The 72,089-nt window shown below is 44.7% G+C and overlaps 1 protein-coding gene and 1 long non-coding RNA gene across 5 annotated transcripts in view; one reads left to right on the forward strand and one right to left on the reverse strand.

Annotated features, from left to right (window-relative positions):
* Positions 1-663, reverse strand: part of IRF1 (interferon regulatory factor 1) — a 9,556-nt gene extending 8,893 nt beyond the window's left edge. For 2 of the 4 annotated variants that reach the window (XM_073355652.1, XM_073355654.1), the window contains exon 1: positions 529-663. Coding sequence is in view for 1 of the 4 variants with exons in the window: in XM_073355650.1 (XP_073211751.1) it covers positions 245-251 (7 nt within the window). In the remaining 3 variants the exon portion in view is untranslated. The other 2 variants (XM_073355650.1, XM_073355653.1) reach the window with 2 other exon arrangements.
* A 21,842-nt stretch (positions 664-22,505) lies between these two features.
* Positions 22,506-40,106, forward strand: LOC140915642 (uncharacterized). The gene is made up of 3 exons (XR_012160228.1): positions 22,506-23,178; positions 33,745-33,905; positions 38,589-40,106. It is a non-coding gene; the product is annotated as an uncharacterized lncRNA (long non-coding RNA).
* Positions 40,107-72,089: the final 31,983 nt, after the last annotated feature.

Below are 72,089 nucleotides of genomic sequence, written 5' to 3' on the forward strand. Positions count from 1 at the left end.
TCAGAAAGCAGTCTGATGCACAAGCACAGAATTAGAGGTGCTTCTTACTTTGTCTTTGCATAACTGTACATACAAGTAAAAGCAACAACAAACCCTTTCCTCCCTAACAAGATAAATTCTGTCGCCAGAAAGTGACTGAACCTCTTACGTGCACAGCCGCTAAACTCCTCGCAAATTCGCTAAACTCCTCGTTTACCAGTTCAGAAGTTGATTTGCAGGGCTAAAGCCATTTATTGCATCTTACTTGCCATGCAAACTTCCTGCGACTGATCTCTGCTCTCTGTCCCCTGGCTCACACGACTAAATACTCATTGCATCCCTTGTCTTGCCAAGCCTCCGTAGACCAGCTGCTTTCCTGCTATTTCCTTGTTGGCCTCCCTGATTACAGGACCGAATGCAAAGTCCTGCAAAGTCCCGCAACTCTAGTTCCCAAGTTGTCCTGCACCGAGTGCTCTTGGCAGGAGCGGAGAGCAGGAGACTCTTGGCAGGAGACTCGACGGCAGTTAGCTGCACCAGGCGTGGACCCACCTTGTTCGCCGGTCTCCAGTGCACAGCCTTGCAAAGGTGCCCGGTGAGCCGGTAGATCCGCCTCCCGTGAACGACCCGCGGCTTCTGCAGGCTGCGAAGCGGAGTGGTCTCAGTATATCCTTACACTACCCGGGATTCCCCACCACCTTGGCCAGAACGTCTCCTGCCGACCAATCAGCATTCGCCCAAGAGCTTGACTGGGCTCCGCCCGCCGCTCATTGGCTGGCTGGCGAGCATCATTTCGGGGAAATCAGGCTGTTGTAGCGCTAGAGCTGAAGGGGAAGTACGGCTCCCCCCTCCCCCGCCCGTCTCCCTGCTGCTCCCTGGGTGTGGGAGCGGAGGGATGGGGGTGAGAAGTGAGAGGCTGCTTAGGAGCCCTCTGAAGCTGCCTCCCCACCCACCGTGCACCCATCAGTGTCACAGGAGCAGGTGGATTCCCATCCCACCCCCGTCCCTATCCCTGGGGGTGAGGGGGAGACAGGGCCTGGCTCCCACTGTCCCAGTTTCTCTAACTGGTCACATCCATCCCTGTACTTCTGAGGGGCTGGAATCCAAATAGGGATCTGGGTGCTGTGTCCCGCTTTCAGCTCTGGGCCCCTTTTGCGTGGTCTTTGGAGCACGGATCTTGCCTCTTGCGCACCTTTATGCAGTGCAAGGTGTGTTGGCATTACTGGTGAGACCCTGTGCTCTGGGTGCCTTCCATCTGAGGGTCTCCAAGCACTACACGGACACTAGTGAACTAAGCCTCGTAACCCCCGCGTGTGGCAGGTGTTATGTCCATTTTACAGAGAGAGAACTCAAGGCATAAAAGGTTAAATGACTTGTGCAAGCTCCGAGAGGCACAGCTGGAAATCAAGAGAACTTGGCGCCTAGTCCCATGCTCAGCCCACTAGATCAGCTTCCTCTGCATAAAATCTTGCATGCTAATATTACCTTTCATTCTAAAGGCTCCTAAAGCACTTAACAGACCGACTAGGATGCTACACACAAGGATTGTTGAATCCACCCCTGAAATGTGGCAGTGGAGGTGTCAGGGGAGAGCAACAGCTTGTCTGAAAGCACATAACACTAACAATTTAGAACAGGAAATGAATGAAAATACTGCATACAGCTGAAATTGCAAAAAACCCTGTTTAGCCAGGACTTAAGGGTTAACATTCCGAACTCTTGCAAAAAGGGTAGTGGGACTGTAACCAACTGGCAAGGATCGATGCTGTTTTAACGTCTCATTGAAGAGACTGCCCCTTAACACCATTCTAGGGCATCAGTTTAGTACAAACCAGAAAGAAAGACTCACTGATAACACAGTTCATGACTCCTAAGGTGGACCTTGTAACCATGTATATAGTTAGTCAATATTAGAGTTACATAAGAAAGTATGTAGCAGCACCTGAAATAAAAAGCAGCTATGATGACCAGTGGAAACCAATCAAGAAGAAGATATCAGGAAAAATGAATGTGTGGGGAATGTTCCTGATTTCCTTTTTTCTTTTTAAAGTTTTGTACCATGTAGTGATAGCTAAAAGCCTGTTTGCTCAGTTTCTTGAGTCAAGGTAACGTGAAGTTACTGGTGTGTCTTTAAAATGGCATAAGCAGATACAATCAATCCATCTTAGTAAGGGTCTGATCCTGCATTAACTCAAAACTCAAACCCTAGCAGTGTTGAATGTTCAGGGAATGCACATTTGGGTCTAAAAGAAGCAGGTAGGGGCCTCTGTGAATGCAGGCACCAAACAAGTCTCTGTGTACACTATAAAAATAATTAAGTCAGGGGAGCTGCTTATAATATAGTCCCCACCTGGTGTCACTGGCAAAAAGTGGTAGTGTAGACAAAACTTGACCGTGCCCTGTGACTAGGTTAAAAACCTGGACAATCTTAATTGGGTCCTTTAATTAGGTTATAGTTGAAACATAGATGGGGTCTTACTTTGTTGTCTCTGTTCATAAAACTCTTAGTTGAAATCTGGTCTCAGTCTTTCACTCCCATAGGGTTATAGAACATTGCTTAGTTCTCCCATGAGTCCCAAGACACTCTTTACTTCCACAGCACCCATCTGCCAGGTGATATATACAGTTGCTTGTAGCAAAAATTTTAAAATTCATCCTATGTATCCGCCCTCCTAAGCTATCACTATGGAGGAGGAGGAGGGACTGGAAAACAAGGACACTTTGCAAACACTGGGAAAGAAAGCACCCGGGGACGGTCTCTCCAGCTTTGGCAGTGTGTCAGGGATGTGTTGCTTTGAAATAACTATCCTAAGGAAAGAAGGGTGACCATTTTTTGTCCTCTTGTATGCCTCTGGGCAGGTACAGGAGTAGGTGAGGACTTGATTCACACCACTGAAGTCAAGGAAAGACTCCCATTTATTTTGAGAGAGTTGGATTGGGCCCTGAGAGCAGCACTGGGTATGCTGTTTTGATAGGTGACTTGATTCGAGCAAAGAGTGAGGTAATTTTGAAATGTCATTAGTCATTTCATGCTAGCATTTTAATGGTCCCCAAGTAAGGTATGAAGTTCACATCTAAGAGGAAGGTAGGTTTGGGTTGTTTTTTTGTTTTTTTTTTTCAAATCTAGGTTAACAGCATCTGCCTGTTGTTTTCATGATGAAAAACATAAGCATACTCTTTAAAAAAAGTAAAGCTTAGATTCTAAAGAAAGAAGCAAAAATCAGAAATATCTTAATTTTTTAGCTTATAATTTTATTATTATATATTGTTTAACATTTATGCTATGGTAGGACCTTCATGCCAGCCAGGTCAGAGCCTGTTTTGCAAGGTGCTGTACAAACACACAGAAAATGACAGTCTCTGCTCCAACGAGCTTACAGTTTAAAAGACCAGGCCTAACAGGTAGATGAGACAAATGAGCAGGTCAGTACGGAGACAGGGAGACAAGGCCGCAAAAATGAGATGGTGTGTGCAATTCTTCCCCAATCGGGGGCAACAAACACATTCTCCACTTCCAGACAATGAGCTACAATTGATCTGAAATGCTGTAACATTCAATTCTAAAGGTGACCTGCAAAGAAGGAGAAAGTTTATTTACCTTTTTTCACTGACTTGTGTTGTGTAAAGCTGGCCTGAAAGATTTGTTTGTTTTATCTTAAAGTCCTGTTTTCCGCTCACTTGAAAACTTTAGAAGTACGAGAATGACCTTCTCTGGCTTTGCTGGAGGTGTGGAGGTCTTTAGAGAGAGAGAGAGATGATGTGTTTTAGATATATAGGAATTGACATTCTGGATTAGGATAGTATCCTATCACCACCGATAGTGGCTAGTACCATCTGCTTCTGAGGCGGTTACAAGAAACCTACAGACGGCAGTTATGCAATTATCTGCCCACAGGGAAAATTTCTTCCTAAAGGTTCCATTAGAGCAGTAGTTCTCAACATTTTTCTCATTTGCAGACCCCTAAAAAATTTTGAATGGAAGTGCAGACCCCTCTGGAAAATTTAGACTTAGTCTGCAGACTCCCAGTGGTCCACAGACCACAGGTTGAGAACCACTGCATTAGAGGTTTGGTTTTTGCTTTGAAGCTTGAATGCTTATATTGCTTCCAAAAACTATTTTTTAAAAATTCTTACTATTGTATCTTTTTTCTCATCTCTGAACAGAGGGGCTGGAGATGTTGAACTTTGAACGAAAACATCTTTTTTCCGAGTTGTTTCTCAGGCATTTGAATTTAACAGATGCTAACAAAAGCAGGCATGCAAAACAAGAGCTGTAAAGAGGGTAAATATAAATCACTTATTATCTGAACTAATTAGGGTTCATTTACATAGTGGGTTTTATGTCATCCTATGTATGTCCAGTCATCCAATAGTCTTTTGGGGGGGAAAAGTAATAGTATTAGGAAAACATTACAAGCTTCTTTATACATAATAAAGATTGGGAAAAAAGGGCACAAATCTCTCCCCCTCCCCCCCCTTTTTGCAGGTCAATTTAAGAACGGCTATTCTGGGCCTTTCAGATGTGGTGGGCCAGTATTCTTCAGTACTACATGTGACTGTGTTTTGAGCAGCTGCGCTGTTTGGTATGTGGGGTGCAGAATGTAATCTTCTTTGCTACGTATTTTAAATCTATAAACTCATCTAGAGCTGTGAGTAGGCACTTACAGAAGGAATCAAAATAAATGCAGAGTAGGAATGCACAAAGGGAGAGTAACACCTTGATCCCAACTCTGCTCTTGCTTACAAAGAGTTAAATCAGCAGTAACTTCTCTCAGTGCAATGCAATTTAAGTGAGAGTAGAATTTGGCCCATAGATCCCACTCAGAGTGACTGCAAAGGATTTTACCCAAATCAGGGTGGTGCTTGTTTTGTTTCATTTGTTTGCTTCTTTCCGGTTCCTGGGACCAAGAAATAAAAAATCAGATAAAAAACCCTTTGTATGTTATGCTGTAATTAGACTCAGAGAGAACTAAACTCCTATTTTCCATTCCTATTTATATACTAAAACACTAACAACCCTACTCAATACAAAAAACAAAACAAACAAAAGTGCTTAGGGTAATTACTGAACAATATAGTTAACACAGTAAAAATTACAAACATGGGGACACTGTGCATATTTACACAAACCAGCAAACACTGTGTGATCAACACACTTCGAGAAACAGATGGATCATTCATAAAAAAGTATTCTGCTCCACATCGTGGAGAAGCGCATGTTGTGTACAGTAAGAAGATCTAACAATTCACACATTGCTTAATGTACCCAGAAACTACATTCCTTTGTCCTACTTTATTTGATATTGAATTAGCTTAGGCACCTGTATGGCCCCATTACTGTAGTATCTGAGCACCTCCTAATATTTAATGTATTTATCTGCATGCACCACTGTGAGGTAGCGTAGACCTATTATCATCACTTTACAGATGCAGAATTGAGGCCCAGAAAGACTAAAGGCCAAATTTTTAAAAACCGGCACAAAATACCTTTAAAAGTCTAGCCCTAAATGACTCACCCAAGGTCACACGAGCAGTCTGTAGCAGAGAAGGGAATTGACCTCAGCAGTTCTAAGTTGCAGGCTATTGCCTTAACCACGGGGCCATCCTCTTGAGTAAATAATCAGCAGCGTACTTCAGTCCTTGTCCTCAGAGGATGCCTGCACACCACCTTCAAAAGATGAGCATGGGAACTTAAATTCCTAACAGAGACACTGGTTTTATGGCTCACTGCAACAACTTGTAACACGCCCGACTGGCTGCTAATCCTTTGCTGCCCACTTCATTGTAAGTGGTCTTCTACAGCGCCCCACGTGAACCTCTTGTGCTTAACAATCTGACCCATCTTGTCTTTCATTCAGACACTGTGGTTACCTTCTCCAGACCTGAGGAAGAGCTCTGCGAAGCTGGAGAGCTTGTCCCGGCTACCAATAGACGTTGGTCCAATAAGATACTGCCTCATACCTTCTATATGTATCTACATAGGGAACAAATATTTAATAATGAGCTCTTCAGTCGAGCAGTGACAGGTATAACACGATCCAAGGCTGGAAGTTGAAGCCAGACAAATTCAGACTGGAAATAAGTTGTAAATTTTTGATAGCGAGGGTAATTAACCGATGGAACAATTTACCGAGGGTTGTGATGGATTCTCTATTGCTTCTAATTTTAAAATCCAGATTTGGTGTTTTTCTAAAAAATATACTCTAGGAATTATTTTGGGGGAAGTCTATGGCCTGTGTTATACAGGAGGTCAGACCAGATGATCACATTGGTCCCTTCTGACCTTGGAATCTAGGAATCTACCTTGTCTCTAGCATAACTCAATGACAGAACAAAACAAGGAAGTAATGCTAAGGCTGAAGGGGCAGCATGAGTCAGGTGATATGATCATGAGTAATGGAGGATTACATGATTCTGGCAAGCTAACAGGATCCCTTATCAGTGCACGTCCTGGTGTGCTAATATTATTTTTAATGAAGGTGTTGATTTTTTTTAAAAGGAAAGGATTCTTTTGGCAGGCAGAGTGTCAGCTGCCATCACTGAAACACATTGTTAATTTCAACCCTATATGATGAAGTTTTTTGCTTGTGACTTCCCTTTTTCTTTAATGGCACCAACAGTTTGAGTCTTGTTGGCATAGAAGGTCTGCAGAGGGGACACTTGCTCTGACCAGTTGAATGAGGCCTGCCAGTTCAGGGCTTCCCTCCTGCAAGCGTGAGCAAGTCCATAGAAGGGACCTGTGTGTGTGTGATTTTGGTGGGGATAATAAGTTACTGGGGTGGGACATGGGGTTAGAGGATAGTGTTAGGGACAGAGGCTTTATCCACATGGAAAATTTCCATGCCTCTCACCAGACTGCTGTGAGGGGACCTAGCAGCTGCATCCTGAATGTTTTAAGCCTCCAGAATCTGAACAGGCACTGTCCCTGTCTTTGCACTGGAATCTACAGCATTATTGTTCTTTACTTAATCAGAGGAGAAATACATAGATCTATACACAAATAATAAACCCTACACACCTCTCCCTGCTTCAACTTCCTCACCACTCTGAAGCACTCGTTGGGCTGGGGTCAGAGTCCTTTGGGATCCAGAGTTCTCTCCACCAGTGCATAGTTTGTGTTCTGAAACATCATGCCTTCTCCTCCCAGCTCTTCTTCTCTGACCTTGGCCTGTCTGTCCCATGCCCTCTCCTGCATGTCTCCCTGAGTTGTTTTATAGCCTCCTGCTTTGGTCACCTCTCTCTGTTCTGCTTGGAGAATTTCCACTCTCCAAAGCCCCACCACTGCAGATCACTTGGACAAACTTGTTTCCCTACTCAGACACTTTTTAAAGTAACTGTTGTATGGTCAGAGCACAGTCATAAGGTTGACCACTCACCATTGTCCGTGGTCTGGAGAAGACATGATACAGCCTTTTCAGCAATGGGGGAACCCACAGATACAGAGGGGCATTCGTGATGATAAAGCAGTTTTCACGCTAACAACTTCCTAATAACCAGAATTCATAAAGTATACATAGCTTCCCCAAATCATCAAACATCCTGTCTCCTTCCCCCCCAAATCCTCCATCACCTGACCCTTTCTATGCCCACCAACACCCAGTTTTCCATTCCCCTCACCCTCCTTTTAAGCACCTGTCTGACTTCCCCAGTCCACCCACCTGTCACCCTTCTCCATGCTCCTCACAGGTTCCGTGCAGTTTCCGAGTCCCTTTAACATATATCTTTTTTCCCTGCACCTTTTTCATGCCCTCCTTCTGCCTGCCCCCATGACACTGGTGTGCCTTGAACCACCTTTAATTCTCTCCATGCTCAACAAGTCTCCTACAACCGCCCTGTGCACCGCTCTTCTTGCTTCCCCAAGAGTCCTCCATCCTGAGTCCAGGGAACATAGTGTCCATCCCCAGTTCCTACCCCACTTGGGGGTTCTTTGTCCCCCTCTTCTATTGTCCCTTCACCCTCCATCCTCCTGCTCTCCTGCATTTCTCCTTCTCTCCCTCCCTTCACCCTCACCCGAATTTAGGGGCACTTGTTACTTTTTAGAGGAGTTAGGCTGGGAATATATAAGTGGGAAGCTACCTTCAATCTCAGCTATGGAACAGCTCCCACCACTCCCTAATACTGAGCATCCCATAGTTGTTCCCAGATTTAGGACCCAATGTTACCCACAGCGATGTACGTGTCCAACCCATGGTGCTAACACAGCTGTGTGGGGTTAAATCCATGCAAAATTTATCCACAGACTTCTATATGAGACAAAGAACAAAGGGGTGTCATTTCCCACCAGTCGTCCAGATGGTGAATTGCAGCAAGGTAGCTTTAAACTGTTTCCATTTCTTATAAATGCTTCTTGTACAAGGAAGAAGCTTGGTTGCTGTACATGTAGGAAAATAGCTCCAAGAATGTTGAAGTGCTGCCCAGTTGGCATTAGGTGATATCCCTGCTGGCTGAGATATTCAGAATATAGTAAATATGTTCTGAGAGGGTGGTGACAATTTCCCAGAATCCAAATAACTTATTTTAGGGCCTGATCCATAGTCTATTAAAATCTACCAGCATCTCTCCTTTGACATCAGTAGACTTTGGATCAGGCTCCTACTTTAATAATAAATAATAATAATTATTATTAATTTAAAAATTAGCTGTTTTGCCTGTATGGGGAAAAATTAGAGAATTTTACCAGTTCCATCAAAACGTCACCACTATTGAATTGTAATGTTGTTCCACAGGAAGGGCTGGATCCCTTATCAAATGTGTACATCAGGAAGGGAAATTTGCCAAGGGGTCTGATCCTGGGAAGTGCTGAGCACCCCGTGCCAGCATTTTCCACATGTGGTTTGAGGGCTCTCGGCAATGTCAGTACTCAGGGTCCAGGTCTGAATTTGAATCCTTCCCACTCTGCTTGAGCTCACTTAGGGCATGAACAAGGCTCTGCCATCACTGTCTGTCATGCTGTTTGCAAAATAGCTGCCTTGTTACATCTCTAACATTTTTTACAAGGCTAGGTCACTGGCCTGTTGCTTATATCTGCACCACCCTAAAAGCCACATCCGTACTCAGCAGCTGATTGAGGATAATGGGCGGAGGGAGACTGTGGTTTTCCCTGCATGAGAGCAGAAGGGGGTAGTGAAGGAGACAGTGCACCAAAGGTCACCTCTCCCCAGAGTTTCTGCACGAGTTTCAGTTCTAACTTCATTGTGGGGGACACAGTCCCTCCTCACTGGTTCTTGGAGCTAGGCTGCCTGAGTGAGGAGTGTCACTGGTCCCGTGCTCCTGGAGTCTTTGCACCTGGTTCAGGCATAGTGGGCTCTCCTCTTTAACTCCTTTTGCAAGAGTGTAACCCTCTTGACTTCGGAGAGGTTACTCCATTGCTCTAAGCAAGGGGAAAATCAGGCCCACGCAGTGTGTCCAGGACTTTCTGCTAGGTCAGTGCCTCCCATACCACCAGCAGCGATTCATATGTCATGATCTCACCCTCAATCTCTGAATATCTCAAGATATAACAACCCACGCGACTGACATAAGTTTCACCGACAAAAGTGCCGGCATGGACAGCGCTATGTCGGGGGGAGAAGCTCTCCTGCTGACATAATTACCACCGCTCGTTGGGGGTGGTTTAATTATGCCAGCAGGAGAGCTATTTCCCATTGGCATAGAGCGGCTTATGGTGGCACAACTGCAGGGGTACAGCTGTACCGCTGTAGGGTCTGTAGTGTAGACATAGCCCAAGTCTGAGAGTGCTTGCTTTTGCTAGCCGTAAGAACCGCTGGCCCAAATGAGAAAGCAGATGATAGGATGCTAGGGTAGAGCATAGAAAGCGTTCAGCAACTTGGAGCTCATGGTTTTGTGGGTCCAAAAGGCAGATATGCTCAAATCAAGAGATTATTGTATTGCATCCCCTTGACTGTCTGATTTGAAAGAAGCACAGTACCAAGCTTTGGCGAGCTGGGGTGGGCTGGAAATTACAAGGAGTATAATTTAATCACGACCAGAGCCGTGAACAGTCTCTTAGAAAGGCTGTGTCTGGAGTGCACTCGTTGTAGTCACATATAAATGAGCTTTATGTGCAAGGATCTCAAAATGCTTTGTGCAGTACTGGCCCATAGGGGATTTTGCTATTAACCTTCCTGGGAGAAGAATCTGTATGTTACTGTTGCTGTTACATAATGGAGTTTACCGCTGTGTTAGGTAAACAGTCTGACCGATGTATTTACCGCCTTGCAAAATTCTACTCACCCACTCGCTGCACACAGAGTGAATCTTTTTGATGGGTAGGTACAGTGTCATTTATATTGTCAAGGGCAGATGAGTAGCTGTGGTATCTAGGCTGGTTACATTTTCACAACAGTTTTGTTCATCTGCATTAGGGGAATGTATGGTGTCAAGGGCATGACATGACTGCCAGCTAGTGCAAATTTGCAACCAGAGTTTTAAGGTAATTCCGTAATGCAGCTGGGTGCCAAGGAACAAGAAAGTTTATGCCTGCGACTCTGATAATGTGGGTGCAGTAAAGAGATTGGCCTACAAATGACAGAGCCCTTGACTACATGTTACAAAAACTGGAGTGTGTACCAGCTCTCCCACTAACTTGCTGTTTGATGCTGACCCCAAACAGCTGTGCTCAGAACACATGCTTCAACGTGGATCAAGCCTGGAGCAGAACCAGTTGATGATGCTGTGTGACTGGCTTAGTGGGGACTGTGTTAATTCAATATTTTCAAATCTGTTGAGTAGTTTCTGCACTGGGATGAATGTAGTTTGGTCTCTGTGCACAAAGACTGCCCACAATATGTTACAAACCCAGTTCTGCCACACTGTCTGCAGACGTGTCTGCTAAACAAACACCATTCTTCCGTTAGGTCAGTGAGGGGACTGCTGTCCAGAGCGGGGAAACCTCTTGGGAGGGATAACCTAAGCAACTGAACACCAGAGAGCTTGCAAACAACTGTCTGAATGATTGCTTGCTGCTCAAGCAAAACATGGGGCTGATACCAGTTGGTATAGCTGGTGCCAGCAGCCATTCATTGCCATTGTAGTCCCAGTCAGTTTACATTGGAACAAGAGATGCAACCCAACAGGACTTGGCTTTGGTATAAATTGCCTGTGGCAAACTTACCAATATTGATTTAACAATCCTGCCAGATTCTTGTGCAGTGCCTAGCACACTTTGGGCATTCGGACCAGCCATTTGAGAAGGGTTCAGCCCCCTCAGCCAGGCCCAGATTTTCAAATGAACTCAGCTCCCATTTAGGCACCACAATGAGAGGCCAGATTTTCAACAGCTCACCAGGTTGGATGCACATTGGGTGTTTAGCTCTTTTGGAAAATCTGGCCATAGGAACTGCTGGGCGTTGAATACTTATGAAAATCTGCCCCTTATCCAGGTGCTTAAATGGCAGCTGAGCTCTTAGGAAAATCTGACCCTCGTTGTAGCTGCCGAGCACTGGGAAATCTGGGCCTGAGATCTTTTGAAAATCTGACCCTAAGGGTTTGATCGAAGGCCCATTGAAGTTATTGCCAAGACTCCTATGCTCTTCAGTGGGCATTGGCTCAGGCCGTATACAATGAATGCTTTTCTATGGGGTTGTGAGGGTTAATTATGTTTGTGCTGGGCTTTGAAGAGGTGAAATGCTGTTTAGTGCTACAAACCTGTACCAAAGCTCTCTGATGCCAGTGAGAGTCTTTTCACTGACTCTGGATTTGTCTCTAAATGTCCTGTATCTATTCAGCCTCCATTACGGCCAGACCCTAACTTCCTTTGTGGAATCTCACCTACTCCAGTGAGATGTGTCATATGAGAAAGGCAAACGAGAAATCCAGTTCCTGCAGCTGCCTCTCTGACTCAGACCCTGTCCCTTTCATAAAAAAAATGCCAGGGCAAAATAAATAAAAATCCCTTGGATATCCCCTTCCAATAAGGAAAGGGATTCTGATGATGATTCACTTCCACTCTGCTGAAGCTGGCAGGGGTCCCAATTCTTTTGGACTCAGACATGCGGCATGTGAGGGTACTGAAACAACTGCTACATTCTTTGGTATAAGTGCATCAAATAAGTGACAGAAGAGAAACCTAAGCATTGTTCCTCCAAGGGAATGTGCAGAACTATCTCCTCACTTCAAACTAAACCAAAACATACCCAAAAGGGGTTGTCTCTCAAAAGACAACACATTTGCCATCCAGTGAATGGCTGCTAATGTACTAAGGAATCAGTACTGTAGTGAATTCCTCTAATTAAATATTTTTCCATACACAAAAATACTTTTTGTGAGAATAACCTTTGATTTGAGATTTAAGAAAAAAACAAAAGGAAACAGTAAATTCTTGAGGAGGGATCACATGACATTGTACCCTTGGTAACAACCTGCCATGAAATGAATGCAAAATGGTAGCCTGCTCCTGCAGATGATAGTCCTTGAAGATTCAAAGGAGGCAGAGAGAGAAAAGGCACCTCTCTAAGGCTCTCTGCTGTCTCCAGGGGCTGAGCAGTCATCATAAACAAATAGACAAACTTATTAGGTCCCAAAGCCCTCCTACTCCACCAAAATAAACTTCTTTCCTTCCCTTCGCTTCAGTCACATTTGGTCCCCTAGCTGGAAAATGATGGAAAAACAAAGGAGGCTTGCGGAACACTCTGAAGATCACCACATTTCTGGATTGTGTCAGACCCAGAGAGGGAGGTGAATTCTAGCATAGGGACTCTATCATGAAGAATGTCCTAAAGGATGGTGACCCCACCATACTTTCATTTACTACCCCTAAACACTCCCATCCCAAAAAGTCTCCCCTGCTCATAACGTGGTCTAAGCTTTATACTCAGACAAATATGGTAAGCATTTTTTTAAAAAGTCCTCTGGTGCACATTCTGAGAGTAGTTGTTGGCTTCCCCTTGCCCTGCACTACGATCTCAGGCAAGTGCTTCTCGGCCATGGCAGAGAGGCAGCGTCACTTCTCCTGAGTCCTTTGGCTAAGCTCAAGCCTGGCTGATACCTTGAGAGAAGGGGGATGCTCTACTGCCATTCACATGCTGATCATCAGAGCACTGGGAGCCTGGGGCCCCAAGAACGAGACTCTGCTCCGGGACTGTATTGTGCCCAGACACTACACCAAGCTGATGAGGCAGTTGAGGTTTCCGATACCATCCGTTGATCAAGGGACATCTATATTGAACATGTGACTGAACACCACCGATATGAGGATAACATGATCCAGATCACTAACTGAGAAGCGACAAGACCGAAGGATCTTTGAACTGATTTAACTAACTAGTGCACTTTTTTTCTTCTGTTATATGCTTAACCACTAACCCTTTTGTCTGTATTTTCTACTGTGGGCAATTGTCAGCTCACACAACTTTTTTCTCTCTCTCTTCATTTGCAATTCATGGTTATAACCTTGTTTTTGACAAACATGAACTGATATAATTGGCGTATTTATAATGTGTGTTCAATAACTTGTGCTCTAGAATATTCTCTGATAAAAGTTTTATCAGTTTAATATTGGAGGCGTGTGCTGTCTGAGTGACTATAACTACATTCTGAATTTGTCATGGGATGGTCTTGATTACTCAACATTTTTCCATCTCGAATTGTTGACTTATTTGCGTTGAATGGAGAAGTTGTCATTTAGCAGGGGACTGTTGATGAATGATATGGCACTTAGCTGAAGGAACCTTATTGGTCACTATTGCTCACTGTTGAGTCAGCAATTTTTGGTCTCTGTCATTCATCTTCCCTGTGGATGGAAAATTCCTTTGAATGGCATGAGGTTGCCAATGCCACATCTTGTAATGGGACTCAAACTACTCACTGAAACCATTTAGAACATAGTTTTAAAGACATTCAAGCTAAAATGGTTTAAATGTGGTTTAGCTGACAAATTTAGCCCTGTTCACAATGGGCAGTCTCAGTAGAGTTCAGTCAACTTAGTGTAAACCAGCTTTATGAATGTGGCTACCAGCACAATTTAGAAGGGGCCTCAGATAGTAAATTCTTCAGGGCAGCAACACCAGGCCAAATTCCCCAGGAGTGAATTTGCCCACTGTCTTTTACTCTAGGAGGTGGTGTTTGGATTTGGATCAGATTAATGTTAGGCTGGAGCTTGGGATCTGGATTCAAGGCTGAACCATGACTGGGGTTTGGGTTCAGATTCACAGGTATCAAAATTTTGCAAGCAGCTCTCATGAAATTTCCACCCCAAATGGTGGAAAACTTGTCAGATCAGCTGTTCTTGCATGAAGTTGGCTATGTCGAATCTGAAAATAGGCACATACTGTTTTTGGTATCACTGTAAACCAAAACCCTCTTGGCTGGTTCAGATTGGTGGGGTAAATTGTGACTCCCTTAGCCCCCAGCTTGAACCCAACAAAGGGGGGTGGATTTGAGGTTCCAAGCTTTGGCCCAGCTCTCTTTGTGTGCTCTGCAAAGCACAGTGAGCATGAGTGCTGCTGTATCAGCAGAAGATGATAAAAGCGCTCATGTCACTTTTGGTCACTCTGTGACGTTACACTCCATATGTTTTATGGAAATATGTTAATGAGTGTGAATATAATGTAACTGGAATATGCTTCATGCAAGAGGTCTCTTGTAAGGTATCATTACAAAGCTTATAATCTACTGAGTGTGTTCATCCTGTTTGTATGTATATATCATTCTTGTATCTAAAACTAGAAATATGAAGTATAACTCAAGTCCTATCGTAATTATGCAAAGAGTGGGCCATTAATGGTGGTTTAGAAACTTGATGGCTCCCATTGACTAGGACAGTTTGTTGTAAATGGCTCTGTTTACTTGCAAGCCTTCCTGCATTCGTGTGAGTCAGTGTGAGTAGGCCGGGAAGAATGGAGGCTTGGGGTCTCACAGGACATGTGACCATGTCACCTGCTACTGGAATCCATCTTAAACCTGGTGCTTTTCCATTTAGAAGGAGGTGGGGGGGACCCAGAGAGACAAAAGATTGCCACCTTGTGCCAAAGACTATAAAAGGGGGTGGAACAGAACGAAGAGGGTTGCCAGTCATGAGAAATCCCCTAGTTACCACCTGAGCTGGAACTAACAAGGACTGTACCAGGGAAAAGGATTAGGCCCAGACTAGGAAGGAGTCTAGTCTGTGAAAGAAGCTTATTGGAACATCTCTGAGGGTGAGATTTACCTGTATTCAGTTTCTTAATGTATTAGGCTTAGACTTGCATGTTTTGTTTTATTTTGCTTGGTAACTTACTTTGTTCTGTCTGTTATTACTTGAAACTACTTAAATCCTACTTTTTATATTTAATAAAATCACTTGTGTTTATTAATTAATCCAAAGTATAGAATCATAGAATATCAAGGTTGGAAGGGACCCCAGAAGGTCATCTAGTCCAACCCCCTGCTCAAAGCAGGACCAATTCCCAGTTAAATCATCCCAGCCAGGGCTTTGTCAAGCCTGACCTTAAAAACCTCTAAGGAAGGAGATTCTACCACCTCCCTAGGTAACGCATTCCAGTGTTTCACCACCCTCTTAGTGAAAAAGTTTTTCCTAATATCCAATCTAAACCTCCCCCACTGCAACTTGAGACCATTACTCCTCGTTCTGTCATCTGCTACCATTGAGAACAGTCTAGAGCCATCCTCTTTGGAACCCCCTTTCAGGTAGTTGAAAGCAGCTATCAAATCCCCCCTCATTCTTCTCTTCTGCAGGCTAAACAATCCCAGCTCCCTCAGCCTCTCCTCATAACTCATGTGTTCCAGTCCCCTAATCATTTTTGTTGCCCTTCGCTGGACTCTCTCCAATTTATCCACATCCTTCTTGAAGTGCGGGGCCCAAAACTGGACACAGTACTCCAGATGAGGCCTCACCAATGTCGAATAGAGGGGAACGATCACGTCCCTCGATCTGCTCGCTATGCCCCTACTTATACATCCCAAAATGCCATTGGCCTTCTTGGCAACAAGGGCACACTGCTGACTCATATCCAGCTTCTCGTCCACTGTCACCCCCAGGTCCTTTTCCGCAGAACTGCTGCCTAGCCATTCGGTCCCTAGTCTGTAGCTGTGCATTGGGTTCTTCCGTCCTAAGTGCAGGACCCTGCACTTATCCTTATTGAACCTCATCAGATTCCTTTTGGCCCAATCCTCCAATTTGTCTAGGTCCTTCTGTATCCTATCCCTCCCCTCCAGCGTATCTACCACTCCTCCCAGTTTAGTATCATCCGCAAATTTGCTGAGAGTGCAATCCACACCATCCTCCAGATCATTTATGAAGATATTGAACAAAACCGGCCCCAGGACCGACCCTTGGGGCACTCCACTTGATACCGGCTGCCAACTAGACATGGAGCCATTGATCACTACCCGTTGAGCCCGACAATCTAGCCAGCTTTCTACCCACCTTATAGTGCATTCATCCAGCCCATACTTCCTTAACTTGCTGACAAGAATACTATGGGAGACCGTGTCAAAAGCTTTGCTAAAGTCAAGAAACAATACATCCACTGCTTTCCCTTCATCCACAGAACCAGTAATCTCATCATAAAAGGCGATTAGATTAGTCAGGCATGACCTTCCCTTGGTGAATCCATGCTGGCTGTTCCTGATCACTTTCCTCTCATGCAAGTGCTTCAGGATTGATTGTTTGAGGACCTGCTCCATGATTTTTCCAGGGACTGAGGTGAGGCTGACTGGCCTGTAGTTCCCAGGATCCACCTTCTTCCCTTTTTTAAAGATTGGCACTACATTAGCCTTTTTCCAGTCATCCGGGACTTCCCCGGTTCGCCACGAGTTTTCAAAGATAATGGCCAATGGCTCTGCAATCACAGCCGCCAATTCCTTCAGCACTCTCGGATGCAACTCGTCCGGCCCCATGGACTTGTGCACGTCCAGCTTTTCTAAATAGTCCCTAACCACCTCTGTCTCCACAGAGGGCTGGCCATCTCTTCCCCATTTTGTGATGCCCAGCGCAGCAGTCTGGGAGCTGACCTTGTTAGTGAAAACAGAGGCAAAAAAAGCATTGAGTACATTAGCTTTTTCCACATCCTCTGTCACTAGGTTGCCTCCCTCATTCAGTAAGGGGCCCACACATTCCTTGGCTTTCTTCTTGTTGCCAACATACCTGAAGAAACCCTTCTTGTTACTCTTGACATCTCTGGCTAGCTGCAGCTCCAGGTGCAATTTGGCCCTCCTGATATCATTCCTACATGCCCGAGCAATATTTTTATACTCTTCCCTGGTCATATGTCCAACCTTCCACTTCTTGTAAGCTTCTTTTTTATGTTTAAGATCCGCTAGGATTTCACCATTAAGCCAAGCTGGTCGCCTGCCATATTTACTATTCTTTCGACTCATCGGGATGGTTTGTCCCTGTAACCTCAACAGGGATTCCTTGAAATACAGCCAGCTCTCCTGGACTCCTTTCCCCTTCAAGTTAGTCCCCCAGGGGATCCTGGCCATCCGTTCCCTGAGGGAGTCGAAGTCTGCTTTCCTGAAGTCCAGGGTCCGTATCCTGCTGCTTACCTTTCTTCCCTGCGTCAGGATCCTGAACTCAACCAACTCATGGTCACTGCCTCCCAGATTCCCATCCACTTTTGCTTCCCCCACTAATTCTACCCGGTTTGTGAGCAGTAGGTCAAGAAAAGCACCCCCCCTAGTTGGCTCCTCTAGCACTTGCGCCAGGAAATTGTCCCCCACACTTTCCAAAAACTTCCTGGATTGTCTATGCACCGCTGTATTGCTCTCCCAGCAGATATCAGGAAAATTAAAGTCACCCATGAGAATCAGGGCATGCGATCTAGTAGCTTCCGCGAGCTGCCAGAAGAAAGCCTCATCTACCTCATCCCCCTGGTCCGGTGGTCTATAGCAGACTCCTACCACTACATCACTCTTGTTGCACACACTTCTAAACTTAATCCAGAGACACTCAGGTTTTTCTGCAGTTTCGTACCGGAGCTCTGAGCAGCACTTGAGATAACCTGTAAGTAAGTGATTAATACCTGGGGGATCAAACAGCTGTGCATATATCAGTGTTATAGAGGGCAGACAATTTATGAGTTTACGCTGTATACACTTTATACACAGTAGAATGGATTTATTTGGGGTTTGGATCCCATTGGGAGCTGGGTGTCCAGGTGCTGGAGACAGGAGTACTTGCTGAGCTGTTTTCAGTTAAGTCTGCAGCATTGAGTGCGTGGTTCACACCCTGGGTCTGTGTTGCAGGAGGCTAGCATGTCTGGCTCAACAAGGCAGGGTTCTGGAGTCCCAAGCTGGCAAAGAAAATGGGCTCAGAGGTAGTTTCTGCACATCAGGTGACAGTCCCAAGGGGGTCTCTGTGACTGAACCTGTCACACGCTCCTAGTGGTCATCGGGCTTTGTCCACATGCCTTGCTGCCCCAGCTATCCCTTGGGGATGGGTAACGTTTTGCCCTTTGCCATTTTACCCAGTTTCCCAGCCCTATCTCTCCCCCATCCTTTTGCTCCCCCCGGCAACCCCTGCAAAGTCAGAAATGTTTTCTTTCCTCCAGGAATAGACAGCCACATGAAATCACCCATATATCTTAAAGAAAACCAAGTTTAGTAGAGAAGGTGGGAGAAAATCATATCATATCCAAAGCAAATGGTGTGAAACCAATCTGCTTTAATGCTGGACAGCAATTCAGGGCTTGTCAACACAGAAAAGTGTTACCAGTTATACCATTAAAATGATACAGGTATAGTTAAAATGCCATAGTTATACAAGTATAACTCCCCACCTAGGGCTTATCTACACTTAAAATGCTGCAACAGCACAGCTGAGCCACTGTAGCACTGCAGTGAAGATGCTATCTATGCTGATAGAATGGGCTCTTCTGTCGGTGTAGGTAATCCACCTCCCTGAGAGGCAGCAGCTAGGTCAATGGGAGACTTCTCCCTACAACCTAGGGTTGTCTACTCCAGGGAGTTAGGTTGGTTTAACTGTCATTCAGGGATGTGGATTTTTCACACCTCTCAGAGACGTAGTTATACTGACCTAACGTCCTAGTGAAGACCAGGCCTTAGGGCATGTCTATACTGGAAACGCCATAGCAGCACAGTTGTGTCACTGTAGCGTGTAAGTGTAGATGCTCCCTATGCCAACGGGAGGGGTTCTCCGTTCGGTGTGGGTAATCCACCCCCTCCTAAAGATGGTAGCCAGATCAATGGAAGAATTTTTAGCACTGTCTACAGTGGGATTTGGGTCAATTGAACTATGCTGCTCAGGGGTGTGGATTTTTCACACCCCTGAGCAATGTAGTTAAGCCGACCTAATTTTCTAGTGTACACCAGACCTCATTCTGAAATAAGAGTGGCTTTTTTCAGGTCTAGCGTAAACCGCTTCCAAAGTGACATAAGCTAAGGCCTGGTCTGCGCTAGAAAATCCACACCCCTGAGCAGTGTAGTTAAACTGGACCTAAATCCTCTTGAGGAGATGGATTACTTAGGCTGCCGGGAGAACCCTCCCCATTGGCATAGGAGATGTGTACACTGAGGCCTAATCTAACCTACAGGGTTAGGTCGGCGTAAGCTGCCTTGCATCGACCTAGCTGTGGAAGTGTCTTCACTTAAACTTGGCTCCCGCTGACCTAAGTGCTTCTCTACTCTAATTTAGTGACACCACCTTCCCGAGAGCGACGTAGTGTCACGATTGATGTAATTAGGTGACGCAATGTCAGTGCAGACTCTACATTGCTTACGTCAACTGTTCGTGGCTTTCAGGAGCCATCCCACAATGCCCCACACTGACAGTGCAATCGATACAAGTGCTCCTGGTGAGGACACGCACCACTGATACAAGCAGCCAAGCATGCACGCTCATAGGCAATTTAATAACTGTGGTGGCCAACTGCTGATGTAAATTAGCTCAACATAATTTTGTAATGTAGACGTGGCCTGAAGTGCTACAGAATGTGGATCAAGGAGATCCAGCGTACTTAGATTTTCAGAAAGCCTTTGACAAGGTCCCTCACCAAAGGCTCTTATGCAAAGTAAGATGCCATGCAAAAAGAGGGAAGGTGCTCTCATGGATTGGTAACTGGTTAAAAGGTAGGAAACAAAGGGTAGGTATAAATGGTCAGTTTTCAGAATGGAGAGAGGTAAATAGTGGTGTCCCCCAGGGATCTGTTCTGGGACCAGTGCTATTCAACATATTCATAAATGATCTGGAAAAAAGGGTAAACAGTGCGGTGGCAAAATTTGCAGATGATATAAAATTAGTTAAGACCCAGGCAGACTGCGAAGAGCTACAAAAAGATCTCTCAAAACTGAGTGACTGGGCAACAAAATGGCAGATGAAATTCAATGTTGAAAATGCGAAGTAAACCACACTGGAAAACATAATCCCAACTATACATCTAAAATGATGGGGTCTAAATTAGCTGTTACCACTCAAGAAAGAGATCTTGGAGTCATTGTGGATAGTTCTCTGAAAACATCCACTCAATGTGCAGCGGCAGTCAAAGAAGCAAACAGAATGCTGGGAATAATTAAGAAAGGGATAGATAATAGGACAGAAAATATCATGTTGCCTCTATATAAATCCATGTAATGCCCACATCTTGAATACTGCGTGCAGATGTGGTCACCCCATCTCAAAAAAGATATATTGGAATTGGAAAAGGGTCAGAAAAGGGCAACAAAAATGATTAGGGGTATAGAACGGCTTCTGTATGAGGAGAGATTAATAAGACTGGGACTTTTCAGCTTGGAAAAGAGGCGACTAAGGGGAGATATGATTGAGATCCATAAAATCATGACTGGTATAGAGAAAGTAGATAAGGAAGTGTTGTTTATTGCTTCTCATAACACAAGAACTAGGGGTCACCAAATGAAATGAATAGGCAGCAGGTTTAAAAACAAATAAAAGGATTTCTTCACACAACGCACCGTCAACCTGTGGAACTCCTTACCAGAGGATGTTGTGAAGGCCAAGACCATAACAGGGTTCAAATAAGAACTAAATACATTCATGGAGGATAAGTCCATCAATGGCTATTAGCCAGGATGGGCAGGGATGGTGTCCCTAGCCTCTGTTTGCCAGAAGTTGGGAATGGGCGACAGGGGATGGATCACTTGGTGATTCCCTCTGGGGCACCTGGCATTGGCCATTGTCAGAAGACAGGATACTGGGCTGGATGGACCTTTGGTCTGACCCAGTAGGGCCATTCTTGTGTTATGTTCTTATGTACAGTGTGCTGCTATCCTGCTGTAGTGTTTGAAGAGTAGACAAGCCCATGCTGCTATAAATAAATTCAGACTCTACCTAGGCTCACATATCTATTCAGGGGACACCATCACAGGGCCTAATAACATCAGCCACACTATCAGAGGCTCGTTCACCTACACATCCACCAATGTGATATATGCCATCATGTGCCAGCAATGCCCCTCTGCCATTTACATTGGTCAAACTGGACAGTCTCTACGTAAAAGAATAAATGGACACAAATCAGATGTCAAGAATTATAACATTCATAAACCAGCCGGAGAACACTTCAATCTCTCTGGTCACGCAATCACAGACATGAAGGTCGCTATCTTAGAACAAAAAAACTTCAAATCCAGACTCCAGTGAGAAACTGCTGAATTGGAATTCATATGCAAATTGGATACTATTAATTTAGGCTTAAATAGAGACTGGGAGTGGCTAAGTCATTATGCAAGGTAGCCTATTTCCCCTTGTTTTTTCCTCTCCCCCCCCCCCCCAGACGTTCTGGTTAAACTTGGATTTAAACTTGGAGAGTGGTCAGTTTGGATGAGCTATTGCCAGCAGGAGAGTGAGTTTGTGTGTGTGTGTGTGTGTGTGTCCGGCAAAAGGGGAGGGGGGGTGAGAAAGCCTGGATTTGTGCTGGACATGGCCCACCTTGATTATCATGCACATTGTAGGGAGAGTGGTCACTTTGGATGAGCTATTACCAGCAGGAGAGTGAGTTTGTGTGTGTGTTTTTGTGAGGGGGTGAGAGAACCTGGATTTGTGCTGGAAATGGCCCAACTTGATTATCATACACATTGTAAGGAGAGTGATCACTTTAGATAAGCTGTTACCAGCAGGAGAGTGGGGTGGGAGGAGGTATTGTTTCATGGTCTCTGTGTATATAATGTCTTCTGCAGTTTCCACAGTATGCATCCGATGAAGTGAGCTGTAGCTCACGAAAGCTCATGCTCTAATAAATTGGTTAGTCTCTAAGGTGCCACAAGGACTCCTTTTCTTTTTGCGAATACAGACTAACACGGCTGTTACTCTGAAACCTTTCTCCAAGCTTCTTTGTCAGCTTTGTCCGGCGGGGGACCTGCTACTAAACGAGTCTCAGGGCAGGTCTTTAGCTCTGGGGGTCCTGACTTTGGCTGCCCTACAAGGGGCCAGTTCTCCGTTCCTCTTTCTTTGCTGGTTTCTTAGAAACTCTGGCGATTTATTAAACCTCGCAGAGGTCACGAGCTGTGGGTTCACTCTTCGGGTAAAGATACAACCGGAGCAAGGTACAACCGGCCCCCGCCGGCGGAGCGTCTTCCCCGCTCCCTTCCTTCCTTCTTCCTTGGCGGGGCTCCCGCTCCCGCTCCCCGGCAGGCTGGAGTTTCGGTTTCTTGCAAAAGGCGCGCTGTGAATGAAACGGAGACTCTTCCGGGAATTGGCAATAGCCGCAGGAGGCCAGCAGGGGGCGGCCGGGCTGAGCCACGGAGGAGCGACACGCCTGCACGAGCCGCCGGCACCGGCAGCTGCGAGGAAGCAGAGGTCAGGGAGGGGATTTTGCAGCTTGCAAGCAGCTTGCAGCGCCAGGGCAGAGGTCGGTGCCTGGCGAGCAGGCGAGGGGAAAGCAGGCCCCTCCCCACCACGCAGTGGGGCTGGCGGGTCCCCGGGCTAGCCGCGGGGTGCAGAGAACCTGCTCTGCTTTGGAAGGTGGTGAGGGGGTGGATCTCTCTGGGTGGGAGCCTGTGTGGTCCCCATTTTCCTACCAGCTCCAGTTTCTGGGGACGAGACCCTGGGCGAGCGTCTCTGGGCAGCCGATTACACGCTGGTCAGCTTGCAGCTGGCCCGCGGGCAGTGGATTAGATTTGATGGTACCAGTGAGTGAGGAAGGGCTCAGTGAAACCCCCCGGCAACCCGCTCCTGCCCTCACCGGCAGCCGCCCCCGGCGTGGCTCAGCGCCCGGGCCGGTGCGCAGCTGGTGCCTCTGCCAGGCGCATTACAGCAGAGAGCCCGGAGGCTGGGGAATCCCTGGGCGAGCGGTGAGTCAGGGGTGGGCAGGGGTCCGGTGCCGGAGCCAGCGCCGGGGCTGGGAAAATCCGTGCCGTGGGGAAAAGCCCGGCGAGAAGGCACCTGACTTTCCGCGCTCCCCCCGCTTTCCAGAGGGTTGTTTACTCTCGTCCTAGCTGCCGAAACGGGGCAGGCTGTTTTACAGCCAGGCTCACAGCTGGGGGGGAGCCTTCGCTGTCCAACAGCCCCAGCTGTGTCCGGCCAGGGGCGCTGACAGCCCCGGGGAGAGGGGTTTGCTGCATGGCTGCAGCCAGGCTGTTCCAGCGCCCTGCTCTGCCTGTGCAAATAATGCTGCTCTGACTTGCACACGCACCGCCTGAAAAGGGCTGAGCCAGCCTTCTTCATATGAATTAGCCCCTCTGCTCAGGTTTCAGAGTAGCAGCCGTGTTAGTCTGTATTTGCAAAAAGAAAAGGAGGACTTGTGGCACCTTAGAGACTAACCAGTTTATTCGAGAATAAGCTTTCATGAGCTACAGCCTGTAGCTCAGGAAAGCTTATGCTCAAATAAATTGGCTAGTCTCTAAGGTGCCACAAGTACTCCTTTCCCCTCTGCTCAGTTGTCTGTCTATGGTGCTGATGCATCTGCAGTGTCTACCTGTAACAGTTAGGCGTTCTCATTGTAGGGTCGCAGAGAGCTTCACCAACAATAATTAAGCCTCACAACATCCCTGCGAGGTAGCTACCGAGAGGGGCAGTGAGGCACAGAGGATCTGCTCTGTTTATATTCTGATACTGCAGCCCTCTGTAAAGGTTTTGTGAGTCATGATCCAGATCACTCCCAGCCTCCCGCTCGAACCAGGAGAGGCTCCCTTGCAGTCTGGATGAGCAGGCGGTGTGAAATGAGTCAGGGTGAAATGCAGGCTCAACCTATGAAAATAACCTGGTTAGTGGTGGAATTCATTCGTAGAACAGGGGTGGTTTTATTTACAGGGCTGTAAAGGGTTCTGCTTCAAAAGGTATTTACAGCATGTATCAATATTATTAATAAACAGAGAATCATAGAATCATAGAATATCAGGGTTGGAAGGGACCCCAGAAGGTCATCTAGTCCAACCCCCTGCTCAAAGCAGGACCAGTTCCCAGTTAAATCATCCCAGCCAGGGCTTTGTCAAGCCTGACCTTAAAAACCTCTAAGGAAGGAGATTCTACCACCTCCCTAGGTAACGCATTCCAGTGTTTCACCACCCTCTTAGTGAAAAAGTTTTTCCTAATATCCAATCTAAACCTCCCCCACTGCAACTTGAGACCATTACTCCTCGTTCTGTCATCTGCTACCATTGAGAACAGTCTAGAGCCATCCTCTTTGGAACCCCCTTTCAGGTAGTTGAAAGCAGCTATCAAATCCCCCCTCATTCTTCTCTTCTGCAGGCTAAACAATCCCAGCTCCCTCAGCGTCTCTTCATAACTCATGTGTTCCAGTCCCCTAATCATTTTTGTTGCCCTTCGCTGGACTCTCTCCAATTTATCCACATCCTTCTTGAAGTGTGGGGCCCAAAACTGGACACAGTACTCCAGATGAGGCCTCACCAATGTCGAATAGAGGGGAACGATCACGTCCCTCGATCTGCTCGCTATGCCCCTACTTATACATCCCAAAATGCCATTGGCCTTCTTGGCAACAAGGGCACACTGCTGACTCATATCCAGCTTCTCGTCCACTGTCACCCCTAGGTCCTTTTCCGCAGAACTGCTGCCTAGCCAAGAGGTTCCTTTTAAATGACACTTCGCTTTACAAACATAAATAAGAGAGGGTCCTTGTGCCAAGCAGTTAAAGCTTAAATAGCACACAAATACTTGGGTACCCATTTTGCATGTGCAAAGGTGAGGTGTACAACCACATTGTCTCTCTGTGCAAATGTTAATTACAAAATTAGACAATTAAAAAAATTAACCCCATGTGAGTTACCTACCTGCTATCCTGCAGCCCTATACACTCATCCTTAGATTCTCTAGTCACTGTGATGCTTTTGTCTCTTGAGCGTTCCCCGGGATGTACCTGTTCACTCAGAGACACCTCCTGGTCAGATTGAGACTAGCTGTGCTCATTGGCCACTGTAAAATGACACCCCTCTACCCCTCATGTATAGGCTAGTGCAGGATCATTCACGTAACCACAATATCCACAGTAGATGTCCCAGAGCTATAATCTCTATCAAACAGTTCCACAGTATCTGCGACCAACATAATTAAACTTCTTTCTGCTAAATATTAGCTGGCCTCTAAATGATGCCTGCCCCATTGCAGCTGAACTGTATTTGAGGTTATTTCTAAGCCCCCTGCCTCTGAACTAATTCTGCATTGGCAGGGAGATGACCTAATACATCTTTCCCATCTCTGATTTCTATAATTTAATAGTGCTCTGCAGCTATTCTGTCTTGGGCTGTGGATTTACTAAATCTCATTAGCGAGGCATCTTCAGGCTGAGTCAGTGCTTAGCTAGAAGACCTTGGGGGGGAAAAGCCCAGGTGTTCAAGAAGAGGAGCTGGAGTTTCAGTAGTTAATACTGTTCTCTCTGAATGCTGTTCTCCCTGGGATACTGTTGAACCAATGCCCTAGCTGGGTTCCCAAGCTCCCGGTGAACATTTCTGAAGTAGATTTAAAACGTGCCTTACTCATTTGGGATTGCGAAAGATGGGACTTTCGGCTCATGTCAGAGTATTGTTGGTGCCAGGGCCCTGGCCGGATTCCAGCTTTGGGCCTATGCTGCATGTCAGTAGCCCAAGGTATTTTTCAGTACTTGTGGTGCTTTACAAACACGGCAGGAATCACTTCGTGGATTCCTATGGCCTGTGCCAGGCAGGGTGCTCAGACTAGATCAGAGGTCTCCAACCTTTTTACGCCCAAGATCACTTTTTGAATTTAAGGGTAACTCAGGATCTACCCCACCTCTTCCCTGAGGCCCTGCCCCTTCCCCAAAGCCCTGTCCCACCCACTCCATCCCCCCCTCCCTCCATCACTCGCTCTCCCCCACCCTCACTCACTTTCACCGGGCAGGGGGTTGGGGTTGGGGTTCGGAATGGGGTAAGGGCAGCACTTACCTCCAGTGGCTCCCAGTTGGCGGCAGGCGCAGTGAGGCTAAGGCAGGGTCCCTGCCTACCCCGGCCCCACACTGCTACCAGAAGGGGCCAACGCACCCCTGAGGCCCCTGGGGTGGGGAGGGCAGGGGGCACATGGCTCCGTGCACTGCCCCTCTCTGCAAGCACCGCCCCCACAGCTCTCCCAGCCAATGGGAGCTGCGGGGGCGGTGCTTGCAGGCAGGAGCATTGCGCAGGGGGAGACTCCTGCCCCCCGTCCCTGGGGCTGCAGGGCTGCAGTGGCTGCTTCCAGGAGCAGTGTGGGGCCAGGGTAGGCAGGGAGTCTGCCTTAGTGGCAACCACACTGTGCGGCCACTGGAGATCGTGATCAACTTGGAGATCCTCTAGGATCGACCAGTCGATCGCGGTCGACTGGTTGGTGACCACTGGACTAGATGATCACAGTGGACTCTACTGGCCTGAAAATCCATGGGCCTGATTCTCAATAATGCTGAGGCTCCCTGAACCATTCTGGTAGTGTAAAAACAAGGCACCTTGTCTCAGCAGTGTCAAGAACCCTCAGTGTAACAGCATGGGCCCAATAGCCTATGAATTAAAGCTGAGGGTTTGGTCCTATTTGTGACCTGAGATGCTATAGTTGGGCCTTTTATTTTCCTTTCACGACTCTTCCCTTCCCAGCGTCTACCAACTGCAAAGCCTCAAGATCCTGTGAGGCCCATTGGGTAGCTTTGGCCACACATCTCCCAGAGATGTACAGAAGAGGAAGGAGGTTCAGGGCATGGATTGTGATTGCGGCTGAGGTGCATAAGAGGCGCATAAGAGGCTCCTCCTCCTCTCGCTCCCTGTGGCTCCTGCTGCTTTCTGCTATTCCCTCTCACCTTTTCTCCTGCCTGCCTGTTCTGTCTCTTGTGCCCTCCTTCCCCCAGCAAAGCACTCCACCATCTCTGTGCATCTCGAGCAGAGAGAATACATATGCCCCAGCAGCAGACACAATTTTCTGCACTCTGGGTCCTAGTGGCCCCCCCTCCCAGTCTGGCACCTGAGGTGGCCGCCTCCCTTCTCCTCATGGCAAGGCCAGCCCATTGTCGAGCTGACACATGTTTTTTGTTAGAAACAATTTTTCGTTGGAAAATCCTGTTTCAGTTAAACTAAATATTTTGGCAAAATTGTAGCTAGTTGACACAAATTCCCACAAAAACAAAATTTCCCCAAACTAAAAATGACGGGCAGCTGCTGCTTAGTACAGATGGAAACATTTTATCTTACTCTCTCTAGATCAAAGTGTGTCCTGTTTGTGTTGTTATATGAGACAGTTTGATGGAGTCCAAAAAAATCTGCCATTGATTTCCTCTATGATTTTGGGCAAGTCACTTTTCCTCTCTGTGCTATGGTTTCTCCATCTGTAAGGTGGGAATGCTAGTGCTGGCCAACCTCACAGGAGTGTTGTGAACCTTACTTAATTGTTGGAAGGCCCCTAAGAGCCTCGTATGAGAGAGTGTTTTAGAAATACCAAGTTTTATTATAATTGAAGTTTGTCTTGGATGGCCGTGGACTCCTCAAGAGAAGACCCTGAGACTACAACTACACCTAATTATGAGCTGCACCCTGTGTGTAACGGCACAGATTGCTGCATAACTCTGGATATTTCAGGATTGCCTAATTGCGTTCTGGAATCTAATCCTTAAATTTAAGCCTCTTGCCCTTCTGATTGCGAAGACAAACTTTGCAATGTGAGCTGAGGATATGTCTACACATAAACTACTACAGCGGCACAATTGCACCCTGTGTCACTGGAGCACTTCAGTGAAGACACCACCTATGCCGTGCAGGGGGTTCTCCCATTGGCCTAGGTAATCTATCTCTCCAAAAGGTAGTAGCTTAGGTTGGCAGAGCTGACTGGACTCTGGGTATGGATCCCGCCGCCGGAGGCGAGAAGCCCCCAGCGGCTGCCCCCCTGCTCCCGGCTGGGAGGGGAAAGATGAGAAGCCCTGGGGGGAAGCTGGACTTCCGGATGGGAGCTGCATAGAGCTGAGAGCCCTGGCTCTCAGTCCCCCACACTGCCCCTCTTGAGTGGGTGGATGCACACCACCAACGGAAGGAGGGTAGTGTGGACACCAGCCACCACAGTAATTAATGGTGTGGCTGTAAGTCGAACTAACGTAGGTCGAGTTATCGTTGTACAGGAACTCCTCATTTAAAGTTGTCCCGGTTAACGTTGTTTCGTTGTTACATTGCTGATCAATTAGGGAACATGCTCATTTAAAGTTGTGCAATGCTCCCTTATAATGTCGTTTGGCAGCCCCTTGCTTTGTCCACTGCTTGCAGGAAGAGCAGCCCGTTGGAGCAAGCTGGTGGGAGCTTGGAACCAGGGTGGACCAACAGCCCCCACATCAGCTCCCTGCTCCCCTAAATTCTCTGTGTAGCAGCCACCCAGCAGGCTACCAATTGCTGGCAGTTCAGCTGTCCCTCCCCCCACTGCTGTGTGCTGCTCCTGCCCTCTGCCTTGGAGCTGCTCCTGGGAGCTTCCTGCTTGCTGTGCGTGGGGAGGGGGGGAAGAGGGGGGCTAATGTCAGGGTGTCCCCCTCCCCCCTGCCCCTGCACCATGCTTACCCCATTTCCATGGGTGGGGGCGGGGGGGGTACACGACAGGGCTCAGGACAGAATGAGCTTCCTGGCAGCAGCTTCTGTCTCAACTTTCTGATCTACTTAAAAAGGCAGTGTACTTAGAGTGGGGTCAGCATACTTAAAAGGGCAATGCACATCTCTCTCTCTCTCTCTCTCTCTCCCACACACAGGGTGTGTGTCTCTGTCTGCCATGCTGTCTCCCCTCCCTCCATTTGTGCTGCCTTGTAGAGTGTGAGGCTACATTAACAACAGTGGGTTAACCCTAGAGGGCTCAGCTGGTTGCTAGTTCATCCTGTAGCAGTAAGGAGCTAAAAACAGTTGGGGGCAGATCAGCCAGGTTGTAACCGCTGCAGAGAGAGGTACTCTCTTCTGGGGAGGCTGGCATATACTAGTTCAAACTAGATGCTGCAGAGACCAACAGACAAAGAAAAGATGTTTGGATAAATAGCCTGAATTTAAAGGGAGTCAGGGGGCTTCTTTTTGATCCAGCAAACCCACAGGACCTTCTATCCAAGAGGGGCCCCAATCCTTGCACTAGGGTTGGAAGGACTTGACCTTCTAGGGCCCTATCAGATGAATGCAGGGGTCGCCAACCTTTCAGAAGTGGTGTGTTGAGTCTTCATTTATGCACTTTAATTTAAGGTTTCGCACGCCAGTAATACATTTTAACATTTTTTTAGGAAGGTCTCTCTCTATAAGTCTATATATTATATCACTAAACTATTGTCGTATGTAAACAAGGTTTTCAAAATGTTTAAGAAGCTTCATTTAAAATTAAATTAAAATGTTGATCTTACGCCGCGGGCCCGCCCAGCCCTCTGCCGGCCTGGGGTTCCGTTCACTTAGGCTGGCAGCAGGCTGAGCCGGGCCTGTGGCAGGGACCCCAGCTGGCAAGGGGCCGGCAGCCAGAACCCCAGACTGCCAGTCTGGGGTTCCATCCGCTGGCTCCTGCCAGCCACGGTCCTGGCTGCTGGCCCCGCTCAGCCCGCTGCTGGTCTGGAATCCCAGCCCTGCCCACATAGAGTGGATACCTACCTTCTCCCTGGTTCTAGCCCATTCTCTTCCTGTCTCTCTGCGCTGAGCTGAGGATGGGAGTGCACTGAGCACGGGAGTGCACTGAGCACAGGGCTGGGGGTGAAGGAGCAGGCTGGGGGTTAGGGTGCAGGGTCTGACCAGGAGCTAGAATGAGGGAGGGGGCTCAGGGTTGGGGCAGGAGGTTTGGGTATGGAGTTATTCTCTGGGCAGCTCCCATTTGGTGCGAGGGGTGCAGGTGGAAATGTGGGGGTCTGTGCAGGAGCTCCCGTTTGGTGCTCAGGGTGGGGGTGGGAATGTGGGGGGTGCAAGAGTCAGGGCATGAGGTGTTGGGGGTGCAGGAGTCAGGGCAGAGGGCTGCGGACATGTGAGGGGGGTGCGGGTGTCAGGGAATGGGGGTGCTGGGTATGTGTGGGGGGTGCTGGAGTCAGGGCTTGGGTTGGGGGGTGCAGGGGTCAGGGCAGAGGGCTGGGAGTGTGTGGGGGGGTGCAGGGGTCAGGGCAGGGGGCTGGGGGGGTGTGGGGGGGTGTAGGGGTCAGGGCAGAGGGCTCGGGGTGTGGGCTAGGGTCGTGGGGGCACTCCCATCCTCCTTCCCAGGGCGGTTCACGGCAGGGGGCTGGAGGAGATATGCCCTGATTCCACCCCCCTTCCCCAAGACCCCGTCCCCATGTCTTCTCCGCATCCTCCCTGGAGCAGCGAGCGCACTGCAGCTCCACTTCTCCCCCTCCCTCGCAAGGGCCATCAGCTGATGGGTGGCAGGGAGGGAGAGGAGGAGGGGCAGGAACAGCGCACGCTGGGGGAAGAGGCGGGGGAGGGGGGAGCTCGCCTGCCCTGCAGCAGCAGCCGGCAAGACCAAGCTTCTTCACCCTGCCCCGCTTGGGGGGGGGTGCGTGGAGAAGAGCGGGCCAGGGTGGGCCGGATTTTTAATGGCACGCTGCTGCCTGCCGGGGTCCCGGCCTGGGTTCAGCTGCGGTCTGAGCGGGGTGGGCGGCTGGGACCCAGCAGGCTGCAGCGTGCCATTAAAAATCGGCTTGCGTGCCGTCTTTGGCGCACGTGCCATAGATTGCCGACCCCTGGACTAATGGATGACATCCGGTAAGCAGGAACTTTTATTGATTTTACATGTTTTTTTTTCCGTAATGGTTTTACCTTAAAAATAAATGTGCTTGCTTGGAAGGAGTTGTGTGGTAACTGATAACTGCAGGCAATACACTGCTCAGAGCCCTTGGAAAGAAAGCAAAGCACAGGCACTGACCTGTTTAGGCAGTATGGCTTGCTGGGGATATCACACTATAGATTAGGGAGCTGTGCTGCCTTAAAACGCTGCTCAGAAGGGAGTGAGACACAAGTCTCCACCTAGAAGAGGTGAGAGCTGGGAGCTGGAATCCTAGAGTTTGTTCCTGCAAAGGAACACAGGTACAGCTGGCCTGAAGCTGTGACATTTGTCTTTAATTTAAAGGGTATCTCAATTCTTCTGGGACTTACCAGAGGTCAGCAGAGACAGTTGTTATGAGCTTTCCCTATTGAGAAAGAGTTATTCTGTATAATATAGCAGTGATCATTTACACTGTGCATTGTAGATTATCGTGTGAGGTGAGAGTCTAGGAAAAAAATTGGCCAGAATTCTGTTCTCTGTTAAATCCAGACCAATCTGAGAGCTCTTATAAGGTTGTATGAAGTTTTGCTTTTCAAAGATAAATGACCTGCCTTGTTTGATTTATGTGACTAATGTGGATGGATGGATTTCAATTAGAATCTGTGAATGCATAATACTAATTTCACCACAGCTCTTTTCCATTCAGGTATTTCATTCTGCATTCATTTATTGTTGCTCACTCCTGGTTTTCGTGAGTCTTGTAATATGGGAATGCTCTTGTTTAAGGCTATTTCTTTACATGCCAGCTATCACTGGAACGGGAGCACACTGAACCTGTTGATGCCTGAAGTGTTGCCTTTTACCTTAAGTACTTTTGTCTGTGTAGCTTATACCATGTTTTATGAGATGACTGGGTATTTGCATTTGTCTGACGTGTTAGTGCACACCTGTTTTCCCGTCAGTTACCTGACATTTTAAGCTGACCCATACAGCCTACTATAAATAAATATGTGGGAACAGGTTCACACCAAATAATCTAACCTAGTTCAAATATTAACGAGAATTGTGCTCTCTGCACACACTCAAAAGTTTCAATTAGAAACACTGATCTTGATAAAGGCGTCTATCTCTGAAACTGAAACATTGATACCTGTGCAGGGAGATAGCACACGGATGTTAATACAGCAATGTGGTGTTTTAGACAGTCCCAAGAGTGCAGGATGAGATTGCACTCAGTGGAACTTTCTCATCTGCAGTACACCAGAGAATTACTAGGTCACCCACTTCATCGCTTCTGTTGGCCAAGATCATTGCATGCACCAGGGGCTCCTGATGTCCCTCCGTTCCACCCCACCAGCCCTCAGTGTGCCATCCTCCCAAACTCTGTCTATTTCAGGGACTCCCTGCAACTTCCCCAGCCACCCTTTGCCAGGGGTATGCCCTCCCATTCCAAGGTCCCCCATTCTCCCCTTCATGGCAGGGGCTCTGTGTGTGCCCCCGTTCCCACCACTCTCCACCACCTGCGTTCCTTCTTCCCCATGTCAGGTTTCCCCTTTCCTTCCCCCAAGCCAGGGGCTCTGTCTATCCCCCCCCACCTGTCTTCCCTATTGCGGAGGGTCTGTGTGCACCCTCATTCCTCTCTTTCCTCTGTGCCCCCATTCTTTCCTTCCCTCCACACAAAGATCCCCCAATTTATCCCCCTGCCAAAGGTTCTGTGTGGCCCCCATCCTGCCTTGCCAGGGACTGAGTTCATGCCCTTTGAGCATCTCTTAGCCTAAATGTACTTTAGTGGGTTTCTTAGCCTGCATGATGTGGTCTTAAAGCCAAAGTGTAAGAAAAGATCTTTGCACTTCAGAGCAAGTACGATCAGGTGATTAGAACAGGACAGAAGAGGTCAGGAGATCTGAATTCTATTCCCAATTCGGCTCTAAAATCCCTGTGTAACATTCAGCTTTAATACCTCCATTTGTAGATGTGAGTCTTGCCAGCAGAGATGTTTGAAGCAATGATATTTTGTAATGTTCTGTGAGATCTCAAGAAGTAAGATGAAAATAGAATTATTATTACATGTAAAAAAAATTGCCTTAAGATAGAGTTAACCTACAGAGTTCCATTGCCCCTCGAGAAATTTACCTACACGTTCTGAGCCTGTTTTTTTAAATCTGTAGCATCTTTATGAGACAATAATACTAACCAGCCTGGATGTAACGGTGGGTAACATAACTCCTGCATGTAGCAAATTTTACCTGTGGAAAATAAAAGCAACCCTTTTTTTTTTTTTTAACCAGTTGTGAGATTGAGACTCAGAGGTTCAATTACTTGCTTTTTGGAGCACTATGGTAGTTGTTTAGACCAGGATTGTAACCTTTCCTTGACACTGATTTGCTGTATGATCTTGGGCAAGTGACTCAACCTTGAGTCACTTCTGATCCTCAGTTTTGCCAGCTGTGAAATGGGGACAATAATAATTAACTAAACTTTGTAAAGGATTAAGGCCAATCACTGGGACTAGAACATGGGGCCTCGTTGGTTTCTGCCCTGTCTTTAATTCAGTAGTTCACATGGCTTTTGTGGGATGGGAGAGAAGAGACCATTCCTCCTCACTGAAATTTTTGCAGGCCTCAACTTTGAAAATTCCCGCTATGCTTCCTGGTGAAACTGTCATGATTTCATAAGCACTTTGCATTTGTGTCATTATTCAACCCCCAATATTTTCAGTCTCCTGAAATTTCACTAATTCTACGTTTCAGAGGACACAAAATCATACAGAAAAATCTTGGGAAAAGTCTTGTGACTTTTGTCACCAGTTTTATCCATTCCTCCGTGAGACCTGAAGCAAAGAGCCAGTGTAATTAACAAGACATTTTGCCAGCAGAATCCTGTGTTGTTCCATTTTGACATCCTTTCTGAGGTAACTCTTGGAAATACTATCTGCTTTTCATAGTTGCAACAGCATTGTTACCTTCCCACCCATTGGTTTGTTGCTCTTTGGTTCAGTTTGGCTCCTCAGAAATGGCTTTGTGGTATTAAAATGAGGCTCTGCCTCGCTTCAATGTTTCCGTTTCAGCTTTCAGTGCTCCCCTGTTGTTTGTGCTGGCTTGTGTGTGCAACCAGAAATCTTTAATTTCACATTTCACAGCCTATTGCCATTCTCACAGCTGATACATATGGTACCTGAGGTACACTAGCATGGCCTTGCCTGTGAAACTGACAAAGTGGGACAGGGGGGAGGGTCTGGCTGATAAATAAAGCCATTAAATGCTGATGAGCACAGAGCCTGTGAGAGAATTCCCCCTGAATTGCAGAATGTCTCCTGTACTGAAAGATCATGCAGCTCTATTTAGGGTCATACCCTTCATATCTCTGAGATTCTGGGCCCTGCTGGACTCCTGCCTGGCACAACTTAGAGTGGCCCTTCTAAATTATATGCAGAGTAGTTGTAGCTGTGTCCATCCTACTCTCCCTTGAATGATGGTCCCTTAGAAGATGTGCTAATTACTTATGCTAAACAATCTGTCCCACCTTGTATTTAGCTGTGACGCTCGGAGTACCTTTCCCATACCTGAAGAAGAGCCCTGTGTAAGCTCTAGAGCTGGTTTCTCCCACCAACAAAAGTTGGTCCAATGAAAGATATTACCGCACCCATCTTGTCTCCCTTCTGAATTATGGCAGTATTGAATGGCTACCTATGGGCTTTCCTGATGGCCTACAGCTAAATGAGCTCTGGCTACGCCCTTTCCTTTACTGCCACACCTTCGACATGCACATGACAGGTGCTTTATTTAACTGTGGGTGACTGGTGCCTTCTCTATTCTTGTGGTAGCCAAAGTAATAAAATTCAACCACATTTTGAAATTATAACGACACTAGATTTTATAGCCAGATATACCGGTTAAGGCACATAGTTAGTATTGGTTACACAGCCCTTACTCATGTGGGGTGCTGAGCACTGACCCCTGTTGACTTCAGTGGGACTGAGAGCACCTAGCTGCTTGCAGGATAGGGCCCTTTCTGGGAACTCCTATTCTTTTAGGCTGTGTGAGGCACTGGCAAAGTTTCAGGCAAGTTAATGGTATGTTGGCTATAGTACAATGAGACAATGACGTGGAAGGAGGGCCCAGGTCAGAGTTGCCAGCCACGTACATCCAGGAAGAGCCATATGTCCTGTATTTGGAAACATGTAGAAGTCCAAGATTCTGGCTCTTAACGCGCTTTTAAAAAGCCAAGTAAGAAAAATGAGTTAAACATGACACAATGGCTGTGAATGCGCTAGCATTTTTCTTCACGTTTCCCGCCATTGCACCAACAGGTGCAGCCCACCAGGGACAGCTAATGCAGGCTGGCCACAACGTCACCTAAACCTGCTCAGCATTACGGTTGATCTACACTGAAAAGTTACATTGGCATCGCTATATCTCACAGGGATGTGAAAAATCCACACCCCTGAGAGATTAGTTAAATTGACCTACCCCTAGGGCGGACAGCGCTAGGTCAGTGGGAGAATTCTTCTGTCAACCTAGCTACTGCCTCTCAGGGAGGTGGATTATCTATGCTGCAGCTGTGCCGCTGTAGCATTTTAAGTGTAGACATAGCCCGTCAGCAGCCTGTCTGCATTAGCACTCCTACTATCGCTCGCTTGGTTGGAAATGCATCTGTAATACTGTGATTGTCTGAAATCTGAAGAAAGAAAAGGAGGACTTGTGGCACCTTAGAGACTAACCAATTTATTTGAGCATGAGCTTTCGTGAGCTACAGCTCACTTCATCAGATGTTTACTGATGAAGTGAGCTGTAGCTCACGAAAGCTCATGCTCAAATAAATTGGTTAGTCTCTAAGGTGCCACAAGTCCTCCTTTTCTTTTTGCGAATACAGACTAACACGGCTGTTCCTCTGAAACCTGAAATCTGAAGAAAATTCTAGACTGCTGGGTTAAATTAATGCTTGGTGCAACTCCACTGAAGTCAATCAGCTACACCTGGGGGGAAGTTTAACCATGGTATCTAGTTTAACTTGATCTTTTAAGGTGGATTATAGGCAGGCTGCGTGTGCCACGCCCCTGGTGGCTGACTGAGTTACACCTGTCAGTGCACACAGTGCTGTGTTGTATATTTACAAAATGGACACTGACTTTTTTAAAACTGAAAATCCACTAAAACTAACTAACTTTAGGATAACTGGATTTCATGGATTTTTCACAAACACAAAAAAAAGTTTCTCCATGCATGAAAAGGGGGATTTTGTTTTTAACCCAAGAAAACACATTGTGCAGTTGTTCTGATGCCGGAAATCTTCTTAATTTTTATATGCAGTGTTGTTGTAGGTGTGCTTGTCCCAGGGTATTACAGAGACAAGGTGGTTGAGGTAATATCTTTTATTGGCCCAACTTCTGTTGGTGAGAGAGACCAGCTTTCGACCTTTCGGGTCTATGTAAGCTCAAAAGCTTCTATCTCTCACCAACAGAAGCTGGTCTAATAAAATGTATTACCTCACCCACCTTGTCCTTCTCAATTTCTAGTCTAATGCTGCCATCTGCTGTCTGAAAGTTGTACTCTCATTGGGCTTGAATGATTATCCTCTGCTGTAGTTATGTTTCAGAGTAGCAGCCGTGTTAGTCTGTATGCACAAAAAGAAAAGGAGGACTTGTGGCACCTTAGAGACTAACCAATTTATTTGAGCATAAGCTTTCGTGAACTACAGCTCACTTCATCGGATGCATTCACTGTACAATAAATTTGTTAGTCTCTAAGGTGCCACAAGTCCTCCTTTTTCTTTTTTTGTAGTTATGTATTCCTCCATAGTTACCCTTAGGAACATAAGAGGGTGTTCCAGAACTCAGCAATTCAAAGACTGGATTTAGGTGCATGAAGTGATAGGTTACCATTATACATAGCAAACCAGTCATCATGAATAATTTAGCTGATTAATTTTGCCTCTTTCTCTCACACATATTGTCCTCAAACAGAGAAGTGAAATGTTGAGGAAGAATGGTTTAATGGTTAGCCTGGGACTTGGGAGAACTGGGGAAATCAATCCCCTGCTCTACTGACTATCTGTGTGACCTTGAATAACTTACTTGGTCTCTCTGTGCCTCAGTTCCCCATCAGTAAAAGGAGGGTACTAGCACTTCCCTACTTCATATGGATGTTATGAAAAGAAATACATTAAAGATTCTGAGGTGCCAAGATACAGTGATGGGTATGAGAAAGAGATTTTGCTTCTACTGTATAAAGAGACAACAGGTTTGTTTTAATTTTTTTTTTACAGTTTTACTTTCTTACCTAAAAATTAAGAATGTCAAGACCAGTCTTCCTAGGTTTTGTAGGAAGACTTCTTGACATTGGGGAAAACTCAGAGCATGTGTATTGTGAGCCTGGCATCTTTACTGAAGGGATGAGGAATCTTTAACAAAGACAATATTTGTCCAAACTGTGTATTTTTCATTGTAGTTAAATAAGTGCTAACAAGAACACCCAGATAGGAATAGTTTTAAACCATCTAATTAAAAATCTCTTCCTCTTTCAATTGCACAACTTCAGTCTCTTGTGATCTCATAATTTCAGTAGTTTTCTAGTCATCTTAGAGTCTTCTAAGATCTGAAATCCTTTTTTCTCATAAAAACAAGAGGAACCCTTTTCCCCTACTATCCTCATCACCTTTCTTTTTTTAATAAGCAACCTTCCAGGCTGCTTGTATACATTGTAGAGACAAAAAGAGAGCACAGACCCATTTTTCCCTCTTCGCTGCTCACATTTTAAATTCACTTTTCATGAGCATTTGTGCCAGCAAGTCCTATTTGTAGAAAGGGAACACAAACAGGACATGAAGACAGTGAAGGCAAATTCATTAGCGCCACCAAATTAATATTCCTGGGGAACTCTTTTTTTTCACTCACCAGCTGAAGTCAGAGCTGCAGTAAGTAATGGAAGAGGGTCAGGTTCCAGGAGTTGCCCCTCTCTGTTGTGAGCTGTATTTGAGTCTGTAGTACAGGTTACGAGCACAGGTTTTATACACATAAATACATAGGTATACAGACTGCGGTTATAAATCCATCTCACAATGACTGTCAAGTTCAGAATGCTACAAGCTTCCATAAAAGACCTTACTCAGCATATTTTTATACCCAATAACCTTATCTACAAAAGGTTGATTCAATTGCTTACTCTTTGGGGTTCAGACCCCCTATTCTCCCACTGAGGTGTCTGGACCCTGATTGTCACACCACAGTTGGTTCAACACCTGGAGCTCAGGAGTGCAACCTAGTGGTGAGGTTGCTACTGGATAAATATAGACTGATCCGCACGTAAGACTGGCCTCTGTGCAAACTCAGGAAAGATCTCTTTCCTACAACTCTGCCTGCTGCATGGCCAATGTAGTAAGCTCTATCAATGACAGGTAGTTTTTAAAACAAAGCTTTAATTGCCATCATATCTGATTTCCCTGTGACCCCATAGTAGCAACTCTCTGCCATTCCCCATGTGTTTATACCAGACTTATTGCTGTTGTATTTGAGTGCCTGACCTGTTTTAAAGTTAAAATCTGCCTCTGTTTCTCACCTTTTCTCCCACTGATTGCACGTTGGGTGTGTCAATTATAGCACTGGCGCTTTTAGTAGTAGAATATCCTGGCCTACACAGACAATCTGGTCCTGATTGCAGACAACCCTGAGAGTCTCCAACAAATGCTTGAAATCACCAGCCAGGCTGCCAACTGGATGAGACTCCACTTCAATGCCAGGAAGTGCGCATCCCTGCATATTGATGGCCGTGGAAGGGACTCGGTTCAGGCGACGCCGTTTCGGATCCAGGGCGAACCCATGACCTTCCTCGAGGATGGGCAAGCGTACCACCATCTTGGCACGCCCACGGGTTTCTGCATCCAGCAGACACCTGGGGATGCCATCACGGGGATCCTATGAGATGTGGCCAGGATTAACTCCTCCCTACTGGCACCATGGCAGAAGATCAACACCTTCCTGATTCCCCATATTTTATTCGTCCTGAGGGGGGTCTGCCATGGTGAAGGTAGCTCTTAACGAGGCAGACAACACCATCAGGCAGCTGGTGAAGAAGTGGATGTTTCTTCCCCAGAGGGTCAGCAACGAATTGGTGTACATCTTGGCGGCGCCATTGTCCCTCGAATGGGTGATCTGTGTGACGTTGTGGCAATCACTCACGGCCTCTGACGTGCCCGGACTCCATGGTGAGGAACATCGCGGAAAGTGCTATGCAGAAAGCCATCAAGAAACGAATCGCAAGGACCCCTCCAATGAAGATGTCGCCATCTACCTGAGTGGCTCCCTGGAAGGAGAATTTGGAAGAGAGGGGGAGACTGCTTCGCTCTGGACTCGTGCCCGGAACGCTACGCGATGACTGGAGAAGTGCATCGGCTGCCGTTGGATGTGGTGTGTGAGGAATGCCAAGAGATGGGAGTCCTGGTGTCACAGATGAAGAATATGGATCGTACTATCATCACTCTGAGAGCTAGAACTATGCTGGAGAGGACCCTGAAGGATGCCATCTGCTGCCAACACGTGGAAAACCTGAAACAGAAGCCAGACCAGGGCAAGGTGTTCGAAGTGACATGCAAGTGGGACGCCAACAACCACTTCCTCCCCGGGGGCAACTTCTCCTGAATTGCCAACTAGAGGTTCATCCACAGGGCCCAGCTCAACTGCGTCCCACTGAACAGAGCCGTCCGCCACAGGAATTGGGACAAGTGATACAGGAAGTGTGGCTATGCCAATGAGATGCTACCCCGTGTCCTGTGTAGCTGCAAGCCCCATTCCAGAGCCTGGCAGCTGCGCCACAATGCCATCCAAGATTGCCTGGCCAGGGCCATCCACCGCTCGTGGAAAAGGTTGCCGTGAACTCTGCCATCCCTGGAACTGACAGCCCAACCAGACATCATCATCATCAACGAGGACTGAAAGAAGATCATCATGGTGGACGTCACAGTTCCCTTTGAAAACAGGACCCTGGCCTTCCACGATGCCTGATCTCGAAAGCTGGAGAAATACGCCCATCTAGCCGACACTTTGAGAGCTAAGGGTTACCAGGTCCAGACACACGCGCTGATCATCAGAGCCCTGGGCGCATGGGACCCCAGTAACAAGTGAGTGTTGAGAGAATGTAGAATTGGTCGATGCTACGCAACTCATGGTGTAGGACGCCATCAGGTGGTTGAGGGACATCTACATAGAACACGTCAGCAATACGGGGAGGGATGAGCTGGAGTGCCGATGAGAAGTGCAGTCGGGAAAGTAACTGAAATACTTTCTCCATGGATTGTATTTTCTAAATGGACAACTGTGACATTCCCCTATGGTTTATCTGGACCAGTGATCTGCTCGGCCTTTCCAGTCCTTGACTCTGGGAGCCAGCCTTACCCAGCTCTGCTGTGAGAACCCCCACTCCTGGGCTGTTCATGCACAGCCTCTGGCATGTAAGCTGCTCCCAGGTACTTGTGAGCGAATGACACTAGCAAATATCTCTGGTCCCAGACACAACCCTAGGAACCTCCATCTTGCAGTGTCCAGTTATGCCCTCTGGAAGCTGCAAGCTTATATGAGTTCATCAATTTAACAAAGCAATTAATATGTACCAGGGTTGTTATCCCAAGGGGAGCCTCTGACACACTTCAAACCAAACACACTGCTTCAGGTAGAATAAACAAATTTATTAACTATAAAGGTATATTTTAAGAGATTATAAGTCAAAGCATAACAAGTCAGATTTGGTCAGATAAAATAAAAGCAAAACACATTCTAAGTTGATCTTAACACTCTCAATGTCCTTACAAACTTAGATGCTTCTCACCACAGGCTGGCTGGTTACTTTTCAGTCAGGCTCTCCCCTTTGATCAGCATTTCAGTCACTTGGTGGTGGTGGTGTCTGTAAATGGAGGTGGAAGAGAGAGAGCATGGCAAAATGGCTTTGCTCCCATCCCCACTTTTGAGTCAGGTAGGCATTACCTCATCGCAGTTCCAAACTGCCCAAAGGAAGGAGGTGACTCCCTCAAGGGTCTAACAGATTCTTTTGTTGCTGCCTAAGCCAACATCCATTGTTCCTGTGAGGCTGGACTGGTTTTGTCCCATCCATGCCCTGACGAGGTGTGAACTGCCTCTCTGCTCTTGGAGAGTTTTTGCATGGGCTTGCTTTAAGTCATGAGGATACATTTTCAACCTCATAACTATATACATGAAATTATAACCTATAACCTTACTATAACATTACTGTAACAATGACTATAACAACCATGCTCAGTGCATTATGAGCCTTCCGAAGATACCCAACATGATAAACTTTGCACTGGATACCACACAATCATTTTATAAAGATGAACATGGGGGTGCTGGGTGTTCCCCTGAGGTACAGAGTGTTCACAACAACCTACCCTAAATTCTCAATTACTGAGGGACAATCTTCACTCATTACTATATTTGCTTTCCACATCCAACTCTCTGTATAACTTTTCATGAGTGATGTACCTGAATACTTGGATGCTAATATCTAAATCTTATGACTTTAAAAACAAACTTTGTATTTGTGAATAATCCAAGCACTAAACCCAGACACTCTTTTCTTAACCTGTATACTATACAATTTTTTTAACATTAGCATTAATACATTTTTAACTATTGTGGAAAGTAAAATCAAAGAGGCGAACTTTGCCCTTTTATTGGAAAGGTGCTGATGTTTGCTGTCATTCTAATCTTGTAGGGAAATGAAGTCTGCATTATGAGAGCTGTCTCCTGTGCTCATGAGACTCTCATGCTTGTCATTTACACAGCTGTTTCTCCTGAGGAACGTAGCTATCACAGGGTGTCATGGCTTCAGAGGGAGAGGTGATCTCTCACAGGCAGCTTGGACCAGTCCCATGAAAGGCTTTGAATATCAGGTCCAAAACTTTGGATGTGACTTGGCATTCAAGAGGGCCCAGGTGCAGAGAACTGAACACTATGGTGATGTGCTTTTAGGCCTTGTTTATGTTGACAGCAGCATATAGGACATGTGTAGGTACGTGCTGCAGTGAAAAGCAGGCTGCATCCACACTAGTGAGTAGCTACACATGGTAATGAAAGGCTGCCGGAGACTTTTTCTGTTGCCTCCCCCACCAGAGCCTTTCCCGGCTGCCAGATCCTTTCCCTGCAGCAGGGAAAGCTCCAGTAGCAGGGAGGCAGTGGGACACTACACTGCTAAAAACTGCAGCGGAGTGGCATGGCTCGGGCATATGGAGAGCCATGTATGGTACAGACCCTACGTTTCTGGCGTGTCTGTTCTGTACTCACCTTAACAGGGCCTCACCATCTACACCACTGTCTCTATGTGCTAGGGGGGCATGCAGTGTGTGTACTCTACCTACTGCCATAAGTGCAGGCATAGGCCGAGTCCTGTGAGATGATGCTCCCTGTACCAATGGGACCTTTCTCAGAGAGAGCAACTTCAATCCTAGGTGTCAGAGTAACAGCCGTGTTAGTCTGTATTCGCAAAAAGAAAAGGAGGACTTGTGGCACCTTAGAGACTAACCAATTTATTAGAGCATGAGCTTTCGTGAGCTACAGCTCACTTCATCGGATGCATATCGTGGAAACTGCAGCAGACTTTATATATACACAGAGAATATGAACCAATACCTCCTCCCACCCCACTGTCCTGCTGGTAATAGCTTATCTAAAGTGATCATCAGGTGGGCCATTTCCAGCACAAATCCAGGTTTTCTCACCCTCCACCCCCCCACACAAATTCACTCTCCTGCTGGTGATAGCCCATCCAAAGTGACAACTCTTTACACAATGTGCATGGCAATCAAGTTGGGCTATTTCCTGCACAAATCCAGGTTTTCTCACATCTCCCCCACCCCCATACACACACAAACTCACTCTCCTGCTGGTAATAGCTCATCCAAACTGACCACTCTCCAAGTTTAAATCCAAGTTAAACCAGAACATCTGGGGGGGGGGGGGTAGGAAAAAACAAGAGGAAACAGGCTACCTTGCATAATGACTTAGCCACTCCAAGTCTCTATTTAAGCCTAAATTAATAGTATCCAATTTGCAAATGAATTCCAATTCAGCAGTTTCTCGCTGGAGTCTGGATTTGAAGTTTTTTTGTTGTAAGATAGCGACCTTCATGTCTGTGATTGCGTGACCAGAGAGATTGAAGTGTTCTCCGACTGGTTTATGAATGTTATAATTCTTGACATCTGATTTGTGTCCATTTATTCTTTTACGTAGAGACTGTCCAGTTTGGCCAATGTACATGGCAGAGGGGCATTGCTGGCACATGATGGCATATATCACATTGGTGGATGTGCAGGTGAACGAGCCTCTGATAGTGTGGCTGATGTTATTAGGCCCTGTGATGGTGTCCCCTGAATAGATATGTGGGCACAATTGGCAACGGGCTTTGTTGCAAGGATAAGTTCCTGGGTTAGTGGTTCTGTTGTGTGGTATGTGGTTGTTGGTGAGTATTTGCTTCAGGTTGCGGGGCTGTCTGTAGGCAAGGACTGGCCTGTCTCCCAAGATTTGTGAGAGTGTTGGGTCATCCTTTAGGATAGGTTGTAGATCCTTAATAATGCGTTGGAGGGGTTTTAGTTGGGGGCTGAAGGTGACGGCTAGTGGCGTTCTGTTATTTTCTTTGTTAGGCCTGTCCTGTAGTAGGTAACTTCTGGGAACTCTTCTGGCTCTGTCAATCTGTTTCTTCACTTCCGCAGGTGGGTACTGTAGTTGTAAGAAAGCTTGACAGAGATCTTGTAGGTGTTTGTCTCTGTCTGAGGGGTTGGAGCAAATGCGGTTGTATCGCAGAGCTTGGCTGTAGACGATGGATCGTGTGGTGTGGTCAGGGTGAAAGCTGGAGGCATGCAGGTAGGAATAGCGGTCAGCAGGTTTCCGGTATAGGGTGGTGTTTATGTGACCATTGTTTATTAGCACTGTAGTGTCCAGGAAGTAATCAAAGCTGGAAGTCACAAGTGCATAGATTGTTATAGCCAAGCCTGAGTCTGATGGCCTGGGGGGCAGTCTTCTGGCCAGCTGTTGATGGAACAGGGCATTTTACACTGTTATGTTGTGGTTACTTGAACATTCTATTGAGTGAGGAGTGCTACGGCCTGATTTAATAATCAGAGAGCAGATGACTTTGATGGAGGGGGATAGTAGGGAATGCTCTTCAGAACAGTTTCTTCTTCCCACCAGAGTTGCCTGGGTTCAGTTTCAGCCAGCTGTTCTTTTTCCAGGGCTTCATGTCTCCAAGGCAACGAGCTGGAAGATAATGCTGTTTCCATGAAGAGGTAGGGTTAGGTATTGTCTTTGTGTTACTGACATTTGAGTATGTGTTGAGCTGGAAAGAGTGAGAGTGACTTAATAGTGTCAGTGGTCGCTGGCTGACATTTTCTGACGAGATTGTTCTCCTCCTTCAAGGGCCTGATCCAAAACCCAGTAAAGTCACTGGAAGTGTTTCCACTGACTTCAGTGGTGCTTGGACCCTAAACTGCAATCACCTGCTCACACTCTTTCATTAGGTTCAATACAAATTTGGTACAGGTTAAATCACCAGGCACTGTTTTTATTAGAGGTGGCCACAAATGAGAACACTGGTCATAATTCTCCTGAACTTTGGCGAGATTTGGATCTAGATCTGAATTTCAAAGCTTCAGGCCTCTTTGTATACAAAATCAGAATACCAATTATTTATTTAAAATCGGTTTGGATAGCAACTCTGTGTCTTCTCCTCATTTCTAGTCCTTATGTCTAGTGTTTGTGCATTTTCCTGTCCTTGGGCTCAGAAGGGGGACTGCATAGCTTGTAAACTCTTCAGCATAGGGGACCAGTCTTATGTATAAGAAAATCAGAGGAGATAGGGAAAGAATATAAGCAAGTTATACCTGTTACTTCAGCTTTTCTTTAGAAGTCTTTTTCAAGTTTCAGAGTTTGTACAACTACCACAAGACAAAATAGACTAACAAGTCTAATGTAAACATTGCAAATGTTTGTTTCACTTGTTCGTCCATATTTCAGAGCAAATTGTTAAATGCATTTGACAGTGGATGTAATGTCCTGTTCCTATAACTCTTTCCGTTTAAACATCAGGTTCCATTTGTGGAATATGAAACAATTCATAGCTCTAACTAATTAAAAATGGGTACATGTTACTCCATACTATTTAGTTGTGCATCAGAGGCCAAGATAGACATTTCTTTCTTGTTGTTAGCCATTAACTCAGGATTAATGAAACACATACTTAGAATTGACTAATATAAAAACTATCAATGAAAGGGGACCACTTTGTTTCAGATACTTCTCCAATGATCCAATAGGGTATGTCTTCATGCAAAGTTAACTCAGGTGACTGGCACCTGGATCTGAGCCCCTGGGTTAGCCTACCCCAGGTGTAAGCAGCCACATGGCAATGTCTGACTATATCCTCACTGGTGATGCGCTTTCCCATGTGCATTTCTAGAACTTCTGGGGGCTTCCATGAACTTCCATGGTTCTTTGTTTTGCAGTAACCTGAGCCACTCTGATTCTCTCCCATTGAATCATGAGAGAACTTGTCTGTCCTTGTGGGGGCATGGGGAATTGTGGGAAGGCTTTGGAGGACTATAAATACTCAGGATTTTGCCTACATCCTCACCGCAAAAGGAGCATGTTACTAGCCTAAGTGAAAGCAGTACACAGGTTTTAAGCCATAACCCAAGCAAGGCTAGCTAGCCTGAGCTGAAAATATTACTAGTTTCAGGTGAGTGGGTTTTGTGTGTGGGCTGGAGGGGGGATAGAGGTAACTCCGAGTCAGAGCCTGAGTTAACTCTTCAGTAAAGTAATTTGAAAGAAATCCTTTGTAGGCATTTTTCTTGATTGCTGTTTAAATTGTTTGATGGAAAAAATGACCTAACCTGAACATATGTGGGTTTTCTTAGTGAAATCCCCAGGACCACATATACCATCTCCATGGCCTGCCAGAATAGTTTTGCTGTCTCACACCTCTGCCATGCGTGAAAGAAAGTCCCTGTTTCTCACCTCTCAGCAGGATTTGGTCTGTGACCCAGCTGATGCCATTTCATTAGGGGCTCCAGGAAGCCCTATTGTATGTATTGATTTAAATGTAGCCTCTTACCTTCTGTGAATCACTTGACATTTGGAAAATACTTTAATCCTCTTGTGCCTGTCAAGAATCAACACTCCACTGGTTCTGAGGCTGTTAGATTTTTGAATCTGTGTATTCATGTTGGACTGCTGAGTAGTGAGCATCCACATTCAGTCAAAAAAATTGCACAAAGAACTAAAAGGGACCTCGAAAAGTCATCTAGTCCAGTCCCCTGCACTCATGGCAGAACTAAGTATTTTCTAGACCATTCCTAATAGGGGTTTTTCTAACCTGCTTTTAAAAATCTCCAAATGATGGAGATTCCACAACCATCATGGATGAAGGTGGCAGTCAGCATTGAGCAGCAAAGGGGAAATACAAACCCCATGTTAAAATTCTGTACATTTCTAATCTGGTGGAGTTACAGACTATTCTCTCTGTTCAGGTTCTAGATCCCACTCACCACCATGGCATCAAAGTGTCCCTGAAGACATTGTGTAACAGTGACTAATGTCTCTCAAGCAAAGTTCTTCTCCATTCCTTCTTGACATGGAGACCCCAATTACTTGAGACTCTCCTTTAACCAGCCAAGAAGGACAGGGATCTGCATCACAGCTAGTGGATCACATCTTTTTAGAGTATCTGCTTTTTGTAACTCCCATGGAGTACCTCATTTCTATACTGTCCAAAAACATGGCATAGTTGATATAACTGCTGCAAAGCAGCTGCAAAACCTGCTTGGATCAGAAACTGTTCTGAGGAACTGTAAAGTGTGGCAGGGATCCTTAGAAACTCTGTTAAAATTCTGCCAACAAAATGAAGGGAAGTTTGGGCTGAAACTCCTAAGCTGGATGGAGAGAGGACCTAACCCATCAGAATAGCTGTCTACCTGACTGCATCAAACTGCAGGTATTTTCAAAACCCTTCCTGAAATAGGATCTGTCCCTCTGGTCTCCCCAAAGGTGTCTCATCTTCCATACACTGACCCAACCAGTCACTCAGCAGCTCATTCAGATTGCTAATGATAATATGAGGTAATGGATGTTCAGTGGCTGTGCATTGTCAATTTGTAAACTCTGCTGTGTAATCTAGCGCTGTCCCCACACAGCTTAAGCGCACACATGCTCTCTTAACAAAATTCCAAAATGAAACGCTCCACTGGGAGGAGGAGGAGGAGAGAACAAACATGTAACCCTTCTGCCCGTCAGAGTTGGCAGCAACAAGGGCCGGGTTCAATATCTAGGGGATCCATTCCAATAACACAATGAAAACCGGCTCGAGCCCCCACCCAGTGACCTGGGACAAATATATACCACCCCCGCTGGGCGCCTCCAAGAGGCAATACTTCCCCTCTCGCAAGCACATAGTCTGAGTGTAGCAAAAAGCCTTTTATTAACAGAGAGAAACAATGTGGCATTATGTTGGGGAAACACCACCAACAGGATTCATAACACAACCCATGAGCAAAAAAAAAACCCACCCCAAGCAAATTGGGGCATGCCCCTTTCCCTTTGGTTCTTGAGTCCAGCAACCCCAAATTACCCAAAGTCCCAAAAGTCCAATGACCCAAAAGTCTCTGTCCCTGGTCAGGGCAGCCCCAGAGTTCGAAAGTTTATCTGCGGAGCTTTACCTCCCAACCTGGGTGGAGATGGGACGGGGGTAAGAGGCACCTTACATGATCTGAAGCTGACCGCCCCACAGCTCCATAGGCCTTCGCTCCGCCAGCTGCCCCACGAACTCCTTCGCTCAGCTCCGCGGCCCACAAATAGCTCCCGCCGTCCCATGAACTGCTCCACCAGCCTGTCCACAAGGCACTCCAGCCGTCCTGCAAACTGCTCCACACTATATCTTCAGGCTCCCCCACTACTAAACACAACGCTCAGTGATTTCAGCTCTTAGTCAGTTCAGCTCTTTGGTGAATTCAGCTTGTAGTAGGGGAGCCTCAGTGCTGGTGCACTGTTAGCCCAAAGTGAGCTCAGCACCTGTAACTAGACTTCTAATGAAATCAAAATTAGCTCTGATATTCCACAGTGGAGAGAGGAGGAAGTGAATTAGCATGTAAGGCCCTCACCAAGGGGCCCATGCCACCAAGTATTAATACTTGTCCCCAGCCTCTCTCAATTCACAGTTTTGGAACCCATGACCCTTGCCTAGCGAGTGCCACTTAGTTGATGGTGAGTCCCCTCCACCATAACAAAAGGCCAAGTACAGTTCCAAGCACAGTTCCCATAATCAGGGTAATAACAATTTATTCTTCCTGCCCCAATAACAGAGACACCTGGGATCCCACAGCAGCCAAAGTGACCATTTGGGCAGCTATGGCCTCATTCTAGGCGGGGTGGGTGTGCCTATGCAAATGAGATCGGCCCCTGAAGTTCTTTTCCACAACTTGCCACACCTCACCACCAGATGTCAGGGTGGAGCTCATCCTGACACTGCTTACATCCATATGACAGGTGTTAGTCACAACACAGATGCTACTGTGATGAGCACAGTATGATACCTTATCTAGAATAGAACAGGGACTGGAACATGCTCAGTGCAGGCAGAATCTCTAGAGAATTTAGCTGTCAAACTCTAACAAACTATTGGGCATAGAGGAAATTAGTTCTTTCAGAAACTCAAAGCTCGGCCAAATTTGGGTGAATTTTCATTAGGATGACTAAAAGCACATCCCTGACACCAGTGTGACTCCCTTGCCAACTTCTGAGTGCTTGACTTTGCAACCTCAATAACATTATTTGAACCTTTTTTTGTGTGTAATAGCCCATCCTGCCACAATCTATTAGAAAATGTAATATGCCTTAACTGATTTCTAATTGGTATAGCTAGATTAGTATTTATTTATTACTGTGCAACGCATAATCTGGAACCCACTGAAATGCAAACCTATTTCAAGAACAAAACTGCTGACTGTAGCCATTTGCTACCTGTCACAGGGGAAAGTAATATAGCCAGAATCCCCTTAGGTGTATGCCTATCAAAGGAAAGGTCAGCTTCCTGTGAAGCAAATGATAAAATGCAGCCATAATGTAACTGCATGAAATAAAAACCTGTAACAATACGTTTTACCTTGTACCGTAATTATGCACATTCATTACTGTAGGAGTGAATCACTCCCAAATCAGTTACTGGCAAAAGTATATGTTTTTTCAAAGAAAAATATTTCCCATGGATTTCCCCTTGGAAAGTATTTGTTGGGGTTTGTTCATGCATATATACATGCACGCACATATAAAGATATATAATATGGGGAGAGGCGCACGCAGGACTGGGCTTCTTCTAGCCATGCCTTTTTTCTTTTGGCAGCACGCACTTTTGTGGAGTGCTGCTACAGGGTGCTCTCTTCATTGCAATGCACCAGCCTGGAGCAGCAAAGAGAGACGATGCTGCTAATTTAGCCTAAATGTCCCCTATTATTCTGTGTACCAGCTGAGCTCACATTTGTGTCATTCCTTGTGATGTTCTGTCAGGAAAGGACAATCAGGTTGTTTCCTAGTTAGAAATGTATAAGTAGGGGCAGAGCGAGCAGATCGAGGGATGTGATCGTCCCCCTCTATTCGACATTGGTGAGGCCTCATCTGGAGTACTGTGTCCAGTTTTGGGCCCCACACTACAAGAAGGATGTGGAGAAATTGGAAAGAGTCCAGCGAAGGGCAACAAAAATGATTAGGGGTCTGGAACACATGAGTTATGAGGAGAGGCTGAGGGAACTGGGATTGTTTAGTCTGCAGAAGAGAAGAATGAGGGGGGATTTGATAGCTGCTTTCAACTACCTGAGAGGTGGTTCCAGAGAGGATGGTTCTAGACTATTCTCAGTGGTAGAAGAGGACAGGACAAGGAGTAATGGTCTCAAGTTGCAGTGGGGGAGGTTTAGGTTGGATATTAGGAAAAACTTTTTCACTAGGAGGGTGGTGAAACACTGGAATGCGTTGTCTAGGGAGGTGGTGGAATCTCCTTCCTTAGAAGTTTTTAAGGTCAGGCTTGATAAAGCCCTGGCTGGGATGATTTAATTGGGGATTGGTCCTGCTTTTGAGCAGGGGGTTGGACTAGATGACCTCCTGAGGTCCCTTCCAACCCTGATATTCTATGATTCTATGGCTTTTTGCCATGTTGAGGTGCAATGAGGAAGGATCTGAGAATTTTCCCCCTTAAATATCATTTTCTTTTGAACTAATTTCTTATGCTTGTGTGACCGGGGTCTCAGTGGGGCCAGCTGAGGTCACTCAGTTAGGATGAACTGCAAAGAGTGGGGCAGACAAACCCCAAAGCTGGTGGATATTCCAATACTTAGATTTACCAAGCCAGCATAAAACAGCTTCTTTACTACCTCGGGTTTCAGAGTAACAGCCATGTTAGTCTGTATTCGCAAAAAGAAAAGGAGTACTTGTGGCACCCACAAGTACTCCTTTTCTTTTTACTACCTCACCGGTTGCCCAAAAACCAACACGACAGTTCCCTTAAAAAAGTGACCCAGTCTCAGGGTCTCAGGCCTGCATCCAGGTACCCAAGTCAAATATGATGAAGATTTCTGAAAATCATATATCATATAAAATAAAAGGTTCTACCAATCCCAAAGGATCGGACACATTACCTCCCAGGTTAGTGAATATTCCAGTTCTTACCCAAATACATGCATACAGCCAATTCTTATTAACTAAACTAAAATTTATTAAAAAAACAAAAGAGAGAGTATAGGCTAAAAGATCAATATACGTATGGACATGAGTTCAGTTCTTGAGGTTTAGATTCACAGCAGAGATGGAGAGCTTTGTACCTACTAATTCAGAGATCAAAAGAGAATATTAACATTTAGATGAGTCTTGGGTGAAGTAATGTCATTGAGTTTTGTAGTTGCAAAGAGATCTTACAGAAATAGTTCATAGGTTATAGTCCAATGTCCAATATCATTGCAGTGTGTTCCAGCTTAGGACTGGGATATTAGTCCTTATGGCTTATACTTCCCTCGTATGAAGCCTCAAGCAGATCTGAGATGACAGAATCAGGACCCAAGGGTCTTTTTGTAGTGACCCATCCACTCCCAGTCTTTATTCAGGGCTAATTTGATGGTGTCCAGTTTGCAAATTAATTCCAGTTCTGCAGTTTCTCATTGGAGTCTGTTTCTGAAGGTTTTTTGTTGAAGAATTGCCACTTTTAAGTCTGTTATTGAGTGTCCAGGGAGATTGAAGTGTTCTCCTACTGGTTTTTGAATGTTACAATTCTTGATGTCTACTTTGTGTCCATTTATTCTTTTGTGTAGATGAAGTGGATTTTAGCCCATGAAAGTTTATGCCCAAATACATTTGTTAGTCTCTAAGGTGCCGCAAGGACTCCTGGTCTGTTTTTGCAGACTAACACGGCTACCGCTCTGAAATGTATTGTTTATTCACCCAACAGGCTACACTACTCCATTCTCCCTTCCAGCACCTGCTGCCTGCTCCCAACTTCCTCTTAAAAGGGTTTTAATGATTTTATGTCCATTTGACCCTAGGCTCTGGCCTTGGGAAAACAAATCTGCTTAATTGGCTGGAACCAGTTAGGTGGGCGTTTCCCAATTAATAGTCCTCCATTGTTCTCCTAAGGACCCTTGGTATTCTCTGTGGAGGAATCTGATCTCTGTCATTGTTTTGTTTCATGTGTGTTTTTTCCCAAACAGTCTTCTTTGATTTAACTCCATGCATTCATACAGAATAATATCAAGCAGATAAACTGATGTGCAGATAATAATCATAAGAATATTGTAGAGATCTCCCTCATTCTCCGCTATTGGCTTTCTACATATCATAGGCAAATGGTAATTCTGGTAATGTTAAATGGCTGCTGTCTGATAATCACATTTCCTTGAAAATTCTAGTGACACATAAGATAACTGAAAGATGGTAATGAAAACGCCCTTTTTTTCCAGTGTTCTGTGTGGTGTTTTGTTTTTTAAACTCTGTGCAGTTTCTGGGTAGTCAGTGTTATTGGGTTCCCGTATATTGTCTCTCTCTTGCTGAGAAGACCCTTATAAATATCACCAGAGCCGGAATAATCTGTATAAAAACTGTTTTTAAATAATTAAAAAATATACATATACTGAAAACAGACTGATCCAAATTCAGCAAAGTACTGAATGAGGTGCCTAACTTAAATGACTGTAGTGGGACCACTTACATTCTTTAGGTTAGGTTAGGTATATGCTTAAGGAATTTGTTGAATCAGGGCCACCATTTGAACAGTGCTCAAACAGGAACTGCAATGTTTTAAATGAGTCCATTTAAAAAAAGTCAAGTTGACACTGCCCTTTTGACTTTGCCCCATAATAGTTTTGTTCCAACTCTCCAAATCCATTTGATTATTTAAGTGATAAGGCTCAACTTCAACTTACTAGCCCTGTATCCACCTGCTAAAGATTGACAGAGATGGTTAAATACCCCAGAAGTAATGGTGGCAGTGTTTGTTTTAATAGGTTTTTGCAAATGTGTTTTCAACTGACTTAGGTACTTCAGGCTGAAAGACGAGCACTTGAAATGTTTATTTAAGCATGCCCTTGAAGTATCCCATTGACATAAGGTTACTTCCGATCAGTTTATCTGATCTCTAGAGATGATTGTGAAATAATCAGTGGATTTAAACAGCTCTGGTATGGTTTTGGATCTACTGACAAGTTTAACAAATATCACCCCTTTGACCTGCCCCTTCCATAGGGTTTAGATACCATGGCACCTTAGAAGCATCCAAGCTAGATTTACCTATGCCTTTTAGCACAAGCGTCTCTTGCAGTTGTATTCTTGCCACCACGAATCACTGACTAGGGGTAAAAATGTTAAAAGTGGCTAAGTGACCTAGGTTCCTAAATGCTTCAATCACTTGTCAAAATGGAATGTAGGCTCCTAAGGGCCAGATTTTCAAAGGTATTTAGATGCCTGAAGATGCAGATAGAGGCCTAGTGGGACATAAACATCAGAAACACATAAGCAGGTTAGGTGACTAAGTCCTATTTGAACCTGTCCAAAGTTTAGGGATATTTGGTTCAGTGCAGTGTCTGGGATTTTTCTTTCTTTGTATATTGTGCATAGAGATGCGGGAAAAGTATTCCCACTGAGTCATTATTACTGATAGACTTTAATTAGAATGTTGTCTGATTCTGCGCCTTTCCCTGACAATGGCATCTTCTGCCTTGAGTATACTATACTTCATAATAGCAATGCCTCAGAGTGGTAGGAGACTCGCACAACTAAATCACATAGCAAGAGTAATTCAGCTCTCTTTAAGGAAGAAGATAGATCATCATATGACCAGAACATAAAAAGAAGTGGACCAAAGCTAACCCAGAAGAGAGAGGATAATCGAGGATTTGCTGTGTCCAGATTCAAGGAGAGTATTGGGAATCTATTACCTCTTGGGTGAAACAAATAAAAGGATCTAATCAAATCATTTCTACAGAAAAGCATGCATGTTGAATTCTGAACCATTCTGGTAGTAATGTTTATGAGGGTGGCCATTTGTGGCCAGGCATAGAAAGTACATACAGAAAATTAAACATGTTTTTGCAATTCTGCATGAACATGATATTTAAAAATCAAGCCCTGCTTATCCTAAACCATGCTCTGATGGCCTTTGGTGTGGTCTTTTAGAGATGTCAGAGCTGTACACCAACTCCCAGCCAAATTCAAACCACAAAAAGAAATAAACTAAGACATATTGATTATGAGTTTGTTACTTAACTTCCAACAACACAACACTCCCCTGCTGTTTTCCAATCTCCTTTCGTAGGGCTATTTTGTGCTACAAAGCAGTAACGTGATAGAGTGGCTCATAGGAGCACTGCATTAAGCTTCTACCACTCAGTCCTTCTTTGGTGGACTTCAACCCCTCTCTGGATGCTGCTTAGTTATCTATGCCAGAGACAACTCACCGCTGGGTCTCCTAAGAATCCTGCAAAAATTTTGCCCTTGGAATTGACCAGATTGCACAAAGTGGCAGGGATTTTTCCAAACTTTTCTCAGAGGGAGTGGATCCTCTGAATTCCCCACATGTTCTTTATCCCTGTCCCAAACTTCCAGCTACACAAGTTGGATGCTTGTCAAAATTTACCAACAAACTCAGTACAGCTCTCAGGGACGCACTGAAGCTATTTCCAGGAGTTTGTTACCCAGTGGTGCAGCCTCTTGCCTTATTGTGGGTGTAAGAAAGCATTTTTCTTTAAATAAATGAATGGACTCTCTAGTCTTCACTCCTTTCTGCAGCATCTGCCAACCTGATACATAGCATATACTGAAGGCTACATTCAAGGATTTGTTTAGGAGACTAGCAGGGTGCCATCCCTGAGCCTGGCCCCTTGTGGCACAGCATGGCCCTGCAGCCACCCCACCCTCAGCTCCCCCGTGGTTGTTGCAATAATTTGCTCACAAGCCAAAATACTTCCAGAGAGGGGTTGAAGCCAGGATTTAGGTGGGAAGGCTATGACAGATACAGAGGCAGCAGTGGGAGTGACCCATGTAGTGGAAGACACAATGAAGATGACTGGATGTGGAAGCTGTGGTATGTACATGATCCTGGAGGGGGTATCTGGTAAGAGTTTTGTCTGCATGAAATGCCGTCTGATAGAGCTGATGGAGGAAAAGATCCAAGGATTGGAGATGCAGGTGGAAAGTCTGGTTGAGTTTAGAAGGGGGTTCGAGCAGATTATGGAGTAAAGACATGAGGTAGCTGAAAGGAAAAGCTCAGATTTGCAGATGGAAGCAGGACTGAGGAATTCTGAGGAGAGACTGCTGGGTGAGGAAAATGGACAGTGGAAGCATGTGACTAAAAGAACCAGGCAGAGGAAAAGACGGGCTAGTGAAGGAGAAATAGAGCTCAAGAATAGGTTTGCAGAGTTGGAAAATGAAGGGGCTCAGCAGGTGGTCACTGAAGGTGGAAGGGCAAGGGAGAAGAGAAGAGCAGCTAGTCCTATAGGAAAACGGGAAGAGTCAATGGAGACTACACCAAATATGAGTCCCAGAAGGATATAGGATGGGTTGAAGAGGATTACAAGGGAGAATAGGAATAGAAAGAACTTGGGAACAGGGGATAGACTGGAGAATAGCAGCATCACCAGCAAAAGACAGGTCTACGTGATCGGGGACTCTTTACTGAGAAGAATAGACAGGCCTGTAACCAGAGCTGATCCAGAGAATAGAAGGATGTGCTGTCTTCCAGGTGCTAAGATACGGGATGTAGACCTGAGGTTGAAAAGGATCCTAAAGGGAGCGGGAAAGAATCCCCTAATTATCCTTCATGTGGGAACAAATGATACCGGTAGATTCTCGCTGGAACGTATCAAGGGAGACTATGTTAGGCTGGGGAAGACGCTTAAGGAAATCGGGGCTCAGGTGATCTTTAGTGGGATTCTGCCTGTTCCTAGAGAAGGGCAAAAAAGGTGTGACAAGATTATGACTATCAACAGATGGCTCAGGCAGTGGTGGTATAAGGAGGGCTTTGGTATGTATGGCCACTGGGGGGCATTCATGGACAGAGGACAGTTCTCTCAGGATGGACTTCATCTGAGTAGGGAAGAAAATAGATTTCTAGGATGGAGGTTGGCACAACTGATTAAGAGAGCTTTAAACTAGGAATTTGGGGGAGATGGTTGGGATATGTCCAGGTAATCTCCATGCCGGATTTTAGCATTGAGAGGGAAGAAAACAAAGTAAGAAAGGATACAGCTGTGGGTAGGAGAATGGACATAAGGAGGAAGGGCAGTGTGGATACTAGTCTAATAGGTCATACTGGCTGTAGAATGACCATGCCTAATCGGGTACAGAATGTGAACGAGGCCAAACAGCAAAAATTAAGATGTTGGTACGCCAATGCGAGGAGCCTACGTAACAAAATGGAGGAACTAGAGATACTGGTGCAGGAAGTGAAACCAGATATTATAGGGATAACAGAAACATGGTGGAATAGTAGTCATGACTGGATAACAGGTATTGAAGGGTACGTGCTGTTTAGGAAAGACAGAAATAAAGGTAAAGGTGATGGAGTAGCATTGTATATCAATGATGAGGTAGAATGTAAAGAAATAAGAAGCGATGGAATGGATAAGACAGAGTCCGTCTGGGCAAAAATCACATAGGGGAAGAAAACTACTAGAGCCTCCCCTGGGATAGTGCTTGAGGTGTGCTATAGACTGCCAAGATCTAATTTAGATGTGGATAGAGTCCTCCTTAATGTTTTTAATGAAGTAAATACTAATGGAAACTGCGTGATCATGGGAGACTTTAACTTCCCAGATATAGACTGGAGGACGAGTGCTAGTAATAATAATAGGGCTCAGATTTTCCTAGGTGCGATAGCTGATGGATTCCTTCATTAAGTAGTTGCTGAACCGACTAGAGGGGATGCCATTTTAGATTTGGTTTTGGTGAGTAGTGAGGACCTCTTAGAAGAAATGGTTGTAGGGGACAATCTTGGTTCAAGTGATCATAGAATATCAGGGTTGGAAGGGACCTCAGGAGGTCATCTAGTCCAACCCCCTGCTCAAAGCAGGACCAATCCCCAATTGTTGCCCCAGATCCCTAAATGGCCCCCTCAAGGATTGAACTCACAACCCTGGGTTTAGCAGGCCAATGCTCAAACCACTGAGCTATCCCTCCCCGCCCCATGAGCTAATTCAGTTCAATCTGAACAGAAAGATAAACAAAAATAAATCTGCAACTAGGGTTTTTGATTTCAAAAGGGCTGACTTGCAAAAATTAAGGACATTAGTTGGGGAAGTGGATTGGACTGAAGAACTTATGGATCTAAAGGCAGAGGAGGCCTGGGATTACTTTAAGTCAAAGCTGCAGAAGCTATCGGAAGCCTGCATCACAAGAAAGGGGAAAAAATTCATAGGCAGGAGTTGTAGACCAAGTTGGATGAGCAAGCATCTCAGAGAGGTGATTAGGAAAAAGCAGAAAGCGTATAGGGAGTGGAAGATGGGAGGGATCAGCAAGAAAAGCTACCTTATTGAGGTCAGAACATGTAGGGCTAAAGTGAGACAGGCTAAAAGTCAAGTAGAGTTGGACCTTGCAAAGGGAATTAAAACCAATAGTAAAAGGTTCTATAGCCATATAAATAAGAAGAAAACAAAGAAAGAAGAAGTGGGACTGCTAAACACTGAGGATGGAGTGGAGGTTAAGGATAATCTAGACATGGCCCAATATCTAAACAAATACCTTGCCTCAGTCTTTAATAAGGCTAATGAGGATCTTAGGGATAATGGTAGCATGATAAATGGGAATGAAGATATGAAGGTAGATATTACCATATCTGAGGTAGAAGCGAAATTTGAACAGCTTAATGGGACTAAATCAGGGGGCCCAGATGATCTTCATCCAAGAATATTAAAGGAATTGGCACATGAAATTGCAAGCCCATTAGCAAGAATTTTTAATGAATCTGTAAACTCAGGGGTTGTACCGTATGAATGGAGAATTGCTAACATAGTTCCTATTTTTAAGAAAGGGAAAAAAAGTGATCCAGGTAACTACGGGCCTGTTAATTTGACACCTGTAGAATGTAAGGTCTTGGAAAAAATTTTGAAGGAGTAAGTAGTTAAGGACATTGAGGTCAATGGTAAATGGGACAAAATACAACATGGTTTTACAAAAGGTAGATCGTGCCAAACCAACTTGATCTCCTTCTTTGAGAAAGTAACAGATTTTTTAGACAAAGGAAACGCAGTGGATCTAATTTACCTAGATTTCAGTAAGGCGTTTGATACCGTGCCACATGGGGAATTATTAGTTAAATTGAAAAGATGGGGATCAATATGAAAATTGAAAGGTGGATAAGGAATTGGTTAACAGGGAGGCTTCAGCAGGTCATACTGAAAGGTGAACTGTCAGGCTGGAGGGAGGTTACCAGTGGAGTTCCTCAGCGTTCCTAAGATTTGGGACCAATCTTATTTAATATTTTCATTACTGACCTCAGCACAAAAAGTGGGAGTGTGCTAATAAAGTTTGTGGATGATACAAAGCTGGGAGGTATTGCCAATTTAGAGAAAGACCGGGATATCATACAGGAAGATCTGGATGACCTTGTAAACTGGAGTAATAGTAATAGGATGAAATTTAATAGTGAGAAGTGTAAGGTCATGCATTTAGGGATTAATAACAAGAATTTTAGTTATAAGCTGGGGACACATCAATTAGAGGTAACGGAGGAGGAGGACCTTGGAGTATTGGTTGATCACAGGATGACTATGAGCCACCAATGTGATATGGCCATGAAAAAAGCTAATGCGGTCTTGGGATGCATCAGGCGAGGTATTTCCAGTAGAGATAAGGAGGTTTTAGTACCATTATACAAGGCACTGGTGAGATCTCACCTGGAATACTGTGTGCAGTTCTGGTCTCCCGTGTTTAAGAAGGATGAATTCAAACTGGAACAGGTACAGAGAAGGGCAACTAGGATGATCCGAGGAATGGAAAACTTGTCTTATGAAAGGAGACTCAAGGAGCTTGGCTTGTTTAGCCTAACCAAAAGAAGGTTGAGGGGAGATATGATTGCTCTCTATAAATATATCAGAGGGATAAATACCTGGGAGGGAGAGGAATTATTTAAGCTCAGTACCAATGTGGACACAAGAACAAATGGATATAAACTGGTCATCGGGAAGTTTAGACTTGAAATTAGATGAAGGTTGCTAACCATCAGAGGAGCGAAGTTTTGGAATAGCCTTCCAAGGGAAGCAGTGGGGGCAAAAGACCTATCTGGCTTTAAGATTAAACTCGATAAGTTTATGGAGGAGATGGTATGACGGGATAACATGATTTTGACAATTAATTGATCTTTAAATATTCATGATAAATAGGCCCAATGGCCTGTGATGGGATGTTAGATGGGGTGGGATCTGAGTTACTACAGAGAAGTCTTTCCTGGGTATCTAGCTGGTGAATCTTGCCCATATGCTCAGGGTTCAGCTGATCGCCGTATTTGGGGTCGGGAAGGAATTTTCCTCCAGGGCAGATTGGAAGAGGCCCTGGAGGTTTTTCACCTTCCTCTGTAGCATGGGTCACTTGCTGAAGGATTCTCTGCTCCTTGAAGTCTTTAAACCATGATTTGAGGACTTCAATAGCTCAGACACAGGTGAGAGGTTTATCACAGGAGCGGGTGGGTGAGATTCTGTGGCCTGCATTGTGCAGGAGGTCGGACTAGACGATCATACTGGTCGCTTCTGACCTTAATATCTATGAATCTACTTAAAGTAAGTTCCCCCTTTATGAGGTCTTATTTGCTAAGTCTTTTCAGAATACAGACTCTTTGGCCCCTCAGTCCCAAGGTACCTTCTCCATGCTTCTGGGGCCCCAAAGACCTCCTTCTTGAGGCCTGTGCTGTGATTCTGCAAGATTTTGCTCCTTGGTTCAGAGCCCTGACAGCCTTCCTTCTTGCAGTCTCCTTTCTTTGTCTTCCAGGAGGCTTCTCATTTGTCTCCAGGGTGGACTGATTTAACCACATGACCTTCCTGTCAGGTGACTACACTAATTTTCCCTATCTGGGGAGGAGAGATGAAAGAGTCATGTGCAGGGATGGACCCATTACCTCTTAAAGAAGCCAATCACTCTTTGACAGAGACCTTCGTTAAAATATTGGCAGTTCTTGAGTTTGAGGGTGGGCATATAACAGCGGGGCTGTTGGCTTTTACCTGTTCCAAAAGGCCTGAAATTTTATCACTGTATGGAGGCACATCTTGTAGCAGGATTGTCATGTGGATCACTTCCCCTCCCACTTTAAGAGCCGGAAAGGACGAGGAAAAGGAGTCAGCAACATGTGACTAGCCAGGTCTCCATGGCTCATCAACAAATGTTCATGTTTTGTAGGCCACCAGTGGAGAACCTCTGATCTCTTGGATGGCTCTGCTAAGTGCAGTTATGGGCTATTGCTACTGGTATGTCTGCAGGCAGTTTCTCTCCTGCCTCACAATGCACTCAAGGCAGGCACCATAGTGTACATCCTGTTGTTGCCTATTGCTTAATCTGTGCCTCCCTAAAAACTGACTCTAGCAACAACTTGACCCATGCTTCTCAAAAACCAAGAGTCTAATACACAAAAGTGATTTGGCAATTGCTAAACATGAACACGTACAGAAACAAATTTGTTGAGAGGCAGAACAATTTTATTCACAATTTAAAAAATAAAATATAGAATAAATACTTATCCACAAAATACATATACCGGTAAAATGTAATATAATTAAGTTAACTTCACAAAAGAAGTTTCTCTTATCTGAGTGAGCTGAGCACACATATTATTTCATATTATCATAGGAAAATACATAAATTTTCAAAGTGATTTAATGCTTATGAAAGTTGTTGAGCTGATGGCTTAGGAGACTGAAGTCCTCCATTTCCCCATAGAATCGGTGGAGTGCAAGCTTTCCCCCATCCAGCTTCGGCGTTCCATCTCTTTCCTGGAAGACCTCCTCTGGTGTGGAGGAGGGAGTTCAGTCCTGATGGCTCATTCAGTCCCTGGCTTCTCTGCAGAGACTTCTGCCAATAGTTGGTCCAGAGGTGGTAAGTTTTATAACGTGGCAGGTGTACTTTAACACAGTCTGTACCTAATCTCCATCAATGGATGCTGTTGCACCACCTTCAACATCTAATGTAGTCAAATCTTCTTGATAAGATGCTGCAACAAGCTGAGCACTGTCTACACCAATACCTAAATCATTGCTAACCGCTGTGATTTTTTACTCTTTGCTGATCATTGTACAAAATAAGCTCTACAGCCAAGTCTAGAGAGACCACCAAACAAATAGCAGGTGAAAATGAATTTTGCTAGCTATCCTAAGTTCATTTCAAACCAGTGACTAAGGCCAAATCTACAGTAGAAAAGTTTTGCCAGTGTAGCCATGCCGACTAACCCTCCTAATGTAGACACAGCTTGTATCAGCAAAAGAGTGCTTTAACCAGTATAGCTTATGCCAGTTCCCTGAGCAAAATAAGTTATACCAGAAAAAGCACTTTTACGCTGGTATAACTTCATCTTTATTTTTGGGCTTCTTGCTTTCCTTGCTTTACCACTGTCCATGACTTTTACAGGTAAGCTGTCTATCAAAGATGTTTAAAGAGAGGAGCTTGGTGGTATTATATAGTCATATAGCAATGCCACCTGTGAAAAGATTACTTTGAATCTGGTTTATGACACAAGTGTACCTGATTTTAGTGATGTCACCAAATATGGTTGTCCACGTCATACACTATATACTTGTCATTACATCTGTTTGTCCACATCATAAAACCACCACAGAGCTTGCTATGGTTGTTGATATCTGCTTCGGCGATTCCTTGAGTTGGCATGGGGTGTGCCGGTCATTGTCAAAGCAGGTTGGCAGAGTTATGTGGGAAAAGCACACTGAATAGGATAGTCAGACTCATGATAAATTCCATCCCTTCCACTATTATTTTTCACCCTGTAAGCTTCTGGGGTGATATCCAGGCTTCAGATGCACGACTACAGCAGCCATGTATATGGGGAATCAGGAATTCTGGCCTTCTAATCCCAGTTCTGACAACGACTCCTTCTGTAGTTTTGGACAAACCACCTAACCTTTTTTCCTAAATTTCTCCATGTATGAAATGTGGCTCTTTTAATTTTCTTATCTACCACACAGCAGTGTCAGAAAACTTAATGGCAAAATACTGCTGACCTTACCCATTTGGCAATCCTATTGACTCCAATGGGATTATTCATATGACTCAAGCAGGATTTGGCCCAGTTATTGGAACCTGAGTTGAAGATAAAAAGCACCAAATAAGTGCTAAAATAATACTAATACTTTAATAAATAGCAAGAAATAGGTACAAAGGCAGTTTCGCCCAGAACTTGCATCCTGAATAAAAGACATTGTGCAAGTCATTGAATTGCTTGTGAACAAAATAGAGGGCACTGTACAGTATAGTTGTGGATTGGTCCTGCTTTGAGCAAGGGGTTGAACTAGATGACCTCCTGAGGTCCCTTCCAACCCTGGTATTCTATGATTCTATGATCTTCATTTGGGGTTTTGTTGATATAAAAATATTGCAATAAATCACACCCCTAACTGACATTGCTATACAGCAGTGGTGGGCAACCTGCGGCCCATGGACTGCACGCAGGTTTGTTTACATTGACCCTCTGCAGGCACAGCTGCCCGCAGCTCCTAGTGGCCATGGTTTGCTGTTCCCAGCCAGGGGGAGCGGCGGGAAGCAGCGAAGCCCGTACGGACGTGCTGGCTGCCGCTTCCCACAAGTTGCTCACCACTACTATACAGGCACAGGTTGCCCACCACTACTATAGTGGCACATGTTTCTCATGTAGGCTTGGCCTTAAACTTGAAAGGTTCACCATCCCCTCCATTCGGTCCCCTCATGGAACATATCCCCATAAATAGATAATCTTTGCAAGATTAAAATGCAAAGGAAGTATATTTATACCACATCTTATCATCATCGTCACTGTATATGACTCAAACTTTATACCTTAGTTTACATAACACGAGTTCATGCAGTAGTTCTCATAAGAAGATAAGTCATATAAATATAATTCGTCTGTGAATGTGTATATAATATTCAAACATACTTTATACTGCATTTGTGGACACCTCTAAGCCACTTTTACACCAGTTACATTATTGTTTCTGTCCTGACGAATGCTCTTCAAAATACCAGAAAGCAAAAATACGTTAGACACAGTAGTCCAAATTCATCCTTTGTGTATCTGTGCTGAAATCACAGTTATACCAAGGTGAGTTTGACCCATTAAATGAGATAAAACAGGTATTCTGAGCTGGGACATGGGAATATACCACACTGGCATTTCTGTTTCTGCAGCATTAAAATTCCATTTAAAAACAAAAATTACGTTCTTGGTCCCGATGGTTGCAAAGGTAATATTCCAAACACAAATCAGTACAGTGCCTGAGGAGGCGATAATATACACGTCTCCTACGTCTTCAGACAGAGAAAGAATAACTCTACAAGAAATATAAATGTCCCCTGTTCATTTAAATTTGTGTTGACTGTAGAATCTAATAACATCACTCTCAATGTTTTGCTGTTAGGTATTGTGTTTTGATGAAATGTTCTAGTTGGTTTATGAATTTACTCACAGTCACATTTTCTGTATCACAACTTTCCTGCAAAATGAACCAAAAATTGGAAATTACCTAATAAATACTTAACAGTTATAGTTCTTTATATCTTGAAAACATTGGACAAACATTCACGAGTCCTTGCAGACCCCGCAGTCATGTACGTACGCGCATAAGTACAGCAGAGCCCCGTTTATTCGATCTAATTGGGACAGGGGCCAGATTAGATCATCAAAAATTTGGATAACCTGGAGAATGGGCAAAAAGCTTTCTAGTTGTTATTTTAAGGTGCAGAGTTGCTTTTAAACTAGTTGACTCCTCCCAGAAAAACATTAAAACATAATTACAGTATTTATTTATTTACAGTATGCATGAACCAGTACTCCTAGTAAAGAGTACAGTACCAGTTTTTAAAAATGCAGCAATGATCATTTTAACTTGCAACAACAGCAATCCTGTACTGTTTTTGAGTTGCTTGAGTTTATCATTGCTGCATTTTTAAAAACTGGTACTGTAGATGTAATAGTTCATATACGCTGTAAGTGAAGGGGGGGTGCGCTAGGTTTTATTGCTTTGTAACGATCCCGTGTATGCACTTTGTTAATACAGGGAGCCGGATAATGGCTAGTCGGATAAACGTGGCTCTTCTATTCTGTACTATGATCCCTTTCTGCGGAGGGGTCAAACTGAGATGTAGAAAAAGGGGGACAGAAACACAGTCAGACAGAGTAGCAGAAAGAGAGAACTGGAATTCATGAACTGCTTTAAACTTTCAGTAGAAAGAGATAAAGAACAGATAAAAGAGAAAAGACAACTAAATATTTGGTCTGACTACAACAAACTACATTGAGATCAGCTGAAGGTGGAGTCATGAGATGTTTAGTGGCTTGTCCATGCTACAGCAATCACAATGCAGAGTCAAAATTTGCCATCTCATTTTAAGCAGAAGTCCCCATTCAACACAACTTAAAAAACAATGGTATGGTATGACCCCTAGAAGTTCCTGATCAATCCATTAAATTATGCTGCCTATGAAGAATGTGTGATCTCTGGAAGAATAAACATAGCGAGGAAATAAAAAGCTACCTGTGTTTTCATGTTCTTTTGAAGTGATGTTTTTAGCATTTTGAGGTTGAGAAAAAGATTTGAGAATTTTTGCATTCCAGGATGTTTTTCCAGGCAGTCTATCCCTTCAAAGATTGTGCTGACACAATCTGCAATCTGAGAAAAAAAAGTTAAAGGAAAAGGATGTTTATTCCAAATGAGATTGAAGAATTGTCAGCTGTTAAATGGAAATGTGTGGTTAAAAAAATATTGACTTAGGTTTCACACAGCAGGGTGGCAAATGGATTGTGAAACTGGCTCTGATATTTAATGGCCTGATTTTCAAGTAATTTAGGCAACCAATTGTATACCTATACCTAATTGTATACCTTATATGTATATGTACCAAGACTGCAGGCACACATTAAGTACAATGTGCAAATGGCTGATCTGGCATGCATGATTTTTTGTAATTTCTTAAGCAAATTAGGTGCATGATTGCTTGAAAACAGGGTCCTCACTGCGTTAAGGTCAGATGAAATAAAGCAGCTACCTCGGTTTCCACCACAGGAGGTTATGGCCTTGTGGCTGCAGTTTCAGTGTAAGGCTCTTCACATATTTGCAATTGAAACTGACTGATAAAATATTACATTGAGTGAGAGAGAAATTAAATTCTCTTGAAATTAATCAGTACTATGGAAGTAACAACATTACATACAGAAAACTTTTTAGGAACATTTCACAAATGTGTTTAAACCAAATGTCTACTACTTGGGGGAAAATGTTAATATCTAATAAGCATACACCCTAATATCTCATTTTTTTTTACAATTACTTTATTAAACACTCTCATGGATGTCACTATAACACTAGCTAAACAGTATTAAAACTACACTAAACATTTTGAGGCTCTGTCGTTTTGTGAATTTTACCGAGAATGTATTTGTGTGTGCAGAACATATACACATATGTAGGAAATGCAGAACATATACACATATGTAGGAAATGTGCTGACATTTTAATCCTTATTTCCCTTTTTGTTTGCCTTTTACTGTGATAAGTATTTTATAATGTGGTTGACATCTTGGACCTGGATTAAAGCATCGACTCATTTAAACATGTCACTTCAGAAAATCAATTCTATACAAAATGTGTGTATGTATATGTAAAATATAAAAACAAACTGTTCACTGTCCTTGCTTTCTTTTCATATCACAAAATATTTTCTTTGAATTAATGTTTATTCAAGGTTTATTTGGAGCAAGTGCTTTTTAATTTCATGGTAACTAATATAATAACTGCCTTAAAAAGGCAAATATTCATTTGAAAATTAAATTGAAAGAACAATCCATTTTTCTAAACTACTGGCTGCACAATTTTAGGACATTACAACTTAGTAATGTGTACTCTTCTAATATCATGAAGCTCGTTTTAATCAAATTTTTACTTACATTTTGGTGAACTGGGGTTGGTATCCTGACACTCTGAAAGAGAAAATAGCAATTAAAGTCTTCAAATACTGTTTTCATAACACTTATAAAAGATGTGGCATAGTATTATTAAGTTGGTTAACATCTTCACATCTCAGTAAAAAGTAAATACAACACGGATAAAAATGACTACATGTATCAATTCTCAGAAAGGTTTAAGTTGACAGTTACCTGATCTTCTTTCATTAAATTTTTAATCATTTTTGTTGATTTCAGAATTTCTCGAACTGTAATAGAGTCAGGAGCAGCATAGATACTCAAAGCTAGCAAAAGAAAATATACATTCAACGTCATTGTTCTGAAATGCTCAAAGAGGGTCTGAAAACGCATACTCCTGGACTTATATACACTACCATTTTATGGTTTCTCTTTAAGGAAATGAATAATTTCTCTTGATTTTTGAGGTTGATAAAACAATCATTGTGTGGGACTTTTTAGAACAAAATATTTCCAGTAAATTTTTTTCACCTTCATGTTCACTCCTTACTCAAGTAAAACCTCCAAGGAAGTGAGTAACAAAAAATGTCAGGAGCTGGATCTTTGTTCTACATATTATCATTTAAATAAATAATGACTTGACCTGTTGTTGAACTGCTGCCACTCTGATTAATTTCCCAAAACACAAAGCCAGCCCATTCAGTAATGAGCGGAAGAACACAATAGTTTTGATATGTAAAGAGGCTGTGGTAAAAAGGAGTTTTATGCAAAACACGTGGAATGTTGCCCAGAAAAAAAAAGTAAGGTGGCAAAAGCCATTTGTGAGAGTTTTGCAAAATTCTATTAGAATATCAAAAAATCCACAAAATCTCACATTATTTTACAAAAATTAACTTACAGCCCAGAAGTTGGAAGGGGCAGGAAAATATGAAAACTCCAAGAGGCTGCACTCTATGTGGTGAAGAAGCAAAGTGAAATTCAGATATATAGTGCTTTCCATCTCAGGACTGATCTGTCTCCTTCATAAATCTCCAGCAACTCTACTACCTAGGCCAACTGGACATTCTCCCAGTGTAGGGCAATCCCCAAGGTGATGGTAATTCAACAGATGCAGCTTTGTGCTCTGCCCATTCTCTTTGCTCCAGTGTATTTATCTATCTTAGGTACTTATGTGGCCACTACCACAATATATTTAATGTTGTTACCCTCACAACACCTTTGTGAGGTAAGGCAGTGTTGTTATTCCCACTATACAGATGGGAAACTAAGGCACAGAGAGGATAAGTGATTTGCCCAAGGTCACACAAGAAGCTTGTGGAAGAGCATGGATTTGAACCCTGATCTCCCTAGGCCTGTGTCCTAACCACTGGACTGTCCTTCTCTAGGGAATATGTAGAGGGTACTCCTTCAGCCCAATCCTTTTCACCAGCCACACTCCTGCCAAGCACCCTGCTCCTCTATTGGAAGGGGTGTGGCTCAAGGACTGTTGGGTTCTGGCAATCCTGAGTTTGTGGAACCACCCCTTTGGGGTCATAACCAAGTAGTCCAACTTGTAGCAGAGCTCGGGTAACTACAGCGCTATGTCTACACTGCAGTCATTGGGTGTGATCACAGCGCATGCAAATATCCCTGAGCTAGCTTTAATCCAGCTAGCTCAGGTACAGGAGTAGTGAAGCTGTAGCAGAATCAAATTTCACTTAATTACCCAGGGTCCCAAGTGGGTTTGTCGAGCCCATGTTGCCGCAGCTTCGCTGCTATCAGCTGCAATCAGGGTGCAGCTTCTGCAGACACATCTGAGTTGTGCTAAGAGGCAAAGCAACTGTTAATTGTCCCCAGGACCCAGAGTACAGAAAGCTGGTTTACAGCCACCTTTGCGCCCATTTCCTCAGCTCTGCCAAGCCCAACTTGGGTACAGTTGAGGCTTCATCTCAGGACATTAAGCTTCAGCATTGTCTTGGTTGGACAGTGGTCTTGGCGCCACCATTGCTTGGTGGGGTGGTTGGGATGGAAAAACTGCAGTGGTGCTCTGGAGACATGAATTTATCCTCGCAACACCCCAGAGAGGAAAGGAATTATTTTAATTGGGATCCCCATCTATTTGAACCTGAGGGCTGTTGCAGTGGCTGGTTTGGTGATCCCTTGTTCTGGAGGAGGAGCAGTGTATTTTATTTACTCCTGCTTTGAGCTGGGGTCCAGGATTTGGCCCTTCTTCTTCATCAGAAGTGGCTTTGAAAGGAGCAGAATGTAAAGAAGCAAGGCCACTGGTTTGTAACTGTAACGTCACCTAAAGCAGAAAGAGCTCTTATGCAGGAGAGCAGTGAGCAGCATTTGGAAGGTAAATAGACGTTCAATGGAGAATGGACTCCACTCTCACTGCTAGAGGTGCTGCTTTCCAGGCATATTGGCAGGGGCAGCTGAGCTGGGTCTGTACTAATTTAAGTCCAGCACACATTGTGGATCAAAAGTATGAATCTCAAATCTTGTGTTGTTGGTGTCCTAAAGAATCCCCTGCTCCTCAGACAGCCAACCCCCCACCTCGCTGACTTCTTATTGTGATATGTTGAGTTGCAAATCACTGTTCGCACGTCAGAACATCGTCCAGAAGGCAAGAGTGCAATGCTTAGACATAGATATAGACAAAAACAACAGTGCAATACAAGCAAGTGTAGACCCTGGTCTGGCCAACACTTACGCATGTAAGTGAATTTAAGCATGGAGACAGTCCCGTTGAGCTCAGTGGTGTGTAAAGCTACTCAGATGTGTACATGTCGGTAGGGTCAGGGTCTTAAGCACCAGCACCACTAGAAATAGGAAGCAAAAAGAAATGTTTCCAAGTTGAAAGGCAGAAAAGGGGGATACATTCTAGATACCGGTGGAGGCTGGCATTTTGGCCCTTGGTGAGCCAAAGAAAATGTTGATTGAACAGTGATATTATATAAGCTAGTGAATTAATCAGTGACCTTTGAAACTGGTATCAAATGGAAAAGGTCACAACTGGTAAAACATCTATTCTGGGGCTGGTGAGTGATTTCCACAGCTGATAAAACTGTCTGACATAAAGGAAGAAATCAGATAATGATCTGAATAAAAAAATGAAACAGGGTTGAAAGTATTCAAAATGCCAGCTAAATGCACATGATGCCAGCTGTATGGGCACCTGTGGCAAACTGCTGTGCGAAGTCTTGGATACAGCACTGAATCACACAATAGATATTCAGCGGAAGTACATCAAAGAAGTTTGATGTACTTTGTATAATTGAAATAAGAAAATACTTAGCAGTCAATTAATTAAAATCTGACACTCTGTTTTATTTCCTAAGTCTCCCTAACTATAAAGACAAGACAACTAAAAGTAAAGGGCCCAATCTTGCTAGCATTAAAGGTAGGGCCATTTGGCTTAAATAGAAATATGGTTGGTCCCCTAACACATTGGTCTGACCCTTTAAGTCTCTGTTGCCTAGGGCAGCATGGTGTGCAAGTTTCTTGAAAATCTAACACCAGTGTGTGTGGAAGCTACAAGTGTCATATTTTCAAAAAAATATATCAGGACAGTTTTGTGATAACATTTTTTGGAGTCATGAAATACTCAAGTGCTCCTCATTCTAGATCCTTACTTTGAAAGCTCCACCCAAGTCATCAGTTCATTCGAACTCTATTGCAATGTTGCCACCTGGCACATTATGACAAGCTTTGGCTTTGAGCAATGGTTGACATGAAACGGGCTTGCTACATGACAAGAATGAAACAGGGCATATGAAACATAAGCACTTCCGATGAAGTGAGCTATAGTTCACGAAAGCTTATGCTCAAATAAATTTGTTAGTCTCTAAGGTGCCACAAGTACTCCTTTTCTTTTTGCGAATACAGACTAATACGGCTGCTACTCTGAAACCTGTCATAACCAGTATGTCTCCAACACATCTTTTGTACAGTAGAACCTCAGAGTTATGAACAACAGAGCTATGAACTGACCGGTCAACCACACACCTCATTTGGAACTAGAAGTTCACAATCAGGTAGCAGAAACAAAAAATTCAAGTACTGTACAGTACAGTGCTGTGTTAAACATAAACTACTAAAAAAAATGGGAAAGTTTGAAAAAAAACCAAAAGATTTGACAAGGTAAGGAAACTGTTTCTGTGCTTGTTTCATTTAAATTAAGATGGTTAAAAGCAGCATTTTTCTTCTGCATAGTAAAGTTTCAAAGCTATATTAAGTCACTGTTTCAGTTGTAAACTTTTGAAAGAACAACCATAAAGTTTTGGTCAGAGTTACAAACAACCTCCATTCCCGAGGTGTTCGTAACTCTGAGGTTCTACTGTACTCATAAAACCCCTCAAACCCTGAATGCTTTGATTGATGAACTGAAATACCAGGACATTGCAGGCATTCAGAAGGAAGTTCTTGGGACCTTGGGGCATCATGTGGAAAACAGGACTGGTCTGATAAAATCATGACACACAGTTTCTTTATCCAGGCAGATACAATTAAGGCTAAATGTTAGGTGTAGTCAGTAGGCCGTGGAAAGTCTCTGCTCACCGTTGCCTTGCTACTTTACTCTCCAATGACCAGGTGTACGTTTGAAGCTCATCATGCTAATGAAGTGCTTAGCTAAGTGTTCACCTCTTAAGCTTCACTCCTGCTACTGGGCAGCCACCAGCAGCATCCTCATTGATGCAGGGCCTGGGTCCTTTCTGTTTTTTCCCTTGCTGATCACTTTTTATCCTTTGTGCCTACACATTCTGCACTCTGGTCTTGCAGAACGCAGAATCAAGCCCCTTTAATTGTTAAAAGCGCAGTTAAGGATGTTGAAGAATGACCTGATAGTTACTAATTTTGGACTATACAAAGGGGATGAAAGTAAAATTATTTACGGGAACTGCTGTCAGGCTACCATGCACTATGTAAACACTAAAACCTGTAGCTGGAATCATTACATGAAAATTGCAACTGTCTGCAATGGCAGTTTTTGCTCATTTCATCTAGATAACCTTAGAGTTATGTAGATAAGATAAAGTGTATTCACTGATAAAAAAAAACCCACTTACTTAACAGACAGTTAAGATTGCCCAGGGATATCTTGTGCCTTACAGAATATTGATTTCAGCACAACTCAAGCCTCTGAAAACCAGGAAATAAGGTTGCAGAACATGCCAATGCAAACTTATTTCTGACCCCCACAAAGCTGCTATTACCACTGGCAATCATCTTCATGCACTCCAGCAACATCAGTGTGTTAGATGTAGCTGTATTGAGTGGTGGAGGGATTAATTGGAGAAGCTTGGCAGAGCTGTGACTGTGATATGAGGTGACATGGGGTGGGGGCCTGCCTCTCAGGGGAGGAGGATCTGAGTGCCTCTGTCTGCCCTTCACCCCATGTGTGTAATGAAAGGAAACAGATGCATGTGTACTCTGAGGGATGCAGTTTGCCTTATTTCAATGCTGAGTTGTGCAGTGTGTGTCAGTAGTGGTATCCAGGAATTTCCTTCCTGTGGGGGATTGTCAGCCGTGAGATGGGGTATGAGAGTGGTGTGAGGACATTATGATGGGTGAGGAAAAGTGCTGTTATGGAAGCCTGTGTGTAAGGGTGACGTTGTTAGCACGGGCTAAGGTATTGTGCAACATAGTAGGTGTGGGGGTTTGTGGAACAGCTTCAGTGTCTATGCGAATGGCAGCTGTGGGTAGCTCCTGCTCAGAACACCGAGACGCAAGTTTTGCTTTAGCAAAACGAAGGCTTTAGACTGTTCTCCAGTCATCATGCTCCCCATTCCCAGGCAAAGGCAGAGTGCAAGGATGTTTTTTTATGGATGTATTGGGTGGAGTTAAGGTTATGTCAGCATGCACCTGACTTCTTTATTTTCTACTTCTCTGAGGTTTGGTTTTGCTGAACTTGATGTTCCAGAAGAGCACACGATTCTCAGGGCAACCTTAATTCTGTGTCAACAAAATTTAATGTCAGTGAATTGCCTAATTTTCTTTTTGTTTGTGTTTTTTACCAGAAAGAAAAATGTGTTTTGTAGAAGTTGGTAGTCATTTAGGAAGTTGTAGTTCACATAGGTTTCAGTAGAAGTGTTGGTGAAGCTAGCTAAAGAAAGGATGCTATGTGACTTCTCCCCCCATCCTATACACTCTGTTATGGTGGAATGGTGGTAAGGGTCATGCTTTGAAATGTTTGGAGGGGGGATTGGCCAAGAAATCCAGAGAGAGAAACCACAACATGGTCCATCTGCTGGTTGCAATAATATTAAGCATGTGAGTGAAGACTAGGGTGTCTGTCTCCTTCTCCATTCCCTTCTCCTACCATACCCACAATATAGTTTCCCCTCCCCGCCAACATTTTCAGCTAATTCTCCCTTCCTGTCCTAGTGTTGTCAACTTGGGATTTTTCTCATGAGTTATGGAAATTCAGCTGGGGCTGGACCTGGTCTTGATGTGACACAAGATGCTCCAACCCCACACAGCAATGTCGGGGC

This window comes from Lepidochelys kempii, chromosome 8 (genome assembly GCF_965140265.1).
Source record: "Lepidochelys kempii isolate rLepKem1 chromosome 8, rLepKem1.hap2, whole genome shotgun sequence".
In the NCBI taxonomy this organism is placed as follows: Eukaryota; Metazoa; Chordata; order Testudines; family Cheloniidae; genus Lepidochelys; species Lepidochelys kempii.